Source organism: Lepidochelys kempii, chromosome 7 (assembly GCF_965140285.1).
Source record: "Lepidochelys kempii isolate rLepKem1 chromosome 7, rLepKem1.hap1, whole genome shotgun sequence".
NCBI classification, from domain to species: Eukaryota; Metazoa; Chordata; order Testudines; family Cheloniidae; genus Lepidochelys; species Lepidochelys kempii.
In genome coordinates, this window is record NC_136386.1 from 18,820,763 (window position 1) to 18,886,448 (window position 65,686).

Genomic DNA, 65,686 nt, shown 5'->3' on the forward strand with positions numbered 1-65,686 from the left:
CCTCCTCCTATATTATAAGTAATGGGAAGTAAATGCAAATAAAGTGAGGTACCTTGATTGGGGCAGGGGGTTGGGTGTAGGAGGGAGTGCGTGGGCAGCCTCTGGGAGGAAGTTTGGGTGCTGGGTGTGGGCTCTGGGCTGGGGCAGGGAGTTTGGGTGTGAGGGGAGAGGTGCAGGCTCTGGGAGGAAGTTTGGTTGAAGGCTCTGGGCTGGGGCAGGGGGTTGGGGTGTGCGAGGGGGTGAGGGGTATGGGCTCTGAGAGGAACTTTGGGTGTGGGGTGCAGGCTCTGGGCTCGGGCAAGGGGGCTGGGGTACAGGGTGGGAAAGGGGGGTGGTGCTTACCTCGGGCGCCACAGCTCCCAAAGCAACCAGCACCTCCCCCCGCCCCCCCCCAGCAGCGGCTCCTAGGCGGAGGGACCAGGGGTATCTGCGCACTGCTGGCCACAGGCTCTCATTGGCCGCAGTTCCTGGACATTGGGAGCTGCGGAGTTGGCGCTCGGGGAGGGGGCAGTGCACAGAGACATACACTCTCTCCCCCGCCCCAAGCGCCACAGGGACATACTGGCCCCTTCCAGGAGCAAAGCGGCATGGAAGGAAGGAGGCAGAGCAGGTAGGGAACCTCCTTAGCCTTGCTGCTGGCACCTTCTCTGCACGCCCGTTGGGGAAAATGGGGCAGCGGTCTCCCAGCCTGCCAGGGGCGCACAGACACGTGCCAGCAGCCGGCCACTTCAAGGAGCAGTGTGGGGCAACCAGCCACGGCATGCAGGCAGCCTGCTTGCCTGAGCCCTGCTGCGCCACTGGCTGGGACTCATAAGTTGTCAGATATTTGTCCTGCATTTTGGGCCCCCCCTCCCATCTTGTTGGGGTCCCCGTGCCACCACATGGTTTGTTCCATGGTAAATCCGCTCCTGGCCTTTAATGTGGAATGGGTAGTAGATAATTATTATAGAGTTGTTCATGGATGCCAGCACATATAAAGGTAAGCTTGTTCCACATGATAGTGCTAGCTGTTCCATTTTGGGGCCTCCGTTGGTCAGCCGAATTCTGACCTTGTCAAGTATTATCTAGCAACAATTCTTCACTGAGTCCTCCATCCAGCCACACTTCCCTTGTCCTGAGCTAGCTGCTCTTTTGAAGCCAGGTTTCCTACTCTCTCCACATATACCTTGAGACTCAGAGTCTCGAGGGTTTTGGGCATCCTTTAATAGATTGAGCTAAAGGGTTGAAGACAGCAGGCAGTGCAGTCACAGCGGTAATAGGAACAACTGATCAGTCACTTGAGCATGCAGTGATACATGGCCAGAGGGGGATGAGGAGAAAATGCATTACAGGGAGACAGATCAAATCTCTATCCAAGAGGGAACAAGGACAAATGGAAGAGGTTTCTACTCCCTATCTTCTCCCAGAAGATGAGAAGAGGGGGCGGATAGTGAATAGGCCAACAGCAACAGCTGTCCTGCAGGCTGACAGCACCTCTGCAACTGGGTGAATACTGAAGGACACCCCGCACCCCCGTGCACTTTCGAGTCAAATATTACACCAGTGGTCCACAAACATGTTGGATAAAGATTGCCAGGGAAATGAGACATATACCACTGTACTTTCCAATAGTTCTTTCAAGAGAACTCAACCCTCTTCATGACCCCCGCAAAATTCAGCACTGCAGAGACATTCCCTGGCTGAAGGAGGGCTAAACGAAAATTTGAAAAGGTTTGTTGGCATATGAGTCACCGAATGCAGGGGCTAAAAAAAATAATTGACGTTTCATTTATTTGCTGCAATCATAACAAAGTGGAAATGAAATTATGTCCTTAAACCATTTCAATTTTAAGTGGCCAAATAAATCAACTAAATTAATTAGAGACTGGTTTAGGGGAACAAGATAAATGTCAGATGGCTAAATCCTGACAAGGATTCTCTGCAAAATAAATCAAACTGCCCTGGCAGATTGAGCAATATAGTTGGCAGAAATGCATCCACAGTAGTACATAGTAGTGTAGCACTGGTTTGTCCATATGATAATATCAAGTTGTGATCTGCAAAAAACAGGAAGGCAGGAATAAGATTAAACTGAAAAGAGTGCTAGCAGTAGGTGGACTTCTACAATAAATGATCTGAATGGGAAAAGATCCAGTTCTCCTGGTCATGCAGTTAAATTCTCTCAAACTTACATATTTGTTCTTTTTCTACCTTGCCTCTACACTTATAATAAATTGGAGGTCACCTAGGACCTGACTATTGTCACTATGCAGCACACTATTGAGACAGACACGCTGACATACATGGTCTATTTGTATTGTGGTAGCACCTAGGACAGTGGTTCCCAAACTGGTTCCGCCGCTTGTGCAGGGAAAGTTCCTGGCGGGCCGGGCCGGTTTGTTTACCTGCCGCGTCCGCAGGTTCTGCCGATCGCTGCTCCCAGTGGCCGCGGTTTGCTGCTCCAGGCCAATGGGGGCTGCTGGAAGCAGCGGCCAGTACGTCCCGCGGCCTGCGCCGCTTCCAGCAGCTCCCATTGGCCTGGAGCAGCAAACTACGACCAGCGGGAGCCGCGATCGGCCGAACCTGCGGACACAGCAGGTAAACAAACCGGCCCGGCCTGCCAGGGGCTTTCCCTGCACAAGCGGCGGAACATGTTTGGGAATCACTGACCTAGGAGATTCAGTCATGAATCAGGCATTGTACAAAAATCTAAGAGATGGACTCTGCCCCAAGGAGCTTAGTATTACTCCAAACGCACCCTGAGTAATATGATCAGCAGTCACTTGGACTTACTTTAAAAAACAAGAAAAACTTGTATGTTTTTTATTTGAAAAAAATGCTGTTTGTGTTTAACTTGCATTGAGTTGGAAGACTGGGGCCAGGATCTCATCCCCCGTAAATGAACAATGAATTGACTAGAGAGGTTAGCATGCAGGACTATTGTACTGGGAAAAAAAGTTTAAAATCTAGTTCTGTAAATCCGACAAATACTCAATAAAGCAATGTATTGTCTTCATAAAAATGTAAAAACCTGCTATAATGCTGAATATTGAAAGAAACTCGCCACTCTCATCCATCTCTGAACTGATTTAATCACCGAGGTGACTAACGGTAGCAGGATGCTCACATGGCTCTGATGGAGGTTTACAATCTCCCTACCTCTAACTACTATTGTGGCGGACACTATCACTAGGAAGGAATTTAGCCTTCCTGTTTGTCTGATGGGGGCAGGATATTCATTTAAGATTTTTTTTAATGATATGGATAATCCTAAACTGTTGCCCCTCAGATTGGCAGCTTCTTCTCAGACTTGACTATTAGCATGTCTTCAAAGCCCATCTTTTTGTAATGCTTAGCACTAGCACCGCACTTTTAACTCTACATCTCCCAACGCTACATGTAAGTGGGTTTCCATATCCATGCTTTGCTGATAGGGACACTGAGTCACAGAAGAATTAAGAGCGTAATTTGCACAACAGCTGGGGGTGCCCAAAACTTCTGAAAATCTGGCTCCGAAAAGGAAAGACTGCCACTGATTTCAACAGGCTTTCTGATCAGGCCGCAAAATAACTTATTGGATCCCCTTGGACAAGTCTACAGCAGACCTAGGGCGACAGCCTGGGGCCTTCTGACTCTCAGCTCATGTCCGAGCTCGGAGGGGCCCGGCCCGGAGCGCGGCTCGGCGAGGAAGTATCCCTCGGGAACCAGCTCTATCTCCTGCCGATGTGCTCGATTAGACCCCAAAGCCACGTCTGCCGTGAGCCCTACAACGCCAAGACGAGCCGGCCGGGCACGCTCAGGAGGAAACACCCCTCAAGCCTGGTGGGCCGCCTAGTTCCCATAGCAACAGTCCACCGCCGAGTACTGCGCATGAGCGAGAAACTAGGCGCCTGCGTCGCACGCACTCACGTCAAGACCTCGGGGAAGAAGAGGGGGCCCGACCCGGAAGTGCTTGGCAGCGCTTGACTTCCCGGAACCGGAAGTAGCGTTGCAGGCGTGCGTGGTAGTGCCTGTTGGCGCCGGTAACTAAGACGTGCGGTGCCTGGAGACCGGTGTCTGTGTATCCCCCTCCAGCGTTGGGGCGGCCAGAGCTGCGTCCTTGGCAGGCAGCTCGGCCGGGGGGGGGTCCAGGAGAGCAGCGTCCCCTGGGAGCGGGTTGGGGGTGAGCGGCCGTAGGGAAAGTGGGGAGCCCCCAGGAGACTCGGCGAAGCCGTGCCCACCCCGGCCTCTGAGGTGAAGTCTCTGCTGGGGGCCACCCGCCAGCCCGCGCTGCCCTGAGCCCCGTGGGGTGGGAAAGGCGGGAGCGCGTCCCGCCCCCTCCCCAACTAGCGCGGTAGGTGGGTGGGTTCGCTGTGGCAAAGCGGGAGCTAGGTGGCGGGGAGATCCCCCAGCTGCTCGGGCAGCATTGCCCTCAACAAACTGCTTCAAAGAGCGCTGGCTAGTGGTAGGAGTGTTCCCCTTGCATGGTGAAGGCTCAAAATACATAGGGTTTGACATCTCGGTGACCTGGCTTGATCCACACTGGTCTTTATTCAGCGCCTCCTCGCTCAGATGAATAGCATTAAAAGTTGACTCCTGTATGCCATGCTTAGGCCATGTTTTTCTTTGCAGAAGTGCTACTGCCACTACCTTACAATCCTTCGGTACATAATAGACCTGCACGGGGGTCTGAAGTGCTGTAAAAATGTCAGATATTGAAGAGGCTTCTGCCACCTTAGCTGAAGTGAACCTCGATAACACCCCTAAACCTTTAACTGAAAACTTAGAAAGTGATCCCAGCTCAAGCCTGAAAGATAGCGTGGTCACGATTGGAGCTACTGTACCAACTGGCTTTGAGTTGACAGCAGCAGATGAAGTGAAAGAGAAATTAGGATCACAGTCCAGAATAAGCAAGGACCGAGGGAAAATCTATTTTGAAATTTCAGTAGAGAAACTTTCACAGGTTTGCATGTTTTGTTCCTTGGGTCATTTTTCTAGTTTAGGAGTTTATTAGTATTCCTTTCTTTCTCTTTTATCCTGGGCTTGACCTTCTGTCCCCCCTAAAATACACATTTCTCCTTTAATGTACAGGACAGTTCTAAATGATCAATTAGTGATTTTCTATATATGGATTGAGTATTATGAATGTTAAACATTGAGTGTTCATTCTTCAGAAGTAGTGCTGGGTTCATTTCTAATGTTATGATCCTGTTAAGTTAATGATATATAATGCTTTTTATCCTGAAGGACTAATTCTGTGCGTTCAGCAACTATTTCACCTGCAGCTGAAATACAGCCACCCCTGGACTCAAACATGACTGCTATTAAACTGCAAAACTACACAACTTGTAGAATTTTTTAAAGATCTCATAGATATCCTATTCTTTTTATTCCCTTGACCTTTGTGACTAAACATGAAAAGAATTTTTAAAAATATAAATAGTTTAAGTTCCCCCTCATTATCAAAACATTCTAGTATTAAAATCTACCACTTAATATATATTTGAATACAAATTATTTAAAAACCCTTCCCTCCTTTACTTACATTTCAAGAACTAAGTTCAGATTTTTTTCTTCGACAACAGTAAATTAAGTCAGATGCAAATAACCTGAAACTGTGCAAGGAGTTTTTCTCCCCATTCTACCTTATGTCTTTGTGATGATCACAGGTGGTGCTGAAAAGGAGCTATGTGCACACAAACAATAGTAGTGGGAAAGAATTTACAGAAACTAGAAATATTTTTAGTTTTTACAATATTAAAGCATCAAATAAATATTCAGCCTCAAAATAGTTGCACTGCTGTACCTTAAGTCTAGATGTAACCAGACCAAGTTTTAATTACAGACATTTACCTATGGCTAGTAACATTACCATTGTTCGTAATTTATTTTAGGTTCATCGTTTAAGATCTGTGGATAATTTATTTGTTGTTGTTCAGGAGTTTACAGATTATCAGTTTAAAGAAACTAAGGTAAGGTATCTCTGTACCCAAATCTTCAGATAGGTGTGATTTTTTTTTAAATAAATGAAAATAAAAAATAAACATTGAATTCCTCATTAAAAAAAATTTTCTAATGTAAGAGTAGATTTAGAATTATTAGTCTTGGGGGAAGGGATTGTTTTAAGGGATTGTTTTTTATTTTGTGTACCATACACTTTCCAGGTTCCTCTTAAATGTTTGTTCAAGTGAAAGAACCACCAGGTAGTCTAGCACTATTCCATATTAGTTGCATATTTTGCTCAGGCAAAGTCCAGGATTGGAGTAGATGGGGTGTTGCGGGTCAGATTGAGGTGCATTATCAAAATTGACAGTCCTTTAAATAATGACTTCTTAGTCCTTTAAATAATAATCATATGCATTCCTTATATAGCACTTTTCGTCAGTAAATCTCAAAGTGCTTTACAGAAGGAGGTAAGTATCATTATCCCCTTTTTACAGATGAGGAAACTGAGGCGGGGAGTGGGATATGACTTATCCAAGGTCACCCAGTAGTAAATGAAAGTTGCCTATAAAATTTGCCAAAACACATTATTGAATATTCTGGTGATCCTGTGATCTTTTACAGGAAGATACTCTAAAGGATTTGGAGGACCTGGCTAAAAAACTGCCCTGGATTGACCCTTTGAAAGTATGGAAGTTAAATACCAACCTCAAGAAGAGAAAGACAAAACATAAAAAACAAAATCAACAGAGTAGTGCAAGCAAAGAAAAGCTGAATGATGATGGAGGAAAGGACAGAGCAAATCAAAAAGATGCTGATAAAGAGTTGCTTGACCATGCACAAAATACCCCAGGCTTGAAATCTGCTGAACAGAATGCAGAAGAGACACAGGAAATGATCCTAGCAGATGACCAATCAGATGGCAAAGATGAATTCCTGAATATAACTGGAAATGAAAACCAAGCTGGCGACTGCAAGAAAGGTGAAGCAGAAGATCAGGTGCTGAAATTCCGTGTTACATGCAATAGAGCAGGTGACAAACATAGTTTTACATCGAATGATGCAGCAAGAGACTTTGGTGGAGCTGTGCAAGATTACTTCCAGTGGAAGGCTGACATGACCAACTTTGATGTGGAGGTACAATGCACCAGTATTTTTCAATAATATTCACATATATTTACACCTATACATGAGTTGCTGCTTTACTTCAGAACCTTCATGTATCTTTGCTTAAGCCAATATGTTTATATGTCACTACCACTCCAGGGGAAAAAGTTGTTTCATAGTAGAAGCAATGACATAATTTTATTCTAAGAAATCAAATTTAACTTAATTTCTGTGACTTTCAAGTTTAAGGGGCTTGTGTGTATTTTTTAATCTCTTGTAATTAGCACCTGTGATACTTCATACTTGATCACAGTATATAAGTACCCACATAGATAACATAAATTTGATAGTGGGCTCTTTAATCTACCAGGCAAAGGTATAACAAGATCCAATAGCTGGAAGTTGAAGCTAGGTAAATTCAGACTGAAATAAGGTGTAAATTTTTAATAGCCTAATTAACCATTGTACCAATTAACCAATTTATAAGGATTGCAGTGTATTCTCTATCACTGGCAATTTTTAAATCAAAATAGGATGTTTTTCTAAAAGAGATGCTCTAATTCAAACAGGAATTAATTCAAGGAAGTCCTGTGGCCTGTGTTAGCAGGAGAGCAGTCTAGATGATCACAGTGGTCCTTTCTGGCCTTAGAATCTATTAATCATATGTGTATGCACCAGCTGAACCGGAAAAAATATTCATATCAGGGACTGAGTAGTTATTGTCAACTTGTGGTTTCTCATTATGGAAAGTTGGAGACTTGAAAATTAGGTTCAATCTTAAATGAACATTTTTTGTGTGTATGGGGCAGAGGGAGGGAGAGAGAGACCTGAAATGAAGCATTTATGTTGGCTCAGTAGCCTTGAATAAGTTCTCAGTGTTCCCTACGGGTTAGGGTACAATACTGGGAACCAGGAGAACTGCTTTTTATTGTTGTTTTGCCACTGATACCCAGTATCTGCTTCATATCCTCATTTTACAAATGAGAAAAATACTTACTTCAAAAAGAAAAGGAGTACTTGTGGCACCTTAGAGACTAGTCTCTAAGGTGCCACAAGTACTCCTTTTCCTTTTGTGGATACAGACTAACACGGCTGCTACTCTGAAACCTTACTTACTTCAGAGGAGCATTTAGCTCAATGTTGAGTGCTCTGCAATCTTGGATTAAAAATAAACTATGTATGTGCAAAAATAATGAGCTTTAGACAGACCCCAAAATATTAATGAACTTGAACATTCACATAGCACTTTCTTCCTAGATCTCAAAACTCTTCATAAACATTACTACTTGTAAAGAATCCTGTAAGACTCAAGCATAGTGTAAATATTTAAGTACACTATTTAAAATTTGTTACTCCTACATAGTAGTTAATTTTATCCTAGGTTCTCTTGAACATTCACAATAATGAAGTAGTGGTGGGCATTGCATTAACTGAAGAGAGTCTTCACAGAAGAAATATTACACATTTTGGACCCACAACTCTTCGATCCACCCTTGCTTATGGTATGCTAAGGTCAGTGCAGTCATTTAGTTGTATATTTTTCATTGTTATGTAATTTTGTTCTAGAAACTAAGCTCCTTGATTCTTTTCTGAAAAGTCCTTCTTAGTTACAAACAGACAGAGCTCAAACAAACATCGTGAACGTTTTGCAGCCCAGGAAAAGTGTGCCGTGACTATAGCCTATGCTCATAACACTTGTTATTGGCATCCTTCAACATATTTTAACATGTCACTGTATATAAAGTTAAACAAACATTGTTTTCAAGTGATTTCAAGATTTCCTTACTTTGTGGGAATAGAATAATTTGAAGAATTTAAATAGTTCTCCAGTTTACCTTGTCTGTAGAAACTTTTGCATCTGCTAAAACTTTCCTTTAATATAGTTTCTTCTGTTCTTCAGGCTCTGTGATCCTCAGCCAACTGACATTATAATTGATCCAATGAGTGGAACTGGAGCTATACCAATAGAGGTAATCCTTCTTTTGGTCTTTATTTAAATTAGGAAAGGGGCCTAAACAGTGACATAACTGAATCCTGTGTATTTTAAATGAGTCAGATACAAGCTTACTGATATTCAGCAAGTGAAGCAGCCAAACATCAAAGATCTCGACTTTCAAACAACTACAAATAATATACTTACCCTTAGTGGCTTCACCTTCCTCATGCAAGCTGCAGAGGGAATTAACTAAATTCCAGAGTATTGTTAGGTCATTGAAAATGACTAATATATGAAATAGATATATTGCAAGGAATATTGAAGCTGAAAGTTGTCTGTTACGGGTTTATTCTGTCATTTACAGGTAGGTTACTGTTTTCTTTGGGTCTTTTTAATTCACCAATTCCAGCATAACAGATTTTATCAATTTTTTTTTCCATTTTCAGGGGGCTACGGAGTGGCCTAGCTGTTATCATATTGCAGGTGATAACAATCCACAGGCTGTGAAAAGAGCAGCAAATAACATCTGCTCTTTGTTGAAGAAAAATCAGAATAAAGAAAGGTAAGAGAAGTGTACGTGGATTTGTGGCACAGCTGTTTGTATAAAGAAATCCCTTTCTCATGGATTTGTTTCATTTTGTTTTTAATATATTCCTGTTTGACATAATACCATGGGTATTTTTTATTTGAAAACCTTTTTGAAGTAAATCATGCCTGATATTGAATGCCTTTATTTGCAGTGGTACTTCCTGGGGCATACCCATAGATACCATTCAGTGGGATATCTGCAATCTCCCCTTGAGGACCAGCTCTGTGGATGTTATTGTAACAGACATGCCATTTGGAAAGAGGTGCAAATCATTATTTTGAAATAGTTTTTAAGGTTACTGTATTTGACTGAACCATGTAGCAGTATTTCCTGTTGCTACTACCACTAAAGGTCTGCTAGAATTTCTAGAGTCTCTGACTCTGCCATAATTCTTGTCAGTACTTTTATAGCCTTCATCTTCAAAACACTTCACAAATTCTGAAAATTCACTCTGGTTTGAAACATGGTATACAATGTTTAATCCAAGCATTTCTAATTTTCAAGCTAATCAGTGTAGCAATTTTAAACTATAGATTATAAAAGCTTCTGCCAGTTTCATGGTGGCTTTTCTAAATGCTTTTATATCGTGTTTTTGGAGGGTTTCATAGAATACCTTGACTCATAATAAATATATTCAGTAAACATTGATAAAAGCCCTTATTTCATTCAAGTGCATACAGTTACAAGACATTCAGAATCACATTTTGATTTCAAATAACTTATTGGAAACTTCCATGAAATAGCAGCAACTAATGTATTGCAGTGATTTGTCTGAGAGCCAGACCTGCTTATTAATTCAGGAACCTAGATTTGGGAGGAGGGGTTCGGGTGGAGAGAAGATTGCAAGTCATTTGTAGTTGCTAGATGTAACTTAACCATGTTACTATTGCTGTAACTTTTAGTGTACTTACTACTGGAAAAAGCATGTGGGTGTTTTTTCTATGAGGTAACTTAATTACTTGATTAACTGATGGAGTGGAGCATTAGTAAGACGTCCTTTTATTGGAAGTAAAGGTGGAAAGGAAAAGGAAAAAAATATCAAACTAAGCCCTGCAAGAAAGACTAACTGAAAAGGAATTGTTTTCAACTGCTCTGCTCACTGTACAAGTCTAAATTTTCATCCTAGGATAGGATCTAAAAAGAAGAACTGGGATCTCTATCCAGCTTGCCTTATGGAGATGAGTCGCATCTGCAGGCCTGGGACAGGCAGAGCTGTGCTACTTACCCAAGACAGGAAATGTTTTGCCAAGGTATAGAATCAGATTGTTCTTAGGCATTTCTTTTAGTGATTTTTTTTTACTCTTATAAACACCCTCAAAGACAGAAAAGTCAACTTACGCATCAGGCCTAAAACTGTATTCAAAATGAATGGATATTCAAATTTAAAATGTTCTTTCTGAACTAGATACTAGATTCTCTTCTGCAGTAAAGTTACCTTACAGATTTCACCTCCCTTTCTAAGGAATATATTTCTGCTGTTTAAGTTTTAAAAGTGATTAGACCTAAATTACAAGGATGAACTTAATTAAAAAAAAAATGTAAAATTCATGCTTCTGACAATATATTATCTGTATATTTATCCACCATGTCATCCAAGTCAAATTGAATCATTACTACAAATTTAGAGAAATTTACCTTTCAAATTGGACTTCCTTGTCTTTCAAATTTCTAGGCATATTACAAAAACTAAAAGCACACACATGCTAACTGAAACATCTTCAGACACTCTTAGGAAAAAAATACACCCCAACATCTCCCAGCTCCCTTCAAAAAATCAGCCCAACTCCACAACAGACTGATTCTCTTCATATGTCCTTTGCTCCTCCCACTCTAAAAGCCTAGGAAAACTGAATTACTAAAACATAACATATGGCACACTGTTCAAAGGTCAGAAAAGAAATTTAAGTACAACTACTTATACATTCAGGATCCCCAAGCGTTTGACCTGTACATCCCAAAAGTGAAGGATCAGTGTGTGTATTCTCAGTATAATAAATTTACCCACAAAATGATAAGAACATTAAGGTAGCAGAGTCAAGCACTTAAGTTAGGAAATATGAGAATTAAAATTGCTTGTGCAACCCCCTTGCATATATGCATTATGATAATCTTGATGCGCATCATATAGGAAGCCCATGGCAGAGCCAGGAATAGAACACAGCTTTCCTAGACCTGTATCTTAAAGATAAGAAAACTTGCTTTCTTTTTTTGCATGCTTCTACCTAATTCACTGTCCATGCTGTGTACAGAAGGAGGCAGGGGTCTGCACAAAAATAGTATGTGATCATATCAGAGTATCAGTGCACACACCCAAGGTAGTGAATGAAGGTTGCATGAGCAACTTTAATTCTAGCATTTCCTAATTTTGCAACATGAATATTCTTTTACATTTCAAGTTCCTGCTCCAATGCATGGAAGTGCTAAAAGAAATGTTTGGGAGATTTTTTTTTTTTTTAAACATTGGTGCAGCTACCACTTCCCCAACCTCATTCTTGGAAATGACAGAAAAATTTTCACTGAAGCTTTCTTTAAAAAAAAAAATCACTTAAGGAAGAGTGAAAACTTCCTGGAAAATTTCAGCTTTGAATGATTAAAGTTTGGCAAAAATTAGTCTCTGAACAGAGGCTCATAATGGAAATTGTTAGGCAACCTTATTCATAGGCTTCAGCTCCACTTATACTAATTTTCACTTTTTTTTGTGTGTGCATTGTAGGCCTTGTCAAAAATGGGACACTTGTGGCAAAAGGGTCATACAGTCTGGGTGAACGTAGGGGGACTTCATGCTGCAGTTTATCTTCTGAAACGTACCTTGGAAAGAGCAGGAGAGAAACGATCATACTGGTAACCCACCTGTCAGCAAACATACCAGGCAGCATCCACTTGCCGGAATTTCTTGGAAAGCTGTTTGCTAGAGTATATGCCTTAGATTTCAGGTCTGCCAATTCCTAAGATCTTGTAAGGAAAGGAATGTGTTTAAAAAAAAAATGTGCACATACATTCTGTTAAGAGAATACTGGTCCAGGGATCAGCTTGAAAAGCGTCATTTCCACTGTGTACTCTGGAACCTTTTTATTTGAAACCAAAGTAGAAAAAAGGCAAAATCTACCAACAGAATTACGAACTTTTTCCTGTGCGTATGAATCTGCTTTACCATGTTTGTGGTGTTCTTCACTTGAATGTACATGTTTTCATGTTCACCAGGGAACTAGCAGGGTAACTTCTCAAAATGGTAGAATTTGTGTGAAGATCTTAAGCTGCTGATGTACAAGACTCCTGAAGGCTGTCTTTAGTTTGAGGGCTTTTTTGGTAATAGTGTTGCTTTATGGAAGGATTTTTTTCCAATGGAGAGAGATCTCCTTTTTGTTTCATTAGTTAATATCATTGCCAAAATGTAAGAAGACTAACACAAAGTAGTGCCTCCATTTATGTTTTGTTAGAAATGGCATCTGCTTTGCAGTACAGTACCTTGATACTGCTGTCCCTGTTCTCACCTGCTACCTCAACTAAGTGCTAATTCAATAAATGTTTACGTATTATGTATCCCTACTGTAGATGGGGTGGAGAAATGTAAAAAAGGGCCTTAGCAAAGTGTTTAATTTAAAAAATTGTGAAATACTGTAGCACTCTCTTCATATACTACTGCATATTTCTTATGTTTGGGTGGACAGATTTAGACTAGAACATGACGGCTGAGATACATTTTAATTCAACGGGCTCACTAGGAGATGCTTTTGCTGTGCTACCACCTCAACTGGAATGAATGCAAGCTGTAAAAGTGATTTTTTGTCCCTACTGTAAACGTACAATAAGTGGCTTCTCAAGTTTGCCATCCCTCTTGTACTGGGGTAAAAATGATAGTAACAGTTTGTCAATCATCATCTTCAAAGAGTTATGCCATCCGTCGCTCTTGAAAGTGTTTAAGGGTGGAAGAGTAAATATTAAAGTTCTAGATGTTTTGGATAAGAGTTGGGTTCTTTAGGATTTTTCTGTCTTAGTTACATTCATTCCCCATTTCTTGTTCTGCAGTAGACTTTCATGCAGCCCTTAATACCTACTGAACAAGACTCTTCATATAGGAAATAAAGCACCACCATTACAATTCTAATAAAAAGGGTATTCTGTCCCTCTATAATGCTTTTGCTCTTACAAGCACGTTTGTCCCCCATGTGACCATGGCAAGGTATCATTCAGCCACAGTTCATGGATGTTTTGTTGTTCCTCAAAAGTTTCTTGTTGCACTGAGCTTTTACTTTATGATTTTACCTGAATATAATAAAGTCTTAACATAGATTAGCTTGCATTTGTTGTGATTTTATTTGCTATCATTAGCTGTAACAAAGAACAAGCTTAAAGTAACTTTAAATATTTCAAATGTAGAAGCAGCAGCATCAGTTTTCTTAACAGAAGATTCAAATAAAATCAGTAACATGCCACTCATCCCTTCTCTCCTAGACTGAACCATCAAGTAAGGATATTTTCTTGAAATTATGCACTCTAATACCACAGGAGGAAAGCAGTCGTAACAGATTTGAGTCCAAGGATAGAAAACAGGCATTTTACAATATTTTAAATACATAATTATAAAAACAGTTGCCAACGAAAGTGAATGTTTGTTTTAAGTAAACAAGTAACTGGAGGTCAGAATATACTTCTGATTCAATTAAATTACATACACTAACGCATGATTTTGACAGGTTTGAAAATGTAAAACAATCAGCTAACAGTAAAAGAAATAAGGTACAACTGAAAAGGTTAATTAAGGCAGTTTATTTTAAAGGTAAAACCCAGGGTGGTGACAACACGATAGCAGCTTCTTCACTGTTTCTTCCAAGGCTGTCAGCCTGTTTGTTCATATAGACTACAGAATTCTACAACCTCGGATTCAACTTCAAAGTGTTTAAAATAGTATTCTTCTGCTTTTCACTACAGCAAATTCTGCATTTTTCATGCACTATTTTTTCCAGCAGCAAATATTCTGACCCTTTCCTGTAGGGTTTTTTCCTGATTTCTCTCCCCAATGGAGTAGTAGCCTTTTTGTACAAGGGATACCACACAAGTCTAAGGCCTGGTCTACGCTACGGCGTTAGGTCAAATTTAGCCACGTTAGGTAGATTTAAAAATGACTGTGTCCACACAATCAACCCCGCTCTGTCGACCTAAAGGGCTCTTAAATCAACTTCTGTACTCCTCCCCGATGAGGGGAGTAGCACTAAAATCAAACTTGCTGGGTCAAATTTGGGGTAGTGTGGACGCAAATCAACGGTATTGGCCTGCAGGAACTATCCCAGAGTGCTCCATTGTGACTGCTCTGGGCAGCACTTTGAACTCTGATGCACTAGCCAGGTACACAGGAAAAGCCCTGGGAACTTTTGAATTTCATTTCCTGTTTGGTCAACGTGGCAACTCAGCAGCACTGGTGATCATGCAGTCCCCCCAGAATTGTAGAATGTTTCTATGCTTCCCCTATCATCTCCGTCCCTGAGGTTATCGCAGATTAGAAGGCGAAAAAAACCACACTCATGATGACATGTTTTCCTAGCTTATGCAGTCCTCCCGCACTGATGGGGCACAGCTTAATGCATGGAGGCATTCAGGGGCAGAGGCCAGGAAAGAATTAAGTGAGCATGAAGAGCAGACACAGGATGCGATGCTGAGGCTAATGGGGGAGCAAATGGACATGATGATGCACCTGTTGAAGCTGCAGGAAAGCCAACAAGAGCACAGACCCCCACTGCATCCACTGTATAACCGCCTACCCTCCTCCTCATGTTCCATAGCCTCCTCACCCAGATGCCCAAGAACGTGGAGGAGGCTCCAGGCACCCAGCCACTCCATTCCAGAGGATGGCCCAAGCAACAGAAAGCTGTCATTCAAACAGTTTGATTTTTAGTGTGGCTACAATAAGCCATGTGGCCTCGTCCTTCCCTCCTCCCTCACCCCATCCAGGCTACCCTGTCAGTTATCTTTTTTTTTTTTTAATTAATAAAGAAAGAATGCATGGTTTCAAAACAATAGTTACTTTATTTCAAAGGGGGGAGGGTGGTTGGCTTACAGGGAATTAAGATCAGCAAAGGGGGCAGGTTTGCATCAAGGAGAAACACACACAACTGTCACACCGAAGCCTGGCCAGTCATGAAACTGGTTTTCAAAGCCTCTGATGAACAGCACACCTTGCTGTGCTCTTCTAATCGTCCTGGTGTCTGGCTGCTCAAAATCGGACACCAGGCGATTTGCCTCAACCTCCCACCCCGCCATAAACATCTCCCCCTTACTCTCACAGATATTATGGAGCAAGCAGCAATAACAATGGGAAGTTGGTTGCGTTGAGGTCGGACCTAGTCAGCAAACAGTGCCAGCGAGCTTTTAAATGTCCAAAGGCGCATTCTACCACCATTCTGCACTTGCTCAGCCTATAGTTGAACTGCTGCTTACTACTGTCCAGACTTCATGAGCCATGGGAGCAAGGGGCAGGCTGGGGTAGGTGCAACCGCGTGATGCTCTCAGCTGGGAGAGCAGTCTGAGGCATAAGCCTCCAGCTCGCATGATATTCCAGGCAGGACTGAATCTCCATGAGAAGAAACTTTAAAGAAGAGAATGACCTGGAGTCTCGGGCTCCCTTTTGATGCTCTAAGAGGAGGATAGCCAGGTCTGTCCAGGCGCCCCGATCAACCTCACTGAGGTCTGCCATGAGCACCCAGGAGGCGTATGATGGTTATCAGTCCTACTGCACCGTCTGCCGTGAAGGCAACGACCTGCTGCTGTGTAGCAATGCATTATCGCGTCTGCCAGCAGCACCCAGGAGATATACGGTGACAGTGAGCTGAGCGGGCTCCATGCTTGCCATGGTATGGTGTCTGCATGGGTAACCCAGAAAAAAAGGCGCAAAACAATTGTCTGCTGTTGCTTTCACCGGGGGCGGGAGGGGCACTTGACAACATGTACCCAAAACCACCCGTGACAATGTTTTTGCCCGATCAGGCAGTAGGAGCTTAATCCAGAATTCCAATAGGCAGCGGAGACTGCGGGAACTGTGGGATAGCTACCCACAGTGCACCGCTCTGTAAGTCAATGATAGCCACGGTAGTGAGGATGCACTCCACCGACTTAATGTGCTTAGTGGGAACATACGCAATCGACTGTATAAAATTGGTTTCTAACAATCGACTTCTATAAAATCGACCTAATTTCGTAGTGTAGACAAGGCCTAACTCCGCTATTGTTAGCATCAGCAAGAAGCAGTGTCATTTTAATCCAATCAATCATACTGAAATGCGTACCATCAGTAGATAATAGCTGCTATGATACTCCCAGCCAGGGGGTATTAATTATCTAGAAGAAACTTACTTCATGCTCCTTCACTTGTTGATAGGAGTTGGGTAGAAGAATGGTACAGATACCAATGGAGCGTGTGTACCAATCATTCAAAACCAGATGTCTGTCATAGAGGGAGTTAACATGAAGGAAAGAGTGTTTTTAATGATTTAAGAAATACAGGGAAAAACAGTTCCCTGAAAGTTTTCACCATTGTAGCCTACCCTAAAAATGAAGAAACTACAGGCCTGATTTAATACCGCCATCTTTCACAAGATTTTGTGGTCTGGAGATGGACCTTTTAGCCGCTTTAGTGGGTAGTGACCTGTACCTTATAGCTTCACTGTTGACAGAAATTTGTGCACACGTCAGTTCTTACACCATGTGTAAAGCCCTTTACTCATATAGGAATGCTGAAGCAGTTTGCGTTTCAATTCAATCTGTTGAACTGTGCTCTTTAAAGCTGCTTTGCGAAAAATTTGCCATTGTATCTCCTGCTGCAGCTGTTCCTTTAGCTCTGCCTCACTGGGATAGGAATGTTCCTGTGGCAAAGACATTAGGCCCTAATCAAAATCTCTCAAGCAGAATGCGTGGTGAAAACCTCCTCCCCATCTTCCTTTATGAAAAGGATTCATTTCCATTAAAATGAGTGTATAGTGAAAAAATGCATAAGAATTCACTGTATTTTTTGTTGAATTTAGATGAGACTTTGTGACTTGTAGTTGCTTGTCAGAAGCCAAACTTTAGAAGTCAAAACACTTATGAAAAACATTAAATATTCCATTAATGCATATTTCAATCTACATGTTTGATTGTAACAGTTATTTGTGTTGTTAGCTACATAAGTTATCCAATCAGGGTACCAAAAACAAGCCCACAAGACTTGCTAACCACCAGCAAGTTTGAATGTTTGTCATGAGCTAGTCCTACAGCAAAAACATTGCAGAAATTTGAACTTCAAATAGACAAAATTCACTAAATATGTAAACAGAATATTCAGTCATCTAATTTTTTCCATTATAAATTTATATGCTGAAGGATCTATAAAGAAGGTAAAGTTTTGCTCTGAAACACTTTCCCTCAGTGAAACATTACAAGTTCTTAAATATATAAAGCCCTATATAGATTTTGTATTTTACTATCACTTACTTAGTTTTGGCTGTTTTGGAATCAGCTACTGCAACTTCATAGCTTTTGGAAAATGCACATTTTAACCTCGTGCACATTCAAGATGCTTAAATATTCTATTTATATAGAGCACCTTTCATCTGAAAGCTTTTACAAATCATATATTACAGCTGAGTGTACTGCTCCCATAAGAAATGCTGCAGATCATATTGTACTACACTAGCAGGAGGGGAAATATGGTCAAGGACAAAGGAGAAAACTCAAGATGTCATTCTATATAGATTCTTATACCATGCTGTTCACCATAATATCTGAGCACCTTCCAGTAGTACATTAAGCAACATGACTAACATCTATCATGTCCGCTCATCCTCCCAGGTGGAGAACCACGTGCACGTGGAGTGTTTTGGTTTGGTTTATTGGGGAGGTAAGTTGTGCCATGGGATCTCTAATGTTAACAGACAGCAGATAGTGATCTGTTTTAAACAGGATACTTCATGGAATCAAAAAGAAAAGGAGGACTTGTGGCACCTTAGAGACTAACCAATTTATTAGAGCATAAGCTTTCGTGAGCTACAGCTCAGTGAGCTGTAGCACACGAAAGCTTATGCTCTAATAAATTGGTTAGTCTCTAAGGTGCCACAAGTCCTCCTTTTCTTTTTGCGAATACAGAATAACACGGCTGTTACTCTGAAACCGTTCATGGAATCAGTTTATCCACCACAGAACAAATGAAAAGGTTTGTTGACTATGCTTTCTCTTGACATTTTAAAACCTGAGCTTTAGACTACATTGCCACTCACTTAGATTTAAAAGATCAAGTGACTGAAGTGCTGTTAAAGACCGAAACAGAAATCTACCTTTAAACAAAGATAAACAAAACACAAAGATATATTTACAATCCCTCAGAGAGTTGCTCAATGTCTAACACCGGTTTGACTAGATCTTATTTCCAATCCACAATGAAGTATTAGCCGATTTTCTAAAACAGATGACCGTGCAACTTGCACAAGGAACAGCTGCAGTGAGTGCTAAATGAGCACCACAACTGCTGGGACAACATTTTCAAAATCAGGTGCCCAAAGAGTCTCCTGAATCCATATTCAGGTGCCTAACTAAGTGGGATGATTTTCAGAGGTGCTGTGTATCCTGCAGCTCCCAGTGAAGGCACCCATTTTTTAAAAGGCTACAGAGTTAAAAAAATAGTGGGCACCCTCCCTGGTAGCTGCAGAAAGGAAGAATGACCTGGTGGTTAGGGCACTAGCCTTGGAGTTAGGAGACCTGGGTTCCAGTCCCTGCTTCACCACAGACTTACTGTGTGACCTAGGGCAAGTCACTTAGCCTCTCTGTGCCTCAGTTCCCCATCAGTAAAAGGGGCATAACAGCATTTCCCTTCCTCAGAGGGCTATTACAAGGGTAATATATATTAAAGATTCGGAGGTTTCCTGATACTATGGTATTGGGGGACCATATAAATACCTAAGATAGGGCAGATAGATTACATGAAAAAAACATTTTATACTAAGAAAAACACCTCCAAAAAATGGAGAAATTGTCAATTGCACCCAGTTCTGCTACACAAGCAGATAGAATTATCATATGCATAAAGATTGTATCATAGCAATCGGCCTAACCTCTGAGTTTTTCCTTTTCATGTTAGTCTAGAAAAAAAATGGAATAAGTTATTCTTAATGACAGTAAGTTTAATTAAGATTTTGAATTCTGTAACCGAGAAAAAGATGACAAGGCCAAAACCCTGTTCTTAACTTAAAGGTTTGCCACAAACTGCTGCCCAAGCAACAGTTTAGTTTCACAAAAGTAGGTACAACTGCCAGGTATAACACTGTGTGAATGAATGCTGCCAAAACCTGTGTCATTTTCCAGAAGCTTCCTGGAGCAACTGAAACAAATGTGGGCTAACGTCCATGTAACATTAGAGCCGGTCTGCTACCAAAATGCCTTGAAGATGGGAGGAAATTCCCAGGTTCTAAATTAGCCCAACATAGTTAGCTTTTCTCACACGCTCATGTTTATCAGGAAATTGCCATCAGCTCAAACACCCAGTGTTCTCCTTGAGTCTAAATCCAGACTGAGGCTCCTTGCATGCAGAATGTAAAACCATGTTCTTTTGTTACTACATTGTTGAAGTTAATAAAAGGAGGCTAACACCAGATATTGGCACGTCACAATAACCATCCACTTTTCATAACAAAACTAGGCAGGTTTCCATTTCCTCCTAAATGAAAACAGCCTTTGTGGAAGACTCATTTAAAAAGGAAAAACTCAAACCAGACCTGACTGCAGGTTACATAATGGAAGATGCTTACACTCTTTTTGACAATTCTTCAACAAAAAAACTTCAAAAAACAGACTTCAATGAGAAACTGCAGAACTGGAATTAATTTGCAAACTGGACAACATCAAATTAGGCCTGAATAAAGACTGGGAGTGGATGGGTCCCTCTACCGATACTCTCACCTTCTTGTCAACTGTTGGAAATCGGTGACGCCCACCTTGATTGCACTGGCCTCATTAGCACTGACCCCCTCACTTGGTAAGGCAACTCCCATCTTTTCAAGTACTATATATACACACACACACACACTTTTTATTTTTTTATATATATATACACACACACACATACACACACCGCTTACTGTACTTTTCACTCCATGCATCTGATGAAGCGGATTTTAGCCCATGAAAGCTTATGCCCAAATGAATGTGTTAGTCTCTAAGGTGCCACAAGGACTCCTCGTTGATTTTGCTGATACAGACTAACATGGTTACCATTCTGAAACCTTACACTCTACAGTGCCCCATCCTTTGGATTTATTTTTATAGGACAAAACAATCTAGAGCTCATTATTTTGCTTACTCATTTAACAAGGCCATCCTCACCCTACTGTTGAAAATGCTATTAAACACTGTGTGCTTACAAATCAAGACTTTGGAAGTGACATTCCGTGCTGTGTTGCTAAGACTCCCAGAGCTCACAGCTCCGCTGCTCATGGGAGAGAAGGTTATGGTGGGTTTAAGCCACCTTTGCACCCTCTGGATCCTAGGCTGCAACAAGAGGCCTGTCTAGGTTATGGCATTCCACAGTGCTGCCCAGAATCTCTGTACTGGTTGGTGCTCTGGACCTCTAAGACAGCAGGACTAGCGAGGGGGTCCTCAGGAGGCAGCCTTATGCTGACTACCACAGTGCCTGTGGCAGGGGAATCCTTCCCCAGCTAGAAGCAGAACTTTTAGGGCCCCTCTTACCCAGCATAAAGGGATTGAAGGATTGGGGCAGGGTGACGAGGATCCCACCCTAGAAGAAAATTTTACTTGTGGTTTATGATAATGTTGATTGGCTGTTTCTTTGCTGCTATGCTCAAAGACTGTTAAATCAAGTAACTACTGCTATGTTCTGAATTACCTCTTTCTATCCCCTCAGATTTTTTGAAAGCACATTCATGATTTTAATGCCTAACATGATTCCACAACGTGTGCAATTGTGCAAACAGCACAAAGTATGGAGATGCAAAGCTAATCTAATTTAGTAAGGTTGGATAGTCATAAAACAAACAAATGTGTACTTACTTTTTTTCGCAGCCTCTGCAGAAGATCTTTGGAGGCATGATGCAGGTAAAACTTCTTTGAGATCTTAAGACACTCAGCTCCATTGCTAACTACACACAAATTTGGCTGATCCTCAAAAAGAAAGTCTAACAGTCCCTTAAAGGTAAGAAAATTGAAATAAGCCAGACCTGTTAAAACCCACAATCCCAGCCTCTTGCCCCTATCCACTTTCAGCACAAGTCATGCTCATTACAATCAAAATCCCCTACCATTGCTGCAGTTCATCCTGATTACTGGTGGGCCATGTTGTCTTTTATCTGTAACAGTATTTTATTTATTATACTGCATTAGGAACCCAGGGGGCTTTGGCCAGAGCGGGTCAATATATTAATAAATGCATCGGGTGAAATTCAGGTCCCAATCATGTCAATGGGAGTTTTGTCACTGACTTCAATGGGGCCAGGATTTTATCCCTTAGGATCGTCTATCCTCCAAGACACGATGCAGTTGTCTATCCTGGTGAGAGCTTGTGTCACTTCTGCAGTGTGGTGTATACAGAAATATCATATAGAAGTGCATTCACTAGAACACACGTGTCTGAATGAACCGGGGAATCTGCCACCAGCTTAACATAATAAATCTTAGAAACACAGAAATCAGATATCTAGTGTTACCGAATCTGCTCCCAAGCAGTGAAAGACTATTCCCTACAATTGGTAGTGTTTTGTCAAGCTCAGTTTTAAATGTTGTAACAGTGCTATCTTGAATAAGAATTGAATTGCAATTATGTCACACCTACATAATTGGAGAAATAATTCAAGGGAAACATTTTTTGCCATTACTTTGACCCCATCTACACAACTATAATCTTGGACTGTCCAAAGTTCTAGTTCAATTACAGAAGCATAGTACCATCCACAATACAAATTTTAACTATGTTGTAACATGGTCAGGGAACAAACATGATGTAACCACAACCCCGACGCAGGTATATTTGGAGTAGACAGGCCTTTGTTAAAAATTACTTCGAAGAAAATGCGCCTTGACTAGAACCATATTCTGTAAACTTAAATCCTATTGGTAAGTGTCCCAGCTCAGAAGGATCAGAGATAAAATAAAGTAACAAGAAGATTTCCTAACATTTTGAAAGACTGATCAGGATGATTCAGAGAGTATATCTCTCTGATTGCAGCTCACGTAGACATACCTAAGCTAGCTTTAATTTTGTTATCTTGAGTATCAGAGCAGCGAATCTCTGGCAGCACATTGTGATTGCTGTAAACCATGAATGGACAAAAGGACACCAGTGAGTGTAAGCTGAGTCACATGCGTTTTTTAATGGCAGCCAAGAAGGAAGGCATTTTTCTTTCAGTATGGAATACTCACAAACACAGATCCCCGCGGCAAGGTGTCTAGGGCAATGATCACAGGAGTGTCTGTCCTGCTTGTCAATAAAGATTGGTGAACTGGTTAAAAAAAAACAGCAAGAAAAAATTAACTTATTTAATTATAATATGTATGTAAAAAAATCTGCATTTTTATCTTCTTCGGTTTTTAAACTATTTATTTACAATTAATGTAAATACATATAGATTATAGCACCTGTGCCAGCCTGACACTCAGCATCTTTCCACCTCCCCCAATGCTGGGGCTGAATTGGCCCCCACTGTAAATTAGAGTAATCATAAGGCTGCTTTAACTTGCAATGGCCGTGGAGCTTATTAGCTGTTAGGACAATGGCTAATCCCCAGGAAAATGTCACCTAGGAAATGGCTAATTTTCTAGGGTTTTAGGTGGTGCTGTGTCGGGGTTTAGGCCAGGATTCTAAAATGGAGCAAATCCCAATCTGCCCCCCCAGAGCAGGTCAAAACAACACTGGCTAAAATGCCAACAGCCTCCCTATAGTAGAGTTCTTACTGCTAAGGGGGGGAAAAAAGTCTAACACAGGTAAGGTCCAAGAGTTTCAGCCTAGCAGGACTGGAAAAGTGAAAAGTCCATTGGGTAGCAGTGAAGCACTTCCAAACATTCACTCTAAGAAGAGCCTCACTATAACCAGGTTCCCTATATGCAGGTACCACTGCATTGTGTATATATGCTCTTCTCTGATGTCTGCATGGGTGCAAAGGTAATGTAGTTAAAGTGGTACAATTTTTGTATGTAGACATGGCCTACATCGGTAAAGTGTGGATGCAGTTATATCAGTATAAAGGTGCTTATACCAGTATGGCTTATTCTCATGCAGGAAAGAAAATAAGCTTTATACTGGTACAACTGCATCCACACTAGGGGTTGCACCAGTAGAACTACTTCATTTAAAAAAAAATTAAAAATCACCACCCCCCTAACAAAAATAGTTATACTGATACAAAAATGGTACACAGACCATCCTTAGTATGGGAACTCAGATTGCTAGTGTTTACAAGCATACCTAGAGAAGAATTCAATGGCTTATCTAACAACCTTGCTGAATATCATTAGGGTGTTTTGTCATACTCACTGCCAGCTTCAGCTTGCATTATTCTGTTGGCGGGAGCTCTGTTGCTTAGGCAAGAGTCATCTTGAAAAATCTTCAGTACAGAACAACTTCCCTTTAAGTACATGAAAGGTAATTTAAAAATAACCATCACCCAACAGCACCTCCCCAGATCGCCAAGCTCCGTGCTGGCTTTGCAGATACTCACTTCTTTCACAATGTAAATCCATTCAGTCACATTACTGTTTCTCAGAATGACAGTTCCTCTTCTACAATAAAAACAGAAGGAAATTAACAGATATAGAAAAAGCATGAGATTCTTAAGATTTCTTGTAAGTGCCCAAATTAAGGCCATTTTCCATGAGCACTGCATACATTCCTATTAAAAAGTCCATCGAGTTTAATGTCATGTTTTAAAAGAGTTCTTACCTATTTCAGTAAGGCTGAAAGAATTTTTTTTAAAATCTTCTTGTTTTTATGTCTTTTGTTTACTTTTTGTATTTCACTCATCTTAGTCTAGGGAGCTAGTTTGATCTGATTAACACGCATTTCAACAGGCTTTAGGATCAGGCTCTCAGAGAACATAGTTATTTCAGTTGACCCTTTAGATTTTGTAAAGCTTTTTTATTGTTAATTGTTTATTGTTAATGTTCAGCCTGAACTACCCAACAGCTGCAAATATTAAAGTATTTCCTTATTACTCCAAAACTACAATGCAGTCAGCAGACTCTGATGCTGTTCCTGAAGTGCTGCAGCTTTGTCAGGTTCAGCTGTAGTTTAGCCTTTATGGTGACTTAAGGGCGCTCTGCACAAGAAGCCAAAAGGGGATGAATTGAGCTTCCTTGTTGTAGGCCAGAGAGAGTACCCGTAACCTAGCTTGTTCTGGAAGTGGGGAGAGTCCTTCCCTGATCTGGAGGAGTCCAGTGAACACACATACTGGAGAATAAATGCATGACTCACTTTACATCACATGTCCATCTATTAAACTTGCCTGATAATATCAAATATTCCTGTGAGGGTGGCTGAGATTTCAGGGTCAGGTATTTGGAGGAATAAACTATTTTATTAAAATAATGCTTTTGAACTCTTTCACAAAGTATTCAGCATGGTTTGTACCTATGAAATGAGGAGCCAGCAAAATCAATTTTCCAATTTTATAAACAATTAACTAATATGCAGTTGGCAATTAACATTAAATCTCAGAGTTGTCAGGTCCAATGCAGGGTTTGATCCAATGCCCATTGAAGTCAACAGAAAGACTCACTGACTTCAGTGGTCATTTGATATGAACCTGTGACAGTCTGTATCCCTATGTCCACCCCTTTTTCAAGACTGTGATAAATTTTGTACAAACTGTGCCTTGTAAGTTGTTATCTGAAAATTCATGATTTACTGATCTTTATTGTCCTGTTAAAATGTGTGGCAATGTTGTATGTAAAGTTACAAGATTCTACTGTATGATGTTACTAAGACATATTCCAAATCTGGGGAAGTAGTCACAAACCAGTTCCTCAGACAAAAGGCTAACCAACGCCTGTGTCAGGTGTCAACAAAATCAAATGGACTATCACCTGTTTAAGCGGCCATTCTTTGGCAAGAAAAAAAGTGTAGTGAGGAATTTATATCTTTGCAAGGTTGAGGATGAGGTTCCCATCCTCACAGACTTTCTGTCTCCTGAACCCCAGCTGGAGACTATTCTCAAAGGAGAGGAAAAATTATAGAGAATGGAGAACAGAAGCCCCAAATCATCACTCCCTTCATTGCTACTCACAGCATCAACAATGTGTAAAGGACAAAGGAAGCATAATTGGACTGAGAAAGGATCCTGGCAGAAAGGAATTCAGCCAGTAAGATTTCTAAAACATGGTGAGAGACACTTTTGCTTTGAAATCATTTAGCTTGTTAAGTTAGGTACTAGTTGTGTTTTACCCTTTATTTCTTTGTAACCACTTCAGACTTATTTTTCATTACTTGTGATCACTTAAACAATCTTTCTGTTGTTAATAAACCTGTTTAATTGTTTTACTGAGATCAGTGTGCTTGGATTGAAGTGTTTGGGAAACTCCATTTGAGACAACAGGATGTGTGCATTTCATTTTCTTTTAATAAAATGACAGACTTTACATAAGCCTGTGTTGTCCAGGACAGGGCTGGGTAATACAAGATGCACATTTCTGGGGGGAAGTCCGAGACTGGGAATTTACTGGTGTTGCTCTGCAGCGTAATAAAAGAGTGGCTGGCCGTAGCACTCATACAGCATGGCTGGGAGTAATTTACATGCTGGAAGCTGTGTGAAAGCAGAGCAGGAGTGCTTACTCTCACAGCGACACTGTAAAAGGCACCCCAAGTTGGATAACCGAGGGGACAGAGCTGTTCAACGGTCCAGATTACACCCTGGGAAATGTCAGAGCCTTAGTCATCTATGGAGAGACGAATAATAACATTATAATACACTCTAGTTTTGCCAGAGATTTTTAATGAGCACTTTAGTTCATCCTTCTTTAGATACCAATCCTGCAACCACATCTGTGTCAGCTGACCCTGCATCATGCCAATCTCAGTTCTGCAGGTGCAAAGGGATAGGCCAAAGCAGATCCAACTGCAGGATCAGGGCCTCAAACTGCAAGTTTCTAGGGTCTAGGAACATGTCTTCAGTGGTCCCAGTCCTGAAAACATGTGCTACTGGGCATAGTGCTTACTACTGTGAATAACCGCACTGCCAGAGTACTCATTTGGAAAGCACAATCTAAATGTTTTATAATAACAACTCCACTGGATAATGCTGGTTTTCTACACTGAATAAACTTTTCTGACCTGTAGTGACAGACAATGCATTTTCCAGGATTGTCTTCCAGCAGATTGATGGGCCAACCTTTAAAACAGTGCAGACTTCTAAGCAAATCAGAGAAAGAAATTGTGAGGACCATCACATCTATCGAAGTCCAATAGCATCCGTAATGTTAAAAGTTGTCACTGTATTCCTGTTCATTTTATGGAGGGATCAGCAAGATCAGTATATTGTTAAATTAAAAACTCTCAAACTATGCCAGAAAGTTAGTATGCCATTGTAACAAAAGAGACAGGACATTTAATGGATAGTAAATGATTCATTATTACTAAAGATAATAGTACTTCTAATAATGCCTTCAACATGAAGATCTCAGGTGTCAAAGCAGCAAGATTCACAACAATCCTGAGAGGAGTTATTGTGCCTATCTGCATATGGAAACACAGAGTAGTTAATTGACGCGTTCATGGAAACAATGTGAAAGAGTAGAAAAACAGTAACAGGTCAAAAGGACTACAGTACTTTTCTGGTGATGAACCCTCCCACAATTAACACCACAGCTGATTCACAGATGTGGTAATTGAAAAGTCTGAAGTTCTTCCATCCTACCTCAGAAACTGCATCTGCTCAGGATCTCCAAACACGTTTTTCCCACCAGACAGGAAAATCTTGATGAAATCCTGAAAAGTATCAGTTAAAAACTATTTTAAAAACAGAAAAACCTCCCATTCGCCTATTCATAATCAAACTCTTTCTTCTCTTATCTTAAAGTGTTTCCCTAAGCACTAACGGATGAGAATGGTAGACAGCAATGTTATAAGGAACAGAACTAGGGCCCCAGAAGGAGGACAGCTTAACCAACATTTCCTTTGCAGAAGGCTCCCCCCGTTTCCTTTACAGTGCTTTTCCTCCTCTCACCCACACCTCATCTTGATGTTGAGAAGCATACATTTCTGTAACTCTCCAGGAATTATGATCTTGGCACCTTACCAGTATTATACGTCACATTATCATTCACTGCTTATTTTATGTGTAGGATTTTCTATGGCACTTGTCATGGCAGTATCTGAGCATCTCACAAATATTAATGACTTAACCTTATAGCTTCCCTGCAAAGTAAGGAAAAGTTATCCTGAAACTGAAGCACACAGATTAAGGCTGGGATTGGCACCCAATTCCTACTGGAATTCATTGGGATTTGGGTGCTTCACTCCCTTAGGCTCCTTTGAAAATCTTCCAGTTTATGTGACTTGTCCGAGATATCAGAGTTAGTCTGTGGCAGACATATGAAAAGAAGCAAATTTCCTGATTCTCACTCTAGTACCTTAACCACAATAATTACAAGACTATCCTTCTATCCTGCTCTGATTTATAATACAGTGACTGATCCAAAGGGCAGCATTATCTATAGCTATTCCCCAGTAGAGTTCATGAATACTTTGAACTTGACTGACCGTAACACAACAGTCAAAGACATCTTACAGCGAAGTCCAACACTGCGCTTCCCACTACCTGCACTCCTCCCACCCATTTTCCCACTTTTGATGCCACCCTGGATGCCTTGCTCTCTGGATTCAAATCCCTCTTGAATGCTCATGTCTTCCATGAGGTTTTTCCAACAATAATCAACGAAGGACAGAAGAACAAAACAAAACTCTTTTTAAAAGTGAAGTTATCTACCATTCTAATCCAAAAATGGCACCCTCATCTGGTCTAGTCTATGTGCCTAGACTAGACTGTCAATCTCTGATTTAGATTAGAAACTCTTCAGGGCAAGGACCTGTTTTTCCCAACATATGTGCGGTACCACAGTGCCAATATTCTGTGCATATGCAGTAAATGATTATCTGCTTTGTGGTGAAGCAGAGAAACAGTCCACCAGCATGGAAGGGGTTAAAGAGAGCCTTTGGGCCCTGCTAGTCCTGGCCTGTTATACCTGCAGCCAGTGCCAGGCTGGTGGGGAGAGGAGGAGGAGGGAGTGTGGCTCAGTTCAAGGCTGACTGGCAAAGAGGTAGGAGCTAGTTGCCTCCCTACCTGAGGGAAGGATCACTAGCCTGCCAGCCAAGGCAGCCACCAGGAACTGTCTTCCTGGCCAAAGGGGACAAAGAAGGAGGCCTACCAGGACCCAGCCTAAAAGGAACCCAGGTGACTGAAGCACGGAGACCTTGTGGGGGTTCCAACCCCACCAAACTTACAGCTGCCCCACCCAGAGGAACCTTGGACTGCACCAGGATGCTGCCCAAGGTCCAGCAGGGGGCACTTCTAGAGACAAGCCATCACAGGAACTTGGACCATGCAGCAAACTGAAGGGGCAACAGTAGGAAGTAGCCCAGGGCAGTGGACATAGACTCCCCTCTGGGAGCTCCCCTACTCAGGGGTTGACTTACACAGGGTCCTGGGCTGGGACCTGGTAGAGTGGGAGGGCCTGGGTCCTCTTACTCCCCTGCCTTAAAGACTGAGGCACATCAACCACAGAAGCAGGGGGCAGGAAGTCAAGCACTCGAACCACTACGCCAATGGTCCCCAAACTTTACACAGTTGTACCCCCCCCCTTTCCCCTGTCCACACCCTTCCCAAGCCAGGGCCGAAAGCAGGGCCGTGGCTTCCGGAGAGGGGAAGTGTGGATAGGGGTTAGGGGGCCACTGCCAGGGGCCAAGGCTGGGGGTGGGGCTGAGAGCAGAGCTGCAGCCAGAGGGCCGAGGCTGGGGGGCAGGGCTGAGGCCGGGGTCGGTACTGGAGCTGGGGGCAAGGCTGGGGCCGGAAACGGAGCTTTGGCCAGGTCCTGAGTCTGGGGGAGAGGCCGGGGCTGGGAGCGGAAGCCGTGGCCAGACCGTGGTCAGGTGCCAGGGCTGGGGGGAGGAGAGGAAGGGGCTGGGGCCAGGAGTGGAGCCAGGGCTGGGGGTGGGACTAGGGGCAGAGCGGGGCTGGGTGGCGCTCTCTTCTCCCCCCCATTGGGGGATGGCCCAGGCCCTGCCACGCCCCCCCAAAATGTTCCTCCGCGCCCCCTTAGGGGAACATGCCCCACAGTTTGGCTACCCGGCCCTTCAAGCCTCCTGTTACACGCTTACTTACGGATATCAAGGCCTACATTTATAGAAAAAAATACTTGTGTATATGCATACCCAATATGTGTATGCAGTCACCGACACTGCACTCAAGAACTGCACACACACAAACAACCAAGTTCATATGTGACCAGTTAATTGGATGTACAGTCAAGAAACTTTATTTTAGTCTACCTCATGCTCCATTTTCAGATGTGGATAAGTAGCAAATGCTTGGTTCAAATTCACCCTTGATGGAACTCCATTGAAGTCACTATAGTTACACCAGAGATTAATTTGGCCCGCTGTGTTTTAAAGTCCCTGCATCCTGTTGCTGTATAGCAGAACTACAGGTGGAATCTTCAAAGATTTGGAGGGAAAAATCTCCCAATTGTTGAACTGTCAGAATCTGGTGACTCTCATGGAATTTCTAGCACTTCCGGTTTCCAGTCAAGCTAAGAATACCATAAGAACAACTCCCCTGGTGGTGTTTTGGCTTTGCCATGAGCCTCTTCCATTCCCAGCCAAAACCCAGAAGTGCAAGAGTGCACAAGAATGGTAAAAAGAAATGTCATTCAAACTGTTCCAATCCTCCAGAAAAGGATGGGTCTAAATTCTGAACCAAGAACCTAGGGAATTCTTACTTTATCCAGACTGATTCAGTCATTGCTGCATAAACATGGTTTGTTGACCTCACATTGTGTTTGCATTCACATGATCAACTGTGTGATCCTGTGAATCTGACACACACAACACCAATGTAAAGCATCTGATTATATAACATGAGGTGAACATGCTCCACTTTTACCCCAGGCAGTTTTATCGTAGGTTTGTAGCAACTTGATCATCCATCAAATGCAGATGGAACAAATTTTTGAAGGATGATATGTAAAAACAGTCATCAGTGGTGGAACTTTTTGCTGCACATCAAATTATATTTATACAGCAGTGTCTTTGAACAAAGGCGGCCAAATTCTGACCCTTGATTATTCCCACACAACACTGCTGCAACTCAGTAGGGGTAGCCTGGCTGTAACTGTGGGCAGAAACAATGTGCTTACATATGTTTGACTAATAAACATTTTTATTTGTCATAAATGTAAGAAATATTTACCTCTCGGTCAATACAGAGAAACTCAGCTGGTTCCTGAATAATAACTGTTGTCTGCCAGTAGTCACCATTTATAATCTCTCTATCCTAAAAATAATAATTAAAAGGGTGGGGTGGAAAGAGGAAAAGTGTATAATTTTAAAATATCTATACAATTTTTAATCATTCTTTAATTTCAAATCTTCTCTCTCCCCTATGTCTATATTTATCTAGAGAACAGAGAATATGTTTTGTGGTATTGAAAATAAATCAGCAGATAATAAAAAGTCACACATTAATAAAAAAAGTCATCTTATTTATACAGGACTCTATATCCCACAAGACAGACATCTCTCCAACACTGAAACACAGATGGAGTGCAGAATAGCAGCCAACTGGTGCACAGACTGCAGCACTACAGTGCTAGCAAGTAGAAATGTTGCCCAAGGTCACTTGGACAAACCTCAACTCTCAGGAAAAGTGTGTGGAATTTTTAATTACCACAAGTGTTCAGGAATTCAATTTTGTGTCTCTTCTGTGTGACACATACAGTAAATTGCATGAAACTCAATTTATCGACCCTGCAAAAATAACGGGGTGACTCAACCCTATCTTGCATTGATGTATTTCAACACCTAGTGCGCTGCTTTGTAACTCACCCCAAATGCATCCCCTCGACTAAAGAACCAGGCAGGCTTTACTTGGCCACTGTCACTGTTCCTCTTGATAACTGTTGCTACAAGGTAAACAACATCACAAATCAGCTGTTAAATTGTAAAACAAATAGGGGCTTCTTGTGCAAACAAGTAAGCATTTTTTCTAGACCCCTTGTGAATGTGATGTGAGGCTCTAAGTATGAAAAATATATGTATCATTATCCTGCTTGTTGTGAGCTTTAACAGGATATTTTCAAGCAGTTTGAATCCAAAATGTATGTTTTGCAGAAAACAAAAGTAGGGAGTGGAAGGTAGGTTTACAAAACATGAAAAATTATAGGGACACAGCATTACTGTTTGCTTGTAAACTTTACACGATCACACATACTCTGACTCTTTTGAAGGGTACAAAAGGTCTGGAACATTTCCTGTAGTGCAGACTGGTATTAAGAGCTTAGAGAATTATTTATGTAGCACAGGCATTTCCTGGACACTACCAAACACGCAGCTGAGAAGTCTCTAAAGTGCGTGGCAACATGTTTCAGATGGCACAAACATGTTGCCCAGGAGACAGTAGCCTAAACTCAGATCCTCTGAGATGTGTACTGATCTGATACAAAATTCCTCCTGGAACTACTGTTTTTATAAACAAAAATAATACTCAAATGTGGAAGGTACATGTCTGTTTCATTGTTTCTACTAGGTTTGAGCAAATTACGATTACGTGCAGAAGATATGCTGCATAACTACTCACATTACAGTGTGAGGAAATAGATGTATTTAAAACAGGACTAGTGCTCTACTCCTTCCATTAACACATGCACCTGCACTCAAACGCACAATTTCTGTCAGGTTTAGTGAATGTTAACCTATGTGTAATTAGGGGAGAACAGATCCCTAGAACAAATTACTGGATCCCTAATTCCAGTTAATGTCGCAAAACTTTCCTGCCAGGAGGCCAAATCTTGTGAGAAACAGAGCACCATAGTGCTCAGCACCTCACAAGATCAGGCTCACTGTGCTGCAGTTTGGAATTCAAAGGAACAGAGCCATGAGTTTTCAAGAGGCAGAGAATAAAATAAATGTAAACGAAGAAACCGGTTTGAAATTCTAAGGGATTACACTGAAGATTAGGTTTAAATCCTTCTCTCTGTCAGACATGAAAATTCTGGAGGAATTATCTTTGGGCAATATTTGTCTAAGTTTTGGTTTTCTTTAACAACAACAAAATACTGATGCATTATCTATTTTTGAAAGAAGCAAGGAAGCTTAGTATCACTGCTAATCAAAGGTCTCTATCCACCAGTGCAGCAATCCCTGACTGAAGTCAGAAAACAAGGCTTCCCCTAAATAAGGTTATTGTGCTATCTGCCAACGCCACTGAAGTTCATTTTAAAATGCTGTAAAACATTCAAAAGGCCTCTTGTAAAGAGAGTCTTAAGTAGAGGAAACACTGTACACCCTTCACATAAATAAACTGAACCTTAATTTAATTTGGCTCCCCGAGGCACAGCAATAAAGATCACCTATTTTTTTAATAGATTACTACCTACCAGATCCTGAGAGACAGATATAGAAGGAGTGTGGTGTGTAGCCCTGTTGGATCATCACTTGGCAGGATTCATACCTAGAAAGGACAGATTCCCTGAACAATAAAGAGTTTACCAGTGTTGCTATAGTTTCAAGCTGTTCTGAACATCTTGCATCTTCAAAGTCTTAAGTTCATTGCTAAATCACAGACCCACATCATCTTCTCCTTTTGTTTTACATACTGTGGTCTACTGGAAAGAGCACTGGCTGGTGACTCAGAAGACCTGGATTCTATTCCCAGCTCTGCTGCTGGCCTGCGAGGTGACCCTGGATAAATCACTGTCACTTCACTTCTCTGTACCTCAGTTTCCCATCACTAAATTGAATATAACCTCCTTTGAGATCTATGGATCTAAGAGCTAGATACTATAATTATTACCACTAGCGTTCCCACTTTTGCTAACACTGGTGGAGCTGCAGCCATGGCAGGAAAAGTGCTAGTATAAGTAAGGCCTGGTTGGGAGATGTAACACATTTTATTTCCAAATTCCTGCCCCCAAAAAGGTAGATTTTCATCTATACTGTCACACAAACACACTGAATAGTATAAATGCTTGTACATAGAAGCTCAAGGTGCGAAATGTGAATGCAGTTTTGGATCCTGATTTGAACATACCAAAAGTTCAGGGCTGTTGTAATAATTGGGCCTACATATTTATCCTAATTGTGAGCTCAACAGTGAAAAGAGACTGAAAGTTCATCAAGTGTCACAGTAACCTATAAGAACAAATGCGGAATGGAAAAGGTGCAATGGCAAGACAGAAAGACACAAAAAAGCCTAGTGATATAATGCAAAGACTGTGTTAAGATCATGCTTGGTAAACAAGAAAAGTCAAAGAACAAAAATCAGTGACCCAAAATTGGCGTGTTGGAAATTAGGCCTAATTGTTGGATAAAATTGGTGGCTATTCCACCCATCATTACCTTTTGGAGTCCCTAAAGAAAGAGACTGCAGGGAGAAAAATTGGCTACTGGAGCAAGCTTTACCATCATGGCTGCCATTCCCTCTGTCTTCTGACACCCCAGGCCTTCGTCATCCTGATCCTGAGACATTTCCAGACCAGGCCAGAGAGACTGCTACCTCTACCAGTTCTGGCTAAATCCCAAACACTACGGGGGACGGGGGTGGGTGGGACGGACTTCAGAAAAAAAATGCTCCCCTACCCCTTGTGTGTTTTCCTTCCCTACCTTATTTCTTCTCTTTCCTATCCCTCTTCTTTGTTTTCCTTCTGTCTAATAAGAGTCTAGCTTAACCAGTCAAAATTGTATATTTTGCAACATTGTTGTGAACCTGTGACCAGAAAGGAAACTAAAAGCAACACCCTAAACAGCTCAATGCTGGTACAAGTTTGCCAGGTCTCAGAGTGGCAGATCAGACCATGCTGTGTTTCAGCAGTGAGAAGTGTAAGTCAACATCAGAGACAGAAGCCGCATTTCCTATCTTTGCTATTCCTTTCTCTCCCCTTTTGTGTGTGTGTCTGTCTTGTTGTGTCTTCTTAGGAAACTGGATTGGACTTTAACAATAACAACACTCCAGCCCTTCTCAACTAACATCTCTTTTCTCCCCAAAAGAACAGTTATTACCACCTTTGATACCATCTACAATAGTGGTTCTCAAACTAGGGAAAGCCCCTGGTGGGCTGGGCTGGTTTGGGGAAAGCCCCTGGTGGGTCAGGCCGGTTTGTTTACCTGCCGTGTCCACAGGTTCGGCCAATCGCGGCTCCCACTGGCTGCAGTTCGCCGCTCCAGGCCAACAGAGGCTGCAGGAAGGGCGGCCAGCACATCCCTCGGCCCACACCGCTTCCTGCAGCCCCCATTGGCCTGGAGTGGCAAACCACGGCCAGTGGGAGCTGCGATCAGCTGAACCTGTGGACGCGGCAGGTAAACAAGAGGCGGCCCTAGTTTGAGGGCCACTGATCTAAAAGACTGTCAGATGGGGAGGGGTCTTTTAAAAACCCTCTCTACCTGAAGCAAAAGGGGACAAAAATGTTAAAATTAAAGCCTTACTTAATATTTTACATTTCAAATGCTTTAGCTGCTTTTCCTCCTTTTCTGTATCTTTGTGGGAGTGTAAATCATGCTATCTGGGACACCTTGGTGCTTGTCACAGGCACATGACACATTAGTCACAGGAAAGACCCTATACAAGACCACAAGGTATTGTAAAAATAAAACTAGTTTAGCAATTTTCTTGCCTTTATTCTGCATCAGCACTACAGTTTTTATTGTCCTACACAAACTGGTTAGATGTCAGCCCATACAGTAACTCATACAATTGCTGCCTCTGATCTGCTGCCCTAAACACTGACCTGTTTTGCCTGTATAGCAAAGCTGACTATGACCTGACCATTTCAATCTCTCTCCCCATAGGATTTATCCTCCTTATTACCTTGAATACCATGCAGCCTTTGCCACCTTCTTCTGAATCATTGTGGAGTAATTTCCAAAGGCCTTCATGGGCTGCAGGGTAACGAGTATGTAGCGGATGTCCTTCTCACTTCGCTCCTGAGGACACTGACGAAGAATATGTATGGCACGCTCAGAAATCCTTGACTTCAAGAAGGGAAAGTAAATTATTATAAAGCAACCAGTATGGTTCCTCTCTACATAGATGCTGTTTGGTGTCAACAAATTGCTATATTGGAGTCCGGTCCAGAGTATTGTGGTAATAATAGGAATACCTAGTTCTTATATAGTACTTTTCATCAGTAGGTCTCTAAGTGCTTTACAAAGAAGGTCAGTAGTAGTATCCCCAATTTACAGACTGGGCAACTGAGGCATGGGAGCGGCGTGAAGTGACTTGCCCACAGTCACCCAGCTGGCCAGTGGCAGTGCTAGGAATAGAATCTAGGTCTCCTGAGCTGTGCTCCAATGGTAAATTGATAGATTAAGGATATTTTATATCCATTAGTGGACCATTATTGGATAGTGTTATGTTCACGACAAGTTTGTGAGCAATGAAGATTAGCAAGACCAACTAAACTGCATTAATGCTTGACTGTGATAGTCATTAACTTCAATGTCAATCACACTTCTCTTCTGCTCTCAGCAGAATGTCATTTTAATCAGTTTCAACACATTAATTCATTCTATAGGCCTCAACCAATTAAGTTAAAGGGAGTGCTTAAGGGCATATAGACATTGCATCAGTGTGTACAACTCCCATTCATGTTAATGTGAATTGCATACATAGAGGGAAGAAAAGGATTCAGAATTGTGATAAAGTAGGAGTTGCAAGCCTGGATCAAGGGCAGCAAATGGTTGTAACTACATGATCCTAGGAATCAAACACTCCATCTCTCATGGAGAACCAGGTGAAAAGTATAGCCTGTTAATTAGTAGGTGACTATAAAGCCAAGTAATTATTTTAGACTTATCATCATTAGGGGTATGAGCACAGGTTCTGGGATTTGTAATAGCTTTTATTTCCCCTCCCCCGGGATTTAGTAATGCTTCAAAAAGCCATTTACAGAGTAGCAAAAATACATAATCTCATCTCCTTGGAGCATTTCATTTCCTGGATAGTGAAGATACCCTGAGAACACTAGAACTTGCATTATTATGGACACATAAATGGTTCCCCAAGGGGAGCAAAAAAGCATATGAAAAACAAACACGAATACTATGTGACTTGGGTTTACTAAATAAATAAATAAATAAATAGGTTCACCCATACAGCTGTGAAATCTGAAGCAAAATTCTAAATAACAAACCTTGCAAATAATCTACACCGTGCTGCACATTCAAGGCCAGATTTTTCAGGCAGTTTTGGCACATAGGCACAGATCCTCAAAGGCACGTTTACATGTGCCATCATGATAACTTCACACCTAGCTGGAGTAAATGCATGCAAAAATGAGGCACATTTGACACAATTAAACTGACTCTGGCCTTTAGGGCTTTGTTCAGATGGAATTTTAGCCATTTAAGAATGAATTTCCAAAAGACAAGTTGTTCATCTGCCTCACACTGAATATAAACATGAACTTTTTATCCTCCTCAGAAAAGCTCAAATGGTTCACTGTTCACTATAGCATACATCAGATTTGCAGCATAATTTAAAGCACATTTGACAATTTCCCACCTACATGTGTAGTACATGCCACTGCACATTGCAGGTAGGAAAGAGCACTGGTGTGGAAGCAGGAATGCCAGAAAACTTATTTTCCAAGTTTCATGCAAAAAAGAATGAAAATGTAAATGGCAAAAAGATGAGCCGGTGCAATAAAACTGATGAAACAGCAGCTTTATGCTTGTTGATATCAAGTGCCTGCATCAAGGCTCCCAGCCAGAACAGAGAGATTGACTGAACTTTAATTAAATTGCAACTTGTTTGATTAAAACACCAATGAGGATTCAGCCACATTGGATTTTACACATAAGCACAAGCTTCTAACATACCGTTCCTAACCCTGCTTCTGGTCTCATTAAAAGGGGTTACTGAAGCTCAAATGCAAACTTAACAATTCACAACAAATTTGCAATTGAACCTTTTTAATTTGGAGTATTAAGGTCTAGTCTACACTGGAAAGTTTTGCCTGTGTAAGCAAAATGTACTATTTCAACAAAAGCACTTTTATACTGGAATAACTGCATCTCCACTAGCACCAACTCAGCACTAGAAACCGTTCTCTGGTGTAGCTACCAGGCAACCCCTTCTCGTACAGACATCTTATACCGGCAAAAAAAAACCCAACAACCCTGCTTTTGCCAGGATAACTGATACTAGTTCCTTGACCAAATAAGCTGTACTGGCAAAAGCACTTTTATGTCAGTTTAACTGCATCTACATATACGTTTTTACCAGTATAGAAATGTTGTAAAGAAATCAAACCCCTCACCAACTAACAGAAAAGCAAATGTTTCTAGTGTGATATGGCCTAAATCAGCTTCTTAATAGCCCTAGGGGTATATGTTTTTGCCCATGTATTACATTCAAATGAACAGACCCTGAGATCACCCTTGTGTCAGTACATATGCAACTGATTAGGTTGGCTTCAATGATAATTATTTAGGCTGGAGAACTTGGACCTAGGGATGGTAACTCTGCTCTCTCCCTACCTGTTTTTTAGCCCTGAATAGTGTCACATCAAAGAGGATATCTTCCCTAGACTGTTCCATGTGGTTTGATTGGGATTTCCATCTCTTGACTCTCTCAATCTCATAGTTGAGGTTGGCTCTAACCAAAAAGACACACACTTGTTAGCGCAAAATCTTTCAGGTAATTAAAGACAATTTTAAGGCTTACAATTCTTGTCCACATCCAAACACCTAAGTGTGGGTCTACGAATTACCAAGAGTATGAAAGTATGGAGATTAAGTTTATTAATTGTGTCTTAAATGACCAATTTAAATGGCTAACACCAGGCCCAGCCTGCAAACCCATATGCATAATCTTCAATAGTTTTGTTACTGTCGATAGGCCAACCTGCATAAGTGAGTATTTGAAAGATTGGGCCCTCAGTTATTTTTGTAACTGTGACATCTCATCACTATACAAAACAAAAACTTCTCCTTTTCTCACTTGGCTGTAATTTTTGGAGCTGTAAATCTTCTGATCATTTACGTGTAAATGAAGTAAACAAAATTCAGACAAATATGCAAAAAGGGTATGACGACTCATGAAGGTAATACCCAATAAGCTCTGGAAAATCCATAGATTGTAACTAAATAGCAACACATCCATATTCTATGGTGTCACATAACTTTCATTTACCTGCTCCAAAGTTAACCCAAAATTTCAGACTATAATTGTACATTATGTATAAACTGAAACAGAAGTCTTTACATACTAAGTACAAAGTGCTCAGATACCATGGTAATGGATGTGATATAAAAGCTTTAGTAGAATAGAACAAAATGTATTACAAACAAATATTCATTACTCACAGTAGATGGTGCTCTTTGTAAAGTAAGCAAAGCATAACAATGCTTTTAGCAGCTTTCTGAAATCTGAACAGAAGATTTGGCTGAAAGAAGAACGTAACCAATAGCCGGTTATTCATGACCAGTTCCAGTGATTGTTAGTTACACAATAAGTATCATTTAAAACATCTTAGTGCTGAAGAATGCTTTTCATACTTGAAACATCTTATTAAAGCCATTCAGATAAAGGACTCATGTTTCCATGCAAAAGTGCATTTATTTTTCTGTTATACTGTAAGTTGAGGTGTCAGAACTGCAGGTCTACAAAACTGTACAACGACTCATTGTCTCTTCTCAAGTCTTTTAGAGGAACCTAGCAATTACAATCTCAAAACAGGCCCAAGATCCCATATAGCCTGACAGCCTGTTTCTGACCAATATCAGATGCTTCAGAGAAAACCTTGATAACCAGGCAATACTGTCCATGAGGAAAATTCTTCTTTACCCCAGTCCTGTAATCAGTTTATGCTCTGAATTGTGAGGACTGATTGCCCTTGAAATGTTATCCTAGTTTGAAAAAACCCTACTCCTTTTGGGACAAATCTGAATCCCTAAAGGCAAGAAAGATCATAAACACAATCATGGTCCTACTGCACAAGGAAGTGGGGAATTGGCAGGAACACAGAGAAACTGTGCAGGGCGGTTCAGCACTATTGTGTGTCAGTTTTCTGCAAAACAGTGCAGCGGGGGCACTATGAGTGCCCAGTAGGTGCATAACTACATAGATCCACTGGTCAAACACTTCAGCAGGGGTACAGAAGAGCCACAGCAGCTACTACCACAGCCTCTGTTAAATAAAACTTTGAAACACCTCATGAAAAACACCAAAAATCATTTGACTAGGGACTAGATTTTCTTTTCATTTTGCCCTCATTCTTTACTACTTAGGAAGTTTACATAGAAATAGGATGTTGGTTTCTTGAGTCCTTCTGCCCCTGCTGCTTATTCCTCACCTTGTGACATTATAATCGGATCCACAGCTCCCAACTGAAATGTCATAAGCAGAAGATTATGGGCCAGATTCTCTTTTCATACACACCAGTGTAAATCAGGAATAGCTCCATTAAAGTCAATAGTCACATTAGTGTGAGATCAGAATCAGTTCTACATTGAGTGAGGAATGAGTGGCAGCAGCAGCAGATGACTGGTTAGGAGCAAAAAGCCCTCCTTCATGCAGCCATTCCCTTTAACAGAAGACAGAGAAAAGTGAAATACTGGATATATGTCTCTAACAAGAAGTTAGTTCTAAGTCTATAGTTAAAAGGTCAGATTTGTATCAAGATCAACTTCTAATGTTGAACCTTATGTAAAACTGCCAGATACCCTGACATGAAAGCCTCTTCAATTTATATCGCACAATTTTCACCATTGTCTTGTTATAATCTGCTGTCAGTTTTTCTGCCAAAAAAAAAAATCAAATCTATTTTTGCTTACATATATATGAAATTGTTTCCTCAGTACAAAGACAAGAACCAAATTAATTTCTGGCGGAAGCCCATTGATGTTAATAAAGTTATACCAAGGTTAAATTTTGTCCTGTCAGTCAGTCCCATACAAAACTATTTCCTGCTAGTCCTCACCTTAAAGCATGCCTGGTCTTCTTGGGCAGAGGACATGATGTGCTGCAGAGACTGGGAAAGTGCACATCTGCTGTCTCCTTTGCCTTTAGGAATTCTGAACTTTTTCCCCAACTTTGCTTTTGTCAGTTTCACCCTTTCCAGAGTCAATGATCCTGTGAGATTTCCCCTTTGGAGGATTCCATCAGTGAATTTGGATCCATGCAGAAGTTTCCCAGGGGGAAGGCAGCCACACACAGCAGGACTCGGATCAGAGATTAGCTTTCTTCTGTGATTCCTCCTGTTTCTCCCATTTGCAGAATCTTTCCCCAGAGCCTGGAGCGAGGCTAGGATGCTGGCTTTCCTCGTCTCTGTGTCTAGTAGCATCTTGCTGCTGGAAATAAAAGACACACAAATGCACACCAATAGCCTATTGACAAATTACCTAGTTTTAAGAGTTTAGTTGCTACAACAGCCATGGCATTTTTCATGCGTATGTGTTTGTTTGGGGGGAGGAGGGGGACATAAATATAAGCCAAAAAATATGCAAAGTCTCCTCCACTAAGGAAATTAATACAATAAATATTCCTTCTCCCCAACAGTAAATAAAGAGATTAGTGCTAAAGGTAACAGCAAAAGAGAGAATGAGGCTCATAAATAAATAAAAACTGCTATCAAATTTCCAAATCCTAAATGTGGGAGGTCCAAATTGAAATAAGTTAGTTAATAAATGTTGCAAAGGGAACTGTCAAATGTAGCTAATAAGAACCTGCCTCACTTATCTACTGAGAGAGATACGGAAGGAGAGCTAGAAATAAAGCATGCCTCTTTCAGTTACTAATCCGTGCTCCATTGCCCAGTTAACTCATACAAACAGACAACAGACATAGCTGGTCTTAAAAAGCTCTGATTTACATTATCCAATAAGGAAGGGAGAAAGGCGGATCTTCAGAAGTTTTGTTTCTGTTGCTTTGAAAGTTACAGCTCAGTATCCAGGGAAATGCAGTTGACAGGGATGTGATATATGGACCTTCTGAGAAGGACCCACTCCCTCACGGGAGAGTACAGCACAGTGCATTTGGAAAAAGGACTTTGAAGACTTCTGTCCACCATACGCATCGATTACGACAAACACATTTTGACTCATCATGCCCACATACCCTTCCTTACACAATAGAATTTTCATACCTAACCACATACACAAATCTACCCACTCCTACATACACATCTTTTCATCCACTTGTTTCATACACCATATATACACCTATCAGACACAGACCCATCCAAAGTAAACACCACACATGTGCACTCCAAGACACCTCACATTTACAAAAACGTATTCATTCCATAACACACAAATATACACTCAAAAAGAAAAGGAGTACTTGTGGCACCTTAGAGACTAACAAATTTATTTGAGCATAAGCTTTCGTGAGCTACAGCTCACTTCATCGGATGAGTTCAGTGGAAAATACAGTGGGGAGATTTATATACACAGAGAACATGAAACAATGGGTGTTATCATACACACTGTAAGGAGAGTGTTTCAGAGTAACAGCCGTGTTAGTCTGTATTCGCAAAAAGAAAAGGAGTACTTGTGGCACCTTAGAGACTAACCAATTTATTTGAGCATAAGCTTTCGTGAGCTACAGCTCACTTCATCGGATGCATACTTACAGTGTGTATGATAACACCCATTGTTTCATGTTCTCTGTGTACATAAATCTCCCCACCGTATTTTCTACTGAATGCATCCGATGAAGTGAGCTGTAGCTCACGAAAGCTTATGCTCAAATAAATTGGTTAGTCTATAAGGTGCCACAAGTACTCCTTCTCTTTTTGCGAATACAGATTAACACGGCTGCTACTCTGAAACCTGTCAAATATACACTCAGAATTTTTCAGTAGTGCCTCCCCTATGGAGCTCTGCTGTAATCAAAACAGGTGGTGTCCTGTAATTTTTATAGTGAATTTTTATTTGTAAAACTATTAAAATATGACTTTAAGTAGACGGCCTGATTTTTCTCTAGAGCAGTGGCTCTCAACCTTTCCAGACTACTGTACCCCCTTCAGGAACTGTACTATCTTACATAGCCCAAGTTCACTTCACTTAAAAACTACTTGCTTACAAAATCACACACAAAAATATAAAACTGTCACAGCACACTATTACTGAAAAAATTACTTACTTTCTCATTTTTACCATATAATTATAAAATAAATCAATTGCAATATATTGTACTTACATTTCACTGTATAGTATATAGAGCAGTATAAACAAGTCATTGTATGAAATTGTAATTTGTACTGACTGCTAGTGCTTTTTATGTAGCCTGTTGTAAAACTAGGCAAATATCTAGATGAGTTGATGTAACCCCTGGAAGACCTCTGCATACCCCTGGCTGAGAACCACTGCTATAGAGACCAATTATTTTTACTGTTTCCATTCAAAAAGCATGTATGATGGTCCTCCCCTTTTCTCTCTCACACAGACATTTCTTGATATTACAAGGAATAGCTCCCTGAACTCCAGGGATCCTGAGGGAAAAAAATATACTATGCGACTATGTAATTAAAAGCTACCATAATGCAGATGCACAAGAGGCAATTAAAATTGCACAGAAACCTAAATTCTGGCATTTCCTAACTCTCAGGGGGTTCACTTTGCAATCTAAATAATATTCTTTGAACACAGATTTGTAATGTCATGTTTTCATATATCCTTTCCAATACTTAGCAACCATTTCAACAAGGCTTTTCCAAACTGCAGTTGACACCACAGTGATAAGGAAAATTTCCACTGTACAATTTGAATTTTAATGTTGCATTTTAGCGAGACAAGGTGGGTGAGGTGTTTTATTGAACCAACGTCAGTTGGTGGGAGACAAGCTTTTGATTTATACAGAACTCTTCATCAGATCTAGGAAAGGTACTCTTACCACCACAGCTAAATATAAGGTAGAACATGTTCGCAGACCTGAATAGCTCTGTGTAGCGGCAAAGCTGGTCTCTCTCACCAACAGAAGCTGGTCCAATAAGAGATACTACCTAACACACCTAGTCTCTCTCATATCCTGAGACTAACAAGGCTACAAGAATTCTGCATACAAAAGTGTTGCTTTTTGGCAGACTATAGCAGATTATGCTACTGTTACATTTCTATTGTAAGTTTCATAGCACTAGTGAAACCTAAGGATCCAGAGAAACAAGTACAGATGAAGTGAGCTGTAGCTCATGAAAGCTTATGCTCAAATAAATTGGTTAGTCTCTAAGGTGCCACAAGTACTCCTTTTCAAGTATAGAGTCATAACAGGAGGCTCACAATGAAATTAAGGCCTAGTTTTGTAAAGCCTTGCAAAAGACACATCCAGCTACTACATCCACAAACGCCCAGTAGCTGAACACCCACGAAATGAGGATTTATATTACACCTATAGACACCCAGCTTTGCAACAGCATCTGAAGCATCGGCACTGCTTTGGTAGCACAGGGAGACCACCAAGAAAGGGGAATCTCTATAGTACGCAAGACCCAAATTACACAGGGCTTTTTGGCTCACAACCAGCGCCCCAAGTGGAACCTGGAACCAGCTGGGGGCAGGTAACGCAAGGTGGAGCACACCCATCACCCTCCCCACAGCCTACCACGTTACCAGCCAAGGTCCCCCACCCTGGGCCAAAGGACGGGTGGAAATGCTGAGTATGGCGCAGCCACCCCCTCCCGCACCTCATTTTGTACAGTGGGGCCCCTCCCCGGCGCTGGGGAGGATCAGACCATGTGCTACTGTCTGATCCTCCTCAGCCCCTGACCCGTGCTCAGCCTCTGCCTGCCCCGCCCCCCGCCCCCGCAGCGCGCCCCGCCCCGCCCCTGAGGGACAGCCTCAAACAACGCCTCAAAATGGCAGCGGCTCCCCGCCGCGTGACGAGCCGGGCCGCGGCGCAGCTGACTACAACTTCCCCACGCTCCTCTCCGCCGCCAGGCGGCGCACACGCAGTAAAGTGAGAGCACGAGTGCACTCCATCCCCACAGAGCAATGGCCGACAGGCCGCGCATGCGGGTTGGAGCCGGTTTTCTGCCGCAGCACTTCCCCACAGAGTCATGGCGGCAGTGTGCTGCCGCGCATGGGCAGGAAGGCGCCCGTAGGCCGCGTCTGCTCCCCGGGTCAGTGGTGGTTGGCGCGCCGGCTCGGAGATGCCCCAGGAGCTGGCGGCGGAACGGAGGGGAAGGCTCCTGCGCTCCCGGAACACGCGCGAGCCCTCTCACGTGATCTTTTGTAATCGGAGCCCCCGGGTGGTCATCCCCATCTGGCTGGACTTCGAGGGCCAGCCCCAGCCCTACCCGGTCCTGCAGCCGGGCACCGGCCGGAGGATGTACAGCTACCTAGGTGGGGGGTGCACATCTGCCAGGGGAGGGGTGCACTCACACCTGCCGGGGGGGAACGGGCGGGGGGTGCACCTACTAGGGTGGAGGTTGGGGGGGTGCCCAGCTACCTAGGTGGGGATGGGTGGGAAGGTACCTGCCAGGGTGAGTATGGGTGGGGGGCTCAGCTACCAGGGTGGGAAGGGGCACAGGGTGCACTACCAGGGTGGAGTGGAGGGGAGCACAGCTCCCTAGGTGGGGACGGGCAGGGCAGTACACACCTGCCGGGGTGCGGATGAGGAAGAGGCACACCTGCCAGAGGCAGGAGGTGGGGAGTACACAATTACGTAGGTGGGGACAGGCGGGGGGGGGGTTCCTCGCCCACAAAGGTGGGGATGGGATGGGGGGCACAGTTACAAGGATGGCAATGGGTGCGGGGTGAACCTGCCAGGGTGAACACGGGCAGGAGGGGTGCACAATTACCTTGGTGGGGATGGGCGGGAGGGGTGCACACCCACCAGAGCGAGGTTGGGCAGGAGGGTGCACACCCACCAGGGTGGGGACGGGCGGGCGAGGGGTGCACAGCTACCTAGGTGGGGACCATCGACCGGGTGCACAGCTACCAAGGTGAGGACGGGTGGGGGTTGCACACCTGCCAGGGTGGAGAAGGGGAGTGGAGTGCATATCTACCAGGGTGGGGATGGGAGAGGGGTGCACCTACTAGGGTGGGGACAGGCAGGGGTGCACATCTGCCAGGGTGGGGATGGGATGGGGGGTGCACAGCTACCTGGATGGGGGAGAGCACAGCTGCCAGGGTGGAGATGGGCATGGGCTAGACCTACCAGAGTGGGGACAGGTGGGGGGTGCACACCCACCAGATGTGGGGATGGGTGGGGGGTGTGCATGCGCCCGATGTGGACACAGGCGGGGGGGTGCACACTACCAAGGTTGGGATGGGTTAGGGGTGAGCTTCCGCCAGGGTGGGAATGGGCAGGGGGTGCACAGTTACTTTGGGTGGGGCGTGCGCCCACCAGATGTGGGGACAGGTGGGAATGTGTGCCCGCCCGACGTGGGGATAGGCACAGGGGTGCACAGCTACCTAGGTTGGGGATGAGCACGGAGGTGCATGCTACCAAGGTCGGGGTGGGGACAGGCGCAGGGGTTTCTTGAAGACGGGGGGTGAAATTAGTCTCTAAGGTGCCACACGAACTCCTCCTTGTTTTTGCTGATACAGACTAACACTGCTACCACTCTGAAACTTGGAAAGATTTATAACAGTGGATACAAATAAAGTATCTGATTCAAAACAGCAAGTATTGCCCACCCTGCCTGTCCCAAGGCCACTGTTTTGATGTCCAAAGGGTCTGTGGTTGCCTGAGTGTGTTTGTTTAAGGAACTGGCAACAGTGTTCGCTGCTGGGAAATCCCTAGTGGACTTCAGTTCAGACATCTATTTGAAAGCCACTGGCAGGCACACAAGCCACAAGAAGAATTGAAGTAGTTACTAATTCCAGAGCTCAATTTCATTTTAAAATAAGTTACCTTCCTCATATTTGTATACAATTGAAAGATAACATTCAAAACAATTTGAAATATAGCTCCTTTGTTATATTTAATCTCTGTTTTGTTGTAGAACATCTTTGGCTGTTCAGAGATGCAGAAACAGATGATGGACTTCTTGTCAATCAGACAGAGCTGTTTGTGCCTACTCGCAATGTGAATGGCCAGCCCATATTTGCAAATATCATGCTTCCAGGTACAATTATATAGAGAGTTAAATCTGCTAGAATTTAAGGGGAAATTGATGAGCTAAGATCAGAGACCTTATTCTCCTTTAATACAAGGGAGTGTGTGAATGAGTCAGATACTCAAGCAATTAATAAAAACTTTAAAACTGAAAACAAGGAATTTCTAAAGCAACATCATTGATTTCTCTTGAGCACAGTTATTTACAGGGTTTTGACATTATTTAAGCCTCCATGCTCTCTGCATTTCTCATGTATCTTGTGAGATATTTCATGATCCAGTGGGTAGGGTACATAACTGGGAGTCAGAAGATCTGAGTTCTGTTTCTCTCTGCCAGTGACTCTGTGATATGCCTAACCTTACTGGGTCTCATTTCTCTCCATTTTGGGAAAAGTAATACCTATCTCACAGAAGTATTGCAGGCTAAATTCATGAACGTTTGTGAGATATTTTTGACATATTTGGCTGGAGAGTACTAGAGAAGCTCAAAGTGTCAAATTACATACATGTTAATCTTCGATCTCTCTTTGCAGTGTTCAGTCTGAAGGAGAGGTGTCTTCAGGTTATTCGCAGTCTGGTAAAACCAGTGGACTACCGGAGATTGGATATTGTTCAGTCATTATACGAAGATCTGGAAGATCATCCCGACATTAGGAAGGATCTTCAACGGCTGTCTCTGGAAAGAAGTTAAATGATAAGGAATGGTGTCCCTGATTTAAAATGAACATCATTCATTCCAGACTCTTAAGTGGGAAAGTGCACTGGGAAACTACTGTGTGTAAGTGGTGTTAACCACATTGAAACACATTTCAAGAGCTGAATAGGTGTCAGGATTTCATGCTCTGAAAGGTGCCTGCTCTCATTTGGTTTCAATATATAAAATTTATTAAGATGGCAAGAGCCAGATTCAAGAGATCAAATAGTATTCAACATATACCAAGTTTATGATGTTTCAGTTTAAACATAGTAGACTCAATTCTGCATGCAATTAAACCTATGCAATGCTGTTGACATCAGTGGCTTTGTATGGGTGGAACTAAGGACAGAATCTTGCTCTTTGACTGTTTCAGAACAAATGTAACAAAAGGCATTTCTGATATAGTGATACCACATTGGCTTGTCCATGATCATTCTCTTTTGGAGGTTATAAATACAGACAGACAATTTCCTCATCATTAGAAAGGATGCTACACCAAGGATGAATTTGAACTAGCTGCTTGAATGATCAGGAGCCAAACACAGAACTTGTATAAGCGTGTACAACTTCATTGACTTCAGGGGATTTTTACCTGCTTACACAAGGACTAAATTTGCTCCCTGGTTCAAATCCCAGTATTGCACCTATCTGGGTGTGGAATGCTTTTGGATGGGATAGCCTGCCCCATCTTGCTCTTAAAGAACCTGATCTAAAGCCCACTAAGGTCACTGGAAAGTCTGTGTGTATGGGCATAAGGAATTTTCTGCCCCTTCTCCCTGCATTTGTGTATCTGCATCATGGTTATCAGAATCTAGCACGTAGGGTTTAACAATATTTCTAGGTTAAAACACTTTTTAAAAGGTCGCTGTCTAGATGTTTTTCCCTCTCTTGTTGCTGGACCTTTTTATTAACTTACGAGTAGTACCTCTATGCATCACTTTGAGTTGATGTGTTCTCGTGTGTGGAGAGATTGCTTCTGATGATGAGTTGGCAAGGTTGGAGGGTTGAAGGCCAGAAGAGGACACAGACCAGGATATGCCAACTCAAAGCAGCACCAGACCCTGCCACAACAACAGATGCAAAACCTGCAGACCTATCGCCAATGCTACAATAATCAATATCTCCCTGCAACGCACCTTTTAAGATGCAAGGGTCATAGACATGCTTATAACATGTAGTGTACCTCATCCAGAGCATCAAGAGCCCCAGCAATAACTAGGTGGGTGAAACCAGACAATCACTGTGCTCTGAATTAACTCTCACAGAGAAAATCATAAAAGACAAAACACCATATCACCCAGGGACGAACACTTTTCCACAAAGCGATCACTCCATATCTGACCTCTCAATCCTCATCCTCAAAGGAAACCTGCACAACGCCTTCAAAAGATGAACCTTAGAACTTAAATTCATAATTCCATTGGACACTAAAAACCCTGGACTTAACAAAGACTGGTTTTGTGGCTCATTACAACAATTGGTAACACAACTTACTGCTTGCTAATTGCCCACTTCATTTTAAGTAGTCTGCTATATTATGTATGAATGAACCCCTTACGCTTAACAATCTGTCCCACCTTGTATTTAGCTCAGGTACTCTGGTTACCTCCTTGAGACCTGAGGAAAAGCTCTGTGCAGCTCAAAAGCTTGTCGCTTCCACCAACAAAATTTGATTCAATGAAAAATATTACCTCACCTACTTTGTCACTCTCATAACCTGGGACCAATATGGCTACAACAACCATGCAAATAACATATATGCAGGAATCCATCAAAGGTGTAAGTGCTATGTGAGGTGAGAAGTAGATCTTTGCATAATATTTTGCCATTGTTTAATCTTGAACATTTATTTTCAATGAAACAAAATATATATATATTCCAGGAAAACTGCTGTGAAACTAAATGAGTAAGAACATCAAGCCATACTGTAAATATTTATGTGTTTTTCCATTTTTGTGAATAGTTCTTTTCTTAAAACATTGTGAATGAACTGAGTTTTGTTCTCTGCCAGAAAACGTAAATACATATTAACTTGATAGTGGGTTTTATTTTTTACATGCTTTTCTTGTGTATATTTATCAAATACCGTTTTAGCCATCTATTCTTGCATACTAGAAGAACCTCTGGAGGTATTTTTAATCAACTGCAAATGTATACTTTGCAAAACTACTGAAACAAACTAACCCCTTCCATAAGCTGTGTCCATGCTAAACCTTTCCCCCTAAAATTTCCCTCTGTTGCTACTAATGATGAAGCTCCAATGGTGGGAGCTCTAGTGTAAACAAGGTGCCAGCAGTTTCCACCATTTAAAACCAACCTCTAATGTACTTGTGGTAAAAATACCAATGCCTTGTCTACACTAGTACTCCAGTCTTGCTACCTCTGATCGCTGCTTCACTAGTAGTAGTAACAATGGGAAATACTAAAAAAAGTCTGATGTGGACAAGACTATGTAGATTGGATTCAGATTCATTCACTTAATAAGTTGTCCAGGCCCTAAAACTTCCTTTTTTTGCTTTAAAGTAGGGCAAATTACATACTTTTCAGGCTCAATCCTATAAACACGGGGACAGACTCTTTTTATCAGTGTTGTTCTTGTGTTATTCTATATTTGTCCAATAAATGTATTTAGTGTTACGATCCACTTACAAAAACAGCTTGTTTTGAACTGACTGTTTTTCTAATAACTACTAGATCTTAGGTTTGAACATGGTTTTTTGGGTTACTCCTAAACATTCTGTATAATATGGTTGTAAGTTACGTAGCTTTTTATGTACTCTTGTGACTATCAGGATTATTAAAGTTTGTGTAAAAATTACTCCATCAGTCTGTGACTAGCTATTTTTAAATTTATGAAAAATAACATTCAGTAATACTTTTTACAGGACCGGTCATAATTAAAGGGCCAAATTCACTGGTGTGCTGAAGTAGTGGAAAGCAGCAGAGCATACTGATGCATCTGCCCCAGAAGTGACAGGTTACCAAAAAATACACTTAGGAGCCCAATGCCCTGTCTTGGGTGACCTTTCAGAAGTATCTATAAGGGTACCAAGTCAACTTAATTAAACTTCTAGTTAGTGTTGATTACGCTAGGCAATTGATTATTGCAGGTTTCTTGTCTTAATTTTAAGACATGTTTCACTGTGGATCAGGGCAAGCTTAGCTGTTTAGAAAAGATACCAGAACAGCATATCTAAAGTTTGATATTCTGTTCTGGAATTTTTCCTGAACAGCCAAGCTGGCCCTGATACATAGTGTATCTGAAAGGAGAATTTTTGCTTTAGCTTTAAAAAAAAAATCTGGAGGGAAGCATAGTGACAAGTAAACAAACCATGGAGACACATAAAATGTACTTTAAATCAGTGGGAGTTTTGCCCAAATACGGACTAGAATTTTATACAGCTATTTGCACCCCATTTTGCATTTGATCGTGCAAACTGCCGAGCACTGTCAGTGAAGCCAGTGGGCATTGAGTGTACTTAATACCTTGCAGAATCATAAATATTCCTAAGGCTCTTCCACATCCAAGATGAAGGGCTTCTGTAACCTTTCCACACCTAAATGAGTCCAGTATCTTCCATTTCTTTAACTCCTAATGCACTGAGAGCAAGTTTACACTACCGCCTAAAATCGATATAACTTATGTCACTCAGGGGTGTGAAAAAGCCACATACACCCTCCCAGAGATGCAAGTTTTACACTGTCCACACCAGCGCTATGTCAGTGGGAGATGCTCTCCAGTCGACATAGCTTCTGCTTCTTGATAATGTGGAATAATCATACCAACAGGAGAGCACTTCTTCACCAGACACACTCCAGCAGCGCAGGCTGCACTGATGTAGCACTATAGTGTAGACTTGCCCTTATTCTTCCCATGCTTTTTGGGAAACCTGGTTTATTCAACACATCGGTGGGTACCTGTGTTATACCAGTCAAATAAAAATCAGCAGGATCTTATTAAAGGGGAAAAGGCAAAATGCCACATTTATTGTGAATACAGAAAGAATCATAGTAAGCAGTTAGTTATAGCTATAACATTCCATTCAATTTCATATTTATTCACACATTCATTCATACACACACACAAACACAGGTTCTGCAAGGTTGTTATCATAGTTACCAGCCTTAGAGTTGCTCATGCCAAGCCACTGGCCAGGTGGCCTGGACATGAGGAGGGAGCAGGGCCTTGTCAGATGCTCATCTGATGCTCCTGGAAGTCGGTTTGCAGAATCAGACCCCAAAGTTCTCACTTTCTAGAGTCCATTTTTAGAGGAATTTCTTCCTATGCCAGTCTATGGGAATTGCTTCATCATGCTGTTGCTGAATCAGTCAGCAGATGGCACATTCCTGATGGCTCCGTGCTGCCAGATGTTATCTTGTTCTTTGGTTCTCCCATTCTTGAGGCAGTTGGGTGGATTCCAGTCTGCACTCCGGGGGTTCTCTGGTTATTTCCACTTGACGCCTTCTTCAGCCGATGGACACTGGATTCTTACGCTGGCACCTCCCTGATCATTCAGTTATTATCCACGCCAAACATCCATCCACATACATCCTCTATCTCTATTTTAAATCACAATTGTTAACAAAGTGAGATGAATACAACAAAAGGGCGGGGAGTCTCTGGGTGCTGTTTCTGTTGTTACAGAGTATTGCTTTGAGTCTCTGTGTGAGTAGTTGTTGTTACAAAGAATTGCTTTGAGAACAGAGCAGCTTGCAAGTTTCACACACAGAGGGAGAGAAACAGTACCAAAAACCAAGAGACCTCTTAATTAGTAATACCCTGGAATTTAAACCATGGGGAATCAAACTGATTTGTGATTTTAATACAGAACTTCTTTAATATGATCCAACACCTGTCTCTGAGGGTTATTTTATCATTTGTATTATAGTAACATCGAGAGAACACAACCAAGATCAGGGTCTGAGTGTTTTAAACACTGTATGTACATATAGTAGGAAACACTTTCTGCCCTGAAGAGCTTATTATATAGACAAAGAAAATATTCTTACTCCCATTTCACAAAAGAGATGAAATTACTTGCCTAAACTCTCAAGGAGTTTATGGCAGGAACTGAACCCAGAGCACCTGAGTCCCAGTCCAGTGTCTTAACCACACACCATATTTTCTCCCTTTTCTCCACAATTGTTTGTTCTTTCTTCTTGTCATTTGGATGTTAAGACCTGACCTACTTTCAGCTCCCATCTATTCAGCTGATGTAACCTCATTTTCCTGTTGCCAAAGCATTGGTAATATTTTTTTCTGTTTCATCAGTTTTTAAAAAATGTTGACTAGTTCCTCTTCAAAATGAGAAGTAGATATAAATGTGTCAGATATTAATTTATAAATCTATTTTTACTGATTCTTGAGTCATGTGGCAATGTCATTTTGGAGCTGTTGACAGTGTGAATGTAACAGCAGGTCTGTGTGATACTGTCTATCACTATAACATACATGAATATCTTTCAGTATATTTAATACTATCCATTGCCTGAACTAGTCAAAAAAATTGAATTCTAATAGTGGCATTGAAGCTTACCACATGCTTACCATACCTGCTTATCATACTGCATATCACAGCAGTTCAGAGAGTAATAACTATTGAGTGTATCTCATTTTTCATGGCTGAGAAACATCCTGACATAAGAATGGACTTCATATTTATCCACCACTGGAATTGCAAGAACAGTATTTCATAACTATTCCTCACATCAGTATGATTTCATTTTTCAGCTATACTCATGGTTTATATTATTCATTAAAAGTTAAAAGTATGGTCAGGTATAAAGCAGGTCTTTTTGTTTTTCTTAATAAATTATTCAAAGCAGCGTCTGCTGTTTGAGGGACACTCTTTTAGACAGTTGTTCTCAAACTTTTGTATTGGTGATCCCTTTCACACAGCAAGTCTATGAGTGCGACCTCCCCCCTTATAAAATAAAAAATATATAAAAAAGTTAACACTATTGTAAATGCTGGAGGTAAAGCAAGGTTTGGGGTGGAGGCTGACAGTTCACAACCCCACCCCACCCCCAAGTAATAACCTTGGGACCCCCTGAGGGGTCATGACCCCCAGTTTGAGAACCCCGGGATTAGATGCTTAAGTGACATCCGGGTTATGGTAATTAAAGATCATACGATGATATGGTCTGAACGAAAAATCACTACACTCAATGGGATGTGGTCACGTTCTATAAAGATAAGTAAACCACTGGCATAATCGTCAAGCTACATGGGAAAGTATTTTTTTCAATTGCAGTGAATTCATGTATATGAGAATGAGTCCTGGTCTGCACTCCAAAGTTAGGTCAACATAAACCACCTTGCACTGACCTATTTGTGAATGTGTCTGTATTCAAATTGGTCTCTGGCTTACATTAGCACCCCGTTACAGCGACACAGTAAAACTATTTCTCTGAATGGCATAGAGCCATGGTCGACATATTGAGGTTGACACAGTGCGAGTGTAGACACTGAATGACCTGTGTCAAGCCCAACAGTTCTCCAGCAGCTGTCCCACAATGTCTCATTCCCTGTGACAGTGACTGGTCGGGCCACAATTTTAAACTCCACTGCCTAGGGGTCACAGAGACTGAAAGAAACATCCCCTTTAAAATCCCTCACCTGTATTTGAAATGCCTTTTCCTGATTGTCCACCTTGGCAAGCACACCCTTGCATGCAACTGCCCAATCGACCATGCTGACTCCATGCACTAGACTCTCTCCTGCCTGAAGCAGCTGTGGCATTGGCTCTCTTGGGCCTGCTGGGAGAAGAGGCTGTGCCGGCACTTTCTACCGACCAGCCGCAGAAACATTGACAAGTTCACAACAGATTGCACGAGGGCTACAGGCAAAGTGGTATGACAGGAATCATCAGCAGTGACGCGTGAAAACAAAGGAACTTTGTCAGGGACAGTGCAAGGCCAGGGAACACAATAGATTTGAGGCTATACTGCAGACTCGACGCTTCTACAGGGAACTGTATGCCATATTTGGCAGAGACCCCACCAGCACCCACAGACCACTGCATACCTCCGAGGAGCCGAGACAGAGACCCTTTCCACAAACAGCAAGGAGGAGGAGGAGTCAGGAAGACGCCCCAAGGAACTCCAGCCATGCTGCTAGCAGGACCTCTTTGAGACTATCACAGTTAGCCAGTCCTCCCAGGTGAGCACCAATGAAGGATGAGCCTGATAAAGGGGAAGGGAACTCAGGTAAGCGTGTACATGCATTTACTTACAATGTTTAAATTTAAAGACGGCACCCCGCCCATCCCCAGGTTAACAAGAAAAAGGCATCATCTTAATTGTTTTACTCATATAAGTAGAGGCAGAGATGGCAAACAAATAGAGTGGGAGGTTTCAGAGTAACAGCCGTGTTAGTCTGTATTCGCAAAAAGAAAAGGAGTACTTGTGGCACCTTAGAGACTAACCAATTTATTTGAGCATGAGCTTTCGTGAGCTACAGCTCACTTCATCAGATCATCAAATAGAGTGGGAGTTGACAATGGCATCTGCTTTTCATTCCCTTGTGGGATTAGGCAGGGGGAGGGGAGTCACATGGAGTACTTTGTGTATGTGAATAGGAATGTCCCTTTTATCCTCCTGCACAAGTGCTGACTTCCTCCTTGCTTCAGGGGTGCTCAACCCCTGCTCTGGCCCAGGCCCCCGCCCCCACTCCACCCTTCCCCCAAATCTCCAACCCCACCTGCCTCTTCCCGCCCAGTTCTGCCCTCTCCCCTGAGCACGTCCTCTCCAGTGCCTCCTACATGCTGCAGAACAGCTTATCCATGGTGGGTAGGAGATGTTGGGCGCGGGGAGAGGGAGAAGCTGGCTTCCAGTGGGTGCTAAGCACCCACTGCAACATATGGGCCCTGATCGCCTTTGTGACCCTCAGCTGTGAGATGTCAGCTAAAATCACCACCATCTGTTGAATATAGTGCCAAAATTCAGTGCCATTGCCCTACATCTACACTCATGGAATAGGATCAGAAATTGTATAGCTTCATGCAACAGAAAATCCTGCCCTACTCCGGGAGGGCCATATGCATACCTGCTAAGCCACTCCAAAGCTGAAGTGGAAATAAGCCACAGGCGTTGGAACTAGGGGTACTGCCACATACACCCCTGGCTTGAAGTGGTTTCCATCATATACAGCCTGGTTTACAGTTTGGTTCAATGGCTCTCAGCACCCCCCTATACAAATTGTTGCAGAGATACTGGAATAAGCATTTATTAAAAATGTTTATGGGAATAAAAGGCAGATGAGCAAATTCACTCTGTATTTGCCAACAGCATCCACTCAGGCCAGATTGGGTCCTTCAGCTGTGACTGACAACCAATCTAGGAATGGAGCCCCGAAAGACAGGCAGATGGAACATCTCCTCTGCACTGGCAACTCCTGCAGCATAGCTGGTTCCAAATGTATCGACTCCTGCCTTTTCGTTGGTCCAAACCAGTAAAGTCAAGAGGGGGACGCTGACACACAGGCAAAGCAACGCCTCCATATTAACTGCCCACGCTATGGGAATAAGGGAAGGGAGTTCTGAAACTTATCTTTTCCTTGTGACTGTAAATACAAGTTACATCTATCTGTTTTTATCAGTAGCTTCACGGCAGCTTTGCAAGGTGGCTCCACCATACCCACAGACCACCTGATGCTGAGGAGGAAGAGAAAGAAGAGGACAAGGGAAGAACATGTTCTGTGAGATCCAGCAAGCCAGTGCCACATCAGACGGTGAACAAAGGGCTTAGAGCGCCAATGTGATTGACAGCATGGAGAAAGACAGAGAATACAGGAAAAAGGACCAGGAGTCCCAGCACGATAAAGAGAGAGAACAGAATCAGAACATAATAGATCTTCTCAGGCAGCAAACTAAAATGCTGCAGACATAGGTGCAGGGCTGAATTTATCTTTTGTGGGCCCTGGCACCTGGACCGTGGCCCCACCCCCTGCTCTGCCTATGCTTCCACCCTCTGCGGCTGTGGCCCCACTCAGCCTCTTCCCCCCACCCTGCTCAGCTTCCTCCCCCAAGGACCCCCCACCACTTGCACGGAGGGTGTGGGGGCAGAGAGGAGCAAGCAGGTCCTCCTGGGGAAGAGGCCAAGTGGGGGCCGGGCCTTGGGGAAGAGCAGGGGCAGGGCCCCAGGGGCAGAGACTGAGTATGGGTGGGGTTTTGGGGCAGAGAGCAAGCAGAATGGGGGGCGGGGCTAGGCTTCAGGGCCCCTTCTGAGTATGGGCCCAGCACCAATGGCGTCTCTGTAAACCTGGTACTGCTCAGGTGTGACATACTATGGTACAATCCTCCCTAATGAGTAACTGTGTCACCCCTGCCCAGCAACCTTGAGTGCCTTACAATGCTCTGGTTGAAGCAGCTCCTACCTGGGCCACTCACAAACGGTCTTCCAGCATGCAAGCCAAACCCTGTACGTTTGTGTGTAACTGCAGCCTGCCAGCCACACTGGGTTACACTCTGGCTCTCACCAGCCTGGATTATGCTGCAGGGTGACCCCAACACGAACCCTACTTCTGGGATTTCCCCCCAGAAATGTATGTCCTGTACTGCCCAGCTGTCTCCTGGGCAATACAAGTTATATAAAGTCCATTATTTCTTTAATAGAAATAGGCACACAATTTGGCACTCCAAATGGAGTTTCCCCAGACACTTCAATTGAAACACACTGGATTAGATAAAACAAGTTTATTAACTATAAAGAGAGGGATTTTAGTACAAGTAATGAGGCATAAAAATCAGAAATAGTTACAAGAAAAATAAAGATAAAGTGCAACTAGTGCCTAACTTAACAAATGATGTTAAATTCAAAGCAAAATTTTCTCAGCACATGCTTTCAGCAGTCTTACTGACCAAGCACCCTTCCCCTAGTCCAACAGCTGCTTACTTTGTCCCTTCAGGTGCAGTGACTTGATGGAAAGGGAGAGTGGGGGGAAAGAGTGCCTTGGGGTGTTTGTCCTTCCTTTTTACAGTTTCAGTCCCCCTGACAGAGTTTGCTCACTACTACAGCACCTCCTGCTGGCTGTCCCATGGATTAGCTTTGCTAACCAGTGCACCCTCTTCTGGTGGTGTCTTGCTGCTGTCACTTCTGCTCCTGGACCTGTCGGTCCAAGGACCACAGCATCCTCTTCAGGACACAACCCTCCGACTGTGACGCACTCTGTGCTCCCCGCTTCTGGGGGAAGAGTATCACAGTCCAGCCACTTCCTCAGTGGTGAGTGGGGGGACCCAGGCTCACCCACTACTCCAGGTCGCAGCCCAGGGACCCTGTAGATGGCCACCACTTGCTGTGTCCTCTCTGCCTCCTCAGTTCGTTTCCCTGGGCCACTTCCTCATGGCTCCCAGCACCTTCTTTGCCCTTACCTCAGGGCTTCAGTCAACCAGTCTTAGCAGCTAGCCAGGAGTTCTCTCTAGCTTTCCCAGTCCCTGCTAGCAGCACTACTCTGACCAGAATGCTAGCACTTCTTCCTCCTGCTAGGAACCTGATCCTCTCTCCTCGAGCTCCAGGTAACTTCAGTGCCCTGCAGCTCTTCTTATATCGGCCTGCCCAGCCCTGATTGGCTGTTCCTCGCAGACCCTTTCCTATTGGCTGCTTTTCACACAGCTGCCCTAGGGCTCTGTTAACCCCTTATGGCCCAGTGTGGGGCAGACACCCCATCACAGTTCCCTGCTTGAAAAACATTTCCAGCTGGGTACCAGGAGACAAAAAGTCTATGCGGAAGGATGTTCCCTGCTGCTTTTTTCTCACCTGTTTGAATTTCTTTTGTTTCCCTTCCTGCTTGATGACTCTGTTTATTGCTTAAATACAAATTAAGCAGAGCACACATTCCTTTGTTTGAGACAAGCCTGTTTGCCAACTGACTTTGGAACATGTCTTAATAACACCGTACACAGTGGCGGATTACCGTATGGGCCCATGGGGCCTGTGCCTAAGGGCCCTGGCCAACTGGGGGGCCCCCACAGGTCAGAACTCCTCTCCCCCCCGCCCCACCACCCTGCTCCTCCTCTTCCCCCTGAGGCCCCACCCCCTGGCCAGGCCAGATGCCGGAGCTGTGGTAGGGTGAGCATATACCTCCCACTCCCGCCCCAGACGGAGCTGGCCCCCCAGGCTGCTCTCCTTTCCCCTCCCTCCTGCGAGGATTTGCCCCCCAGAGCCCCTCTCCTTCTCTCTGCCTCCCATGTGGGGCTGCCCCCGCAACCCTTCTCCTTCTCCTTCCCCCATCCCTTCTGTGTGGAGCTGGCCTCCGCAAGTTCCTCTCCTTCTACAATGTGATTATCACTCACTTTTCCACTGTCAATACATCTCTCATTCTGGCATCCATGCACTGGAGGGCTGGGGCGAGCTCGGAAAAGAGATCCAGGAATGTGAGCTTTTGCAGCTGAAAGTTCTGCAGCCACTGCTCATCATCCCAAATCTGAATTATCATGTGATCCCACTAGTCAGTGCTTATTTCTCAGGCCAAGAAGAGATGCTCCACCATCTGCAGCTGCTCCATGAATGCTCCAACAAACTTGATTTGTTGTTCACTATTCCTCAGGAAACTGGCCTTGAAAAAATCATCATGTCCCCTGTTGTTAAAGTATTTCCAGCAGGTCTGAAAATAAAGGAGAATTGTGTATTCTATATTTGCAAAGTTCATGAGAACAGTGCAGCACTCTGTGGGCTCCATGCTTCTGTCAAAGGTGATCAAAAAAGTGTCATGTGAGTTTGTGGGATTTTTTTTTAAAGAAATGCAAAAATTATAAAGTATGGATGGCATTCTGGGATGGAGAAAATTGCATGCTTGAAACTTGACCACTAGCTTCCAGAGATCCCTGGGAAAGTCATTTCTATCTCAACACATAGCAAATATTTCCCAAAAGCCATAGGTGCCGACTCCGTGGGTGCTCTGGGGCTGGAGTAATGTGTCCCAGCCAATTGGTGGTGCTGGACATCTCCCCAAGTCAGGAGCTTCATGGAAGGGATTCTTTGTGAGCTAGAGCTTTCCTAGCTCCCTTCTCCACCAGTTCAGGTGAGCGACCAGGTGGTGGCCATTGTCCAAGCACTACCTGCAGGCTTGGGTTTGAGGCCCAGGAGTCCTCACAGGTAGTGTGTAGCACAGTGAGATACTACCCCGGTGCACTAAACTTTACATCAACATAAGCACTCCTGGTGGTGCAAGTAACCAAGTATGCATGCACACGAGTGATATACAAACTTCAGTGCCTGTATGCTGATGAACCTGTGTCGATCAGTTTGTAGTGTCAACATGGCCTAAGGAACTAGGGAAAGGATGTAGATAGCTCTGCAGATTGATAATTGTATATAGAGCCTCTTACCCCTCAGTTATGTAGCCTGGTCCCTAGTGAATGAAACTGTAACTCTCTGAAGGCTGTTAAGTGAAATGACTGGGTGGATCTCAGTCCAGTTTGTAGTTCCACTTCATTTAAAACCACCATCACAACTGAAAATATTGTTGACAGTCTCCAAGAGAAGAAAGATTTGAGTGGGAGTAGTTCCTGTAGGTGAGGATGGAAGAGGCTGTGGGATGGGGTGGGGTAGAGGACATTTCACAACTGCTCCCCATGCTGCCCCTGGTTTCTGGTGGATCAGCAGACTAGCCTGTGGGCCTGTTAGCGGGCAATTTTCATGAGCACTACATTTATTTTTAACAGAGGATAAAGAAATAATATGCAACAGTTTTATCCTGGTGATAAATTAGCTCAGCAGTCTGTCATACACTGTATATCAGTTTGGTTCGGTTTGGTATGGAACCAAGGGGAATACATAGTCATCTGAAAGGTTGAGAGACAAGGAGTTCTGTTACTAGGCTTTTCTTTACTGGCAGGTTTGAAAAAAGTGTCATGCAAACAAATGACCCCCTAAGACTCAACAGCAAAGAACATCCCTTGAACCGGATGTTAGTCCTGTTGTCCCTGCCAAATTTCAAGTCAGAAAATTACATTCTGCCTCCTGAAATTCCCCTGCTGTTTCAATTGTACTATTCTCACACATTTTCTGCCCTAGAGCTGACCTGCCAAATTCCCACCCATTTGGAGATAATTTAAACCATAGCAAGGAGGTTTATTATAACAATGATACTTTAATGATAGTTATGATGATCGATCTTATTCTCATGATGGATTTTACAATATGTTTCAAGGAAACATTTACATTTTTTATTTATTCATTTGTGTATTTTTAATTTCCCAATTTGGTAGTCCCAACTTGATAACCTTGCCTAACCTGTCGTGTGCAGTGTTTGCTGTGTGCTGGTACACAGCTATCACATCTCCCCTCCCCAAGAGGCGGCAGTGTTGGGTGAAATGATTCCTGTACCAGTTAAGGGACTTGGACCCTAGGTGATGACAGGCACTATAGAAATGACAATTATTCGTACTAAATCACCCGCAGTAACTGTCCAAGGGATTGAGAGGAGCACACAGAAATATGGAATCCTGGCTAATATGACATTATTTAACAGGGAGAGTTATCAAATGTGTCCACAAAATATATAGGGAAGTATATAGTTTCAGTTTGAAAAGTGATTCTTCAGTTACCTTGTCAAAACCCCTGGATGCCAAATTCCATCATAAAGGTGGCTGCATTTCATTGGTGAGCAAAAATTTCTTCCATTTTTTTTCTCAGTTGCCCAGTGAGGCAATGAGCCCACAGATCTCTCATTCCTGGCTTCTATTGCCCAGTGCCTGCCAGGGAAAGTGTCATGCCAGAGACAGTAAGGAAAACATGAGTTTCTACTTCCCTGCCTCCAGTCAACCACTTAGGATAGTAAATTCTCTCTCCCACCTCTCAGTCAATGATCTATAAATAGCCCCCTTTTCTCCCACGTAGGGTAGAGAGGAGCAAGCAGGAGGGGCGATGGGGAAGTATGGGAAAATGGTTGAATGGCTAGGGGAACTTACTGAATTATTGTCATAACGTCGGTATTACTAAACCCCCCAACTGTTAAAAAATCAAGTGTCAGGCCCCAATAAATCACAAGATTACCGTAAAAATCATTATATTTTAAAATGATACATTTGGGATTCTTTGTCCTGTCTTCTGGTTTTTGAACCGTTAGGTGATACTCAGGTCACATTTTCCAGTTTTTCTCTGAATCCATGAGGGCTAGTAACCTAAATTGTTTTAAGGAAACTCAGATTCTCATTACGTCAATGGCTGGAGCTGTAAGAAAACCATCCAAAATGGCAAGACTCATGTAAAATTGTGAGAGCTGGCAACACTGTAACATAACTTAAAGTATATGCATATGATAAGAGACAGGTAAACTTAAAATATGACAAGACTGATAATAATATTTTAAATTAAATAGAAAAATTATAGGGTTAAATATAAATAAAATAACAGAAGAATGAAAAAAGTTAAGAATAATTTACATACATTGCAAGTTGTTTCATGTGGATGGAATGAGTCTATGCAGGTGTAAGGATCTACCCCTGTGGATCATTTTGCAGGACTGTATGAACTAAATACAAAAATGCAAGCTTAAAATAATTGAAAAAGTACCACAAAAGTCAAGGGCTATATATCTTTTTAAATAATTGGACTAAGGCAAATGGTTCAGTGAAAAAGTATTTTAAAATATAAAATTGTTTAATAATGTTACAAATGACATTTTTAAAAATTAAAAACCTAATTAGTGGATAACACAACACAAAAGGCAGGTTAAATATAAAACATATGGAAGAGAAGAATTAAAAATGTCTAGAAAAAGAATATCTCTGGGCTGTGGGTTAAATATAATTTAAAAAAAATAAAGCTATGAATTTGAGAGGAATGATGGTCCAATTCAATTAGGGTGGATGTGGCCCATTTCCAAGAGTTGACAAGAAGAGGTAAATATCAACAGAGGGAAAATTAGTTTTTGTAGTGACCCAGCCACTCCCAGTCTTTATTCAGGCCTAATTTAATGGTGTCAACTTTGCAAATTAATTCCAGTTCTGCAGTTACTCGTTGAAGTCTGAAACTGCAGAACTGGAATTAATTTGCAAACTTGACACCATCAAATTAGGCCTGAATAAAGACTGGGAGTGGCTGGGTCACTACAGAAATAATTTTGCCTCTGTTGATATTCACCCCTTCTTGTCAACTCTTGGAAATGGGCCACATCCACCCTAATTGAATTGGCCTTGTTAGCACTGACCCCCTGCTCAGTAAAACAACTCCCACCTGTTCATGTGCTGTGTATTTATACCTGCCTACTGTATTTTCCACTCCATGCATCTGATGAAGTGGGTTATAGCCCATGAAAGCTTATGCCCAAATAAATTTGTTAGTCTCCAAGGTGCCACAAGGACTTCTCATTACTTTTCTCTGAGCAAAGCTTGTACTCCACTATGTCTTCCAGAGAAGTTTGTAGCTCCATCAAATGCACAAGCAGCCATCTGTCTGGGGTTCAACTGACAAGCATTTAACTCTTCTAAGATGTCACAGATGCAGCTAATGTGTCTTCTATAACCTGAACATTTAGAATGCATCTACTGGCCTACCATGGACATCAAGATAACATATGCAATGACTTAATACTTGATGCCTATTTGCATTGGAGCTTCATCAGCCATGTATGCATATATTTTGAATATGGTAAGAGAGTTCTTCACTTTTTCAATGGCTGAGTCTTTCACTGTTGCACTGCATGCTTCTAGAGAATCAGTTGAGTTTTTTTCAGAAAGATAGCGAGCATTTGCCAGTCTTGTTCAAAACCAATGTCCAACTTCAGGATTAACAAGTGACAGTGCGCTTAATATTGGCCTCCAGTTTGTAGTGTGTGGTATCTCTTACTTAAATAGAAAGTATGGTGCAACAGCCATTCACATAAACTGAGTTGTGTCTCCACATTCTTAACAGCCTCATTAAGTTCTTCTAAAATTGGCTTTGATAGTGACTGGCTTATAAGGCTTTCTGCAAGTTGATGCAGTCCAGAGGCATGGTGTTTTGCAACCTTTTCATATAGGTTGTCAATATTGGCTTAGCTGATCAGTCTGGCAAACCAAGCTCCTCCATTTTTACTATATAAATCCATGATATGCCCACATCTTGAATACTACATGCAGTTCTGGTCACCGCATCTCAAAAAAGATATACTGGAATTGGAAAAGGTACAGAGAAGGGCAACAAAAATTATTAGGGGTATGGAACAGATTCTGTAGGAGAAGAGATTAAAAAGACTGGGACTTTTCAGCTTGGAAGAAGAGATGACTAAGAGGGGATACGACAGAAGCTTATAAAATCTTGACTGGTGTGGAGAAAATGAATAAGGAAGTGTCATTTACCCCTTCACTTAACACAAGAACCAGGGGTCAATCAATGAAATTAACAGGCAGTAAGTTTAAAACAAACAAAAGGAAGTATTTCTTCACACAACACACTGTCACCCATGGAACTTTTTGCCAGGGATGTTGTGAAGGACAACATTATAACAGGGTTCAAAAAAGAAATAGATAAGTTCATGGAGGTTAGGTCCATCAATGGCTATTAGCCAGGATGGGCAGGGATGCAACACCATGCTCTGAGTGTCCCTAGCCTCTGTTCGCCAGAAGCCGGGAGTGGATGACAAGGGACGGATCTCTCGATGATTCTGTGAAAGTAGAATGAATTATATTGAAATTATAATTCATTAAAGAAATGCTGCTTGAAAGATTTGTTGAAATATAGTTGTCAGGAAGAGAAACCTTAAGGAGTGTGAGACAATGGATCCTCAAACTAATTAACTTAGAGCTCCTACTGAGCTAGGAGATTGGTAAACGTTAGTATGCAAATAAGATATGCATGTATATTTGTCAGTTTCTGCTTCCTTTTGTCTCCTGTGTTGGATTGGCTTTGGCTTGTCTGTATAAATGGGTTGGCTTGAGCTTTTTGCAGGAGGCTCACATATATCTGGGTGCATTGGCAAAGCGCTTTGCTAATAAACAGGGTGGTCTGACAAATTCAGTGAGTCTTGAATCTGACTTTGACAATTCCCTGTACTGTTCATTCCCTTTGAAGCACCTGGAATAGTCACTGTCGCAAGACAGGATACTAGGATAGACGGACCATTGGTCTGATTCAATATGGCTGTTCTTACATAAACATAATTATAATAAACAAGTTTAGTACAGAAACTCCCCAAGATAATGACCTCTTGAGGTAGCGATGTTGTGAAATAACAACCTTGGCAAATAATGCATTTTAAAAATCTTGGCCTACTAGGAAATGTATTTATATAAGTTTCACAGTCACAAATCTAACATTCTGTAGTGAAGTCAATAAAACATAGTCCAATGCTCTGGCCACTCTGTCCCCAATGGCCGTGCACTGTCACCTTCTGCTGCCACCTGCTACTGTAACCTCTGTGAGATGGTCTCTCACGGTTCCACCCAGCTCTCAGTGATTTCAGCTCTCAAGGGGGAAACTTCACTGCTAGCAAAAGCTAGGCTGTCTCTTCCACAGAAACACTATCCCACAGCAGGTCTAAGCACTTAGACCTGATTATCAGGGATTTCAACTAGTGGTCACTTTTAAAGCCTAATCAGCTCTCTCTCTAAACAGGAGAGAGAAGCAGGTCAAATAGTGCCTGTGACTCTTAGGCAGAGCTCCCACCACCAAGCAAAACATGTGTGCCCCATCACTCTCTCTTGTCACTAGGCTGTAGCATCCAAACCTTCTGCGTAGGGAGTGCAGTTCAGTTGAAGATGACCAGAGCTGAATTTGTAACAAAAGAGGTGCCAGGGTTCAAGCAAGTTTATTACTTTCATAACGGATATGACAATCCCACAGGTTCCAGGGCTATGAACTGGGGAGCCTAGAGCTACTGGAGCTCAGCCCTGGCAAGCCCTCGCACAAATTAAGCATGAGGGAGATCCCCTCATTCCAGCAGGCTAAGTACAGTTCTGCTGCCCTTTACGTATACAATAAGGATAACAACATTTCATAACCCTCACATTTAATACTTCAGTGATTTATAACCCAACACCAGCCAAAACTGATCACTTGGGCAGCACAGCTCTGTCTCCTGGATAGCTAGGCAAAGTAGGTGTGTTCATGCAAATACAGTCTGGTCCACCCACCCCTGGCTCATCAGTAGCTGTCAGGGGAGAGCTCATTCAGACCCTGCTTATCAATAATAATTTGACAGTATTAGGTAGGCCAATGCAGCCAAAAACAAATGTGCCAACATTGTCATAAATAACAGCTGTGTGAGGAAGCTAGTCTTTGTTCATACTTTTCATACCCATTCTGCT

At 42.5% G+C, this 65,686-nt stretch overlaps 3 protein-coding genes and 1 long non-coding RNA gene across 11 annotated transcripts; 2 read left to right on the forward strand and 2 right to left on the reverse strand.

Moving 5' to 3' along the window:
- The first annotated feature begins 3,913 nt into the window (after positions 1-3,913).
- On the forward strand, positions 3,914-13,826 carry THUMPD3 (THUMP domain 3 tRNA guanosine methyltransferase). 6 transcript variants are annotated; one of them, XM_073351225.2, is made up of 10 exons: positions 3,914-4,001; positions 4,591-4,921; positions 5,853-5,930; positions 6,526-7,038; positions 8,390-8,520; positions 8,909-8,978; positions 9,391-9,506; positions 9,685-9,795; positions 10,660-10,783; positions 12,247-13,826. In XM_073351225.2, exons 2-10 carry the CDS (start codon positions 4,664-4,666, stop codon positions 12,376-12,378), a joined length of 1,533 nt encoding a protein of 510 aa, XP_073207326.2. In that variant the 5' UTR covers positions 3,914-4,001; positions 4,591-4,663; the 3' UTR covers positions 12,379-13,826. The 6 variants fall into 6 exon arrangements, with proteins under 6 accessions (XP_073207326.2, XP_073207330.2, XP_073207332.2 ...); XM_073351228.2 differs by lacking the exon at positions 3,914-4,001 and adding an exon at positions 4,010-4,141; XM_073351226.2 differs by lacking the exon at positions 3,914-4,001 and adding an exon at positions 4,124-4,212.
- A 402-nt stretch (positions 13,827-14,228) lies between these two features.
- On the reverse strand, positions 14,229-47,498 carry LOC140914116 (uncharacterized). Of its 3 annotated transcripts, XM_073351216.2 has the most exons (15): positions 47,269-47,498; positions 40,683-41,052; positions 39,067-39,146; positions 38,239-38,356; positions 35,567-35,730; positions 33,141-33,232; positions 31,591-31,667; positions 30,956-31,039; positions 27,407-27,477; positions 26,824-26,901; positions 24,218-24,278; positions 24,034-24,124; positions 22,923-23,002; positions 21,558-21,692; positions 14,229-17,386 (listed from the first exon to the last, which is right to left on the reverse strand). In XM_073351216.2, exons 2-15 carry the CDS (start codon positions 41,043-41,045, stop codon positions 17,213-17,215), a joined length of 1,668 nt encoding a protein of 555 aa, XP_073207317.1. In that variant the 5' UTR covers positions 41,046-41,052; positions 47,269-47,498; the 3' UTR covers positions 14,229-17,212. The 3 variants fall into 3 exon arrangements, with proteins under 3 accessions (XP_073207317.1, XP_073207320.1, XP_073207322.1); XM_073351219.2 differs by lacking the exon at positions 47,269-47,498 and having other exon boundaries at positions 33,141-33,214; positions 40,683-42,037; XM_073351221.2 differs by lacking the exons at positions 26,824-26,901; positions 47,269-47,498 and having other exon boundaries at positions 40,683-42,037.
- Positions 44,689-50,277, forward strand: VHL (von Hippel-Lindau tumor suppressor). Its single transcript, XM_073351232.2, has 3 exons — positions 44,689-45,042; positions 46,650-46,772; positions 47,296-50,277. Exons 1-3 carry the CDS (start codon positions 44,850-44,852, stop codon positions 47,451-47,453), a joined length of 474 nt encoding a protein of 157 aa, XP_073207333.2. The 5' UTR covers positions 44,689-44,849; the 3' UTR covers positions 47,454-50,277.
- Positions 50,278-58,703: 8,426 nt separating this feature from the next.
- LOC140915238 (uncharacterized) lies at positions 58,704-61,928 on the reverse strand. The gene is made up of 3 exons (XR_012160108.1): positions 61,848-61,928; positions 61,007-61,631; positions 58,704-59,061 (listed from the first exon to the last, which is right to left on the reverse strand). It is a non-coding gene; the product is annotated as an uncharacterized LOC140915238 (long non-coding RNA).
- Between the last annotated feature and the right edge of the window lie 3,758 nt (positions 61,929-65,686).

Excerpts from the sequence above, each read along its gene's own strand:
- THUMPD3 (XM_073351225.2), top strand. The coding sequence starts at position 4,664 with ATGTCAGATATTGAAGAGGCTTCTGCCACCTTAGCTGAAGTGAACCTC. Across the intron at positions 8,979-9,390 it reads CTGGAGCTATACCAATAGAG|GGGGCTACGGAGTGGCCTAG; the intron begins GTAATCCTTCTT and ends TTCCATTTTCAG. Across the intron at positions 9,796-10,659 it reads GACATGCCATTTGGAAAGAG|GATAGGATCTAAAAAGAAGA; the intron begins GTGCAAATCATT and ends TTTTCATCCTAG.
- LOC140914116 (XM_073351216.2), bottom strand. The coding sequence starts at position 41,045 with ATGCTACTAGACACAGAGACGAGGAAAGCCAGCATCCTAGCCTCGCTC. Across the intron at positions 24,279-26,823 it reads TGCATTGTCTGTCACTACAG|AAGAGGAACTGTCATTCTGA; the intron begins GTCAGAAAAGTT and ends TTTTTATTGTAG. Across the intron at positions 24,125-24,217 it reads GGATTTACATTGTGAAAGAA|GGAAGTTGTTCTGTACTGAA; the intron begins GTGAGTATCTGC and ends ATGTACTTAAAG.
- VHL (XM_073351232.2), top strand. The coding sequence starts at position 44,850 with ATGCCCCAGGAGCTGGCGGCGGAACGGAGGGGAAGGCTCCTGCGCTCC. Across the intron at positions 45,043-46,649 it reads GAGGATGTACAGCTACCTAG|AACATCTTTGGCTGTTCAGA; the intron begins GTGGGGGGTGCA and ends GTTTTGTTGTAG. Across the intron at positions 46,773-47,295 it reads TGCAAATATCATGCTTCCAG|TGTTCAGTCTGAAGGAGAGG; the intron begins GTACAATTATAT and ends CTCTCTTTGCAG.